Source organism: Gouania willdenowi, chromosome 21, assembly GCF_900634775.1.
Source record: "Gouania willdenowi chromosome 21, fGouWil2.1, whole genome shotgun sequence".
Classification (NCBI taxonomy): domain Eukaryota; kingdom Metazoa; phylum Chordata; class Actinopteri; order Blenniiformes; family Gobiesocidae; genus Gouania; species Gouania willdenowi.
In genome coordinates this window covers 31,401,044-31,461,991 of record NC_041064.1, presented here as the reverse complement: position 1 = coordinate 31,461,991, position 60,948 = coordinate 31,401,044, and the positions used below count along the sequence as shown (strand labels likewise).

Here is a 60,948-nt window from a genome sequence, read left to right as displayed (position 1 = left end):
AAGCCATCCCTTATGATTATTTTATTATTCTTTTGTTGTTTGTTCTTTTTATTGCCTCCCTATTCCTTTGTAGTTGTATGTTCATTTCTGTATTATATTGTGTTGTATTGTATTTAAATGAGTTTAGATAAAGTAAAAAAACAAACAAACGTACAGCGACAGTGCACGCCCACTGGATAAAATAGATAAAAGGAACGAATTTTATTTTGAAAAGACTAACAGGAAGCAGTGTTACTGCCAGCTTCTTTGGTGAAGAGAAACTTTCCTCCGTGGAGGAGCGGATTCTTCTTTTTCTATTCCCGGGACAGCAGCGTTGCTCTGTCGGACTCACTTTGAGAGGAACACCCGCTCCCTCCCTGGAGCTCCTCTCCCGGTCCTCTTCTTCTCCAAACTCTACTTTTTTCCCCTGTTGTTACCTGTCTAACACATTCCTGCTGGTGGGTTGGATGATTCCCGCTGAAGTTTGTGGTAAAAACTCATCGGAGGCTGGGTGAGTGAGCGACAGACCCTCGGGAGCTCTCAGCGGGCTGAGCGCACGGCTCTGCCGCATCGGAGGCCATGGGCTGCGGTCTGAGGAAGCTGGAGGACCCGGAGGACAGCAGCCCCGGGAAGATCTACTCCACCCTGAAGAGACCACAGGTTGAGACGAAGACGGACACCGTGTACGAGTATGTGCTGCTGGACTTCAGCCTGGAAGGTAGGGACCACTAATCCCACAAAAAAGACCAAAATACCGTGTGTGCGTGTGTGTGTGTGTGTGTGTGTGTGTGTGTGTGTGTGTGCGTGTGTGTGTGTGCGTGTGTGTGTGCGCGTGTGTGTGTGTGCGCGTGTGTGTGTGCGCGTGTGTGTGTGTGCGTGTGTGTGCGTGTGTACTTTGAACTATGTATCGTATTACAGATCATGTGTTGGTTTGAGTTGATTTTAAATCAAATGGTGTTCATAAGTGAGCCATTAAAGGTCAGTAACCTTCTGTAAACTGTATATATATATATATATATATATATATATATATATATATATATATATATATATATATACACACACACACACTTGGACTCTGTGTGAAATATTTTAAAAATAATAATACTGCATTGGATTTTATATAGTACTTTAGTCACTTTACAGAATTAAGGCATTTTTCTTTCACTCCACACTGAGTGGTGGTAAGCTACTATTGTAGCCACAGCTACCCTGGGGCAGACTGAAGGAAGCGAGGCTGCCGTATTGCGAAATCAGCCCCTCCGACCACCACAAACACTCACTCACACACTACATTCATACTAGGCAATGTGGTTGACGTCCCTTGCCCAAGGACACATTGGCAGATACCACTAGAGCGACTGCCCCCCACTGTGGCAGCTGGAATTCTCAGTGGTCTCCATCCAACTACTAACCAGGCCCAGACCTGCTTAGCTTCCGAGATCTAACAAGATCGAGCAATGACAGGCTGGTATGGCCACAAAATGTGTTTCTATACTTCTTTTTTTTCTTACTGTGTTCATGCTCCATGATTTTTATATATATATATATATTACAGTCGTAGGTCTTAAAAACATATTTTATTGCATTTTGAATGTCTTTTTTTTTTTTTTTTTTAATAAAAAAAAAATTAAAAAAAAAAAAATTTCTAAACTTTGCATTAGCAGAAAAAATATCAGGTTTCATAAAACATTACAGCCATCAATGTCAAACTAAATTAAAGTCAATTATTATTTACCCTTATAAATATCTTTTCAGATTGACAGATTGATAAAGAATAGATCCTGCAAAGTAAAATGACTAAATGTATAGATATAAAAAGAACAAAATAATACTTTATGGAGCATTTATATGCAGCTGTTTAAGTGGAAAGATGAGAACTGCAACGAATGATGTTTCTGAAAAAGAAAAACGTCTTCATGGCTTTTTGTCACAGACTGTGCAGCAGCTGTTTCAATTTCCTGAAGATGCTTTCCCTCCTCCGATAATCTTTTTTTGTGTGTTTTTGCAGTTATTCCTTGTATATTTAATGTGTGTGTGTGTGTGTTTTTCTCAATTTTTGTTGTTTTGTATGTATTTTTGTTCAGTTATTTATGTATTTTGTGTGTATTTTCAGACTAAAATCAGTAGCTCTGCCTCTCATTTGATTTTTATTATTTATTTTAATCCCTGGAGTAGGGCTGGGCAATATGGCCTTTTATAAATATCGCGATATTTTTAGGCCATGTCACGATACACGATATATATCTCGATATTTTGCATTACCCTTGAATTAACACTTTGATGCACAAAATCACACCAGTATGATGATTCTATATGTCTACATTAAAACATTCTTGATCATACTGCATTAATATATGCCAATTTTAAACTTTCATGCAAAAAAGGGGATATCACATCTAAGTCAAAGTTGACATAACTGTATTTATTAAACAGTGAGTGGCTCAAACATAAAATTGTCAACAGAAAGTGCACGTTCTGTGCAAAATTGTCACAGAGACATTTCAAAACAAGACATTAGTGCAGGATGCAACTCGCATGGCATTTCAAAACACAAAATTAAAGTGCACTTTTTGTACATAATGCCACTACAATATTTTAAAAACAAATAGTGCCCTTTTGTGCATGTTGTCATTAAGATGACATTTCAAAACAACATTAAATTTAAGTGCACCTTTTGTGCATAATGCCACTAAGATATTTAAAAAAAAAAAAAAAAAAAAGTCCGCGAGTTTAACGGTATGGTCATTTTCAACACCGCACAGACTACAAGCTGCGATATATCGAGTATATTCGATATATCGCCCAGCCCTACCCTGGAGGATAATAAATCACCTCATCCCTTCATCTGGTCATTGAACACTTTAATATTAAACTTGTTTTAGTATTTGAAATGCTTCAGAATCCTCTTCAGATTAAACCCCATTATCATTGAGTTTAATCTCAGAGCCGTAGGATTATCAAAAACAATCAGGCGTCGGATTACCTGATGCCACCCACTGTAAACTAATCCCATCATCTCTGTACGCCAGTGTTTGTCTGATCCCTGACCTTTAATCCACACCTTCATCATTCACAGAAAATAGCTTTAGTTCAGCCTCAGGCTTCCTTCATGACTTTATTCAAGGTTTCACATTAACTCAACAATCTGTTCCAAAGTTTCTCTGATGTGGTGAAGACACTTTGCTGAAGTCAAACAGAAAAAAAAAATCATGTTTAAGTGTCTTTGAGTTGCGATCAAATTTAAAGAAAAGATGGTGCGGTCTAGATATGGAATGATGAAAGTTTCCTGTGTTTTTTAAATAAAAACAATAGAAAAATTGCATCTGGTATCAACACGTGAAAGAATCTAACTAAAACAAGCAATTTAAAGGCACACCACAGACTTTGTGACCTAAAGAGTTGACCCATATGAGTCATTATAAATGATTCCTCAGGCCAATATACAACGCTTGACAGTATCAATGATACGAGCGGGGCTTCCCTCTTGAAATACCGCCCATGTAAGTTTGGCAAGGTCATGTGACCTGGAGAATGCCTGGAGAACATATCACTTTACGGCAGTCACGTGACCACAGGCTTGGATATACTCATTGGGCTAAAGGCTTTTGCTAGTATTTTTCCGTATTTCACTCCTGGTCATGGCCGAGGCAAGCAAAAAGTTTAAGACGGCTTCTGAGGAGGCTAAAAAGACGCCGCCGAGACCCTGCCTCTCAGACATGTGGGAATGAAATGTCTGTGAGTTTTAAGTCATCAAATGAGCACATGTTGATATTCTACTTGGTCACTTTCTCACTTAAAATGTTTTCAGAACTGTTTTACTTCATTCTTACTGATTTCTTATGTTTTCCCCAAAAAACTGATCTCAGTGGGGATGTAACGATTCACTCAACTCCCGATACGATTCGATTCACGATACTGGGTTCACGATACGATTCTCTCACGATTTATTTTACAAAATGGGACTGTATATAAATGACTGAAAAATATTCCTTTATTTTTTTTGGGAAAATACTATACTATTTTTCATTGTCAAAAGAATCCCTTGATAAACTATTCAAAACAATGCAATTTAACTAAAAATAAATCTTGAATGAAATAAATAAAGGAATAATACAAATGAAGAAGAAGCTTATTATTTAAATTCTGGTTCTATAGTAAACAATACAAAACTGCATAATAGTTAGGGTCCGATGTCCCAGAATGGGACAGAGGAACCTATTGTTTTCGCTTTTATTTCCTATTATTATTATTATTATACCCCGCCCGCCTTTGATCGCTAATTCGACCCCCTAAAAATGCCCGAAAACTCACCGAAATTTGCACGCACCTCAGGCCTGGCGAAAGCCGCCAAAACAAACGATGGAACCACACGACCGCCAGGTCTGACCGATTTGCACGAAAATCGCCACATGTAGTCTTCGCCCCAGATGGAGCAAAAAGTTACATTGTGACCCCGCCCAAAACCAAACAGGAAGTCAGCCATCTTGGGTCAAAGGTCAAAAATGGCGTTTCGCCCTCGAAACGCATCTGCGCTATCTAGTCTGAGGGGATTCATCCGATTCGCTTAAAACTTGGCAACACCACATAGGACCCATTGAAGATGAAAAGATATCGAAAGAATTTTCGTATCTGTCACGGTTTGGTCGTGGCGCCGCCACAAAAATGCAATGCTAATTTTTGTTAGCACGCAAAAAATTCCAAATCTCCATAACTCTGACACACAAACTTCCATCAGCTTCAAATTTCACACAAAGGACATGTGCCCAAGCTTGGTCATGACTGCTTTGAAACATTTCCCATCATGCCTTGTGTTTTCGACCGGTGTCATTTAAGGTCATGTACACGGTTAGCATTTACAGGACGCCGTTCTAGGAAAAAGCTTATAACTCTAGAATGCAAAGTTCAAACTGCTTCATATTTGATACACATGATGACCGTACAGCCATAAACAAAACTCGAGAACCAATTTACCCATAATGCCTTGCGTTCTCAGAGGGCGCCGCTTCTGTGGTCGTCCAACACGAGCAGCTGTAGCGGACAGACGATATGTCGTGTTGACTTCAAAACACTATAGGATGAACCTACACAGAGGGTAGCAAATTGCTATGGAAGAAAAAACAGGCTGTGATCAGTGGGAGGGGCCTATAATGACACGGGAGAATCCTTCGCCATCAGCACGCTATAATAGGAAAATGCTTATAACGCTTCAATGCAAAGTTCAAACTGCTTCATATTTGATACACACGATGATTGTCCATCCATAAACAACGCTCGATGACCAAATTACCCATCATGGCCAGTGGGAGGGGCCTATAATGACACACGAAAATCCCTCGCCATAACTACGCCGTTATACGAAAACGCTTATAACTCTAGAGTGCAAAGTTCAAACTGCTTCATATTTGATACACACGATCACTGTCCAGAGCTAAACAACAAACGATAACCAATTTACCCACAATGCCTTGCGTTCTCAGAGGGCGCCGCTTCTGTGGTCGTCCAACACGAGCAGCTGTAGCGGACAGACGATATGTCGTGTTGACTTCAAAACACTGTAGGATGAACCTACACAGAGGGGAGCAAATTGCTATGGAAGAAAAAACAGGCTGTGATCAGTGGGAGGGGCCTATAATGACACGGGAGAATCCTTCGCCATCAGCACGCTATAATAGGAAAATGCTTATAACGCTTCAATGCAAAGTTCAAACTGCTTCATATTTGATACACACGATGATTGTCCATCCATAAACAACGCTCGATGACCAAATTACCCATCATGGCCAGTGGGAGGGGCCTATAATGACACACGAAAATCCCTCGCCATAACTACGCCGTTATACGAAAACGCTTATAACTCTAGAGTCCAAAGTTCAAACTGCTTCATATTTGATACACACGATCACTGTCCAGAGCTAAACAACAAACGATAACCAATTTACCCACAATGCCTTGCGTTCTCAGAGGGCGCCGCTTCTGTGGTCGTCCAACACGAGCAGCTGTAGCGGACAGACGATATGTCGTGTTGACTTCAAAACACTGTAGGATGAACCTACACAGAGGGGAGCAAATTCCTATTGAAGAAACAACAGACTGTGGTCAGTGGGAGGGGCCTAAAATGTCACTGGAAAATTCTTCGCCATCAACACGCTGTAATAGGAAAATGCTTATACCGCTCCAATGCAAAGTTCAAACTGCTTCATATTTGATACACACGATGATTGTCCATCCATAAACAACGCTCGATGACCAAATTACCCATCATGGCCAGTGGGAGGGGCCTATAATGACACACGAAAATCCCTCGCCTTAACTACGCCGTTATACGAAAATGCTTATAACTCTAGAGTGCAAAGTTCAAACTGCTTCATATTTGATACACACGATGATTGTCCATCCATAAACAACGCTCGATGACCAAATTACCCATCATGGCCAGTGGGAGGGGCCTATAATGACACACGAAAATCCCTCGCCATAACTACGCCGTTATACGAAAACGCTTACAACTCCAGGATGCAAAGTTCAAAGTGCTTCATATTTGATACACATGATGACTGTACAGCCCCAAACAACAAACGATTACCAAAAACACCCTCAATGCCTTGCGCTCTCAGAGGGCGCCGCTTCTTGGGCTGTCCTACGCCAGCAGCTCTAGCGGCAAGACGACATGTCGTGTTGACTTCAAAACACTGTCGGATGAATCTTATTAGATGGAAGCACATTGCTATGGCAAATAGAGCAGGCTGTGAAAAGTGGGAGGGGCCTATCATGACACAGGAAAATCCTTCGCCATAACTATGCCGTTATACGAAAATGCTTACAACTCCAGGCCAATTTCCAAATCCCCAACAGAGGTATACGTGACCGTGGGTTACCGCCCCCGGCCGCTTCATCGGACCCTATGACGCCGCTTGCGGCTTTAATTCTTTTTCTTTTTAAAAGTGCAACTGAAAATGTATTTTGTGCCTTAACAATTGGACTTAAAAAAAAAAAAAACAGTCATTTTACTGTATTTAGGTCAGATATTTATTTGAACCAGCAGAGGGCGCTGGTAACCCAGTGGTCGGTTGGCATGCAGATATTTTGCAGTGAAGAAGAGAAGCTATGCTAGCAGACAGAGCTAATAGAAAAACGTGACTTTTACAGATACTCACGTATTACAGATATTCTTTCGGTGCTAAAGGGGTAAGGAATCATTTATGAATATGTTTAAGAGTAGAAGATGGCCAGAAAGAAAGTATTAGCAGATTTCGCTCACCGCCAACACTTCTGGGTAGCGCCTTCTGCTGGTTAAAAAAAGTACTGCGATTCAATTTTCACAGCATCGATGTGAATCGTTATACCTATGAATCGATTTTTAACTGCCTTACGATTAATCGTTACATCCCTACTTCTCGGATTATTATTTTGGTGGTCTACACGAAATTGAACATCTCTCAGAATGAAGTAATATCACAGGGAATTAATGCTGGACGATTAACCTTAATCACATCGATATTAAGGTTTTCACTACTGCGATAATGTAACCTCAGATGCTGAAGGTTTTTAATTTCCTCTTTATCATTTGAGTGAAATAGATGTTCACCAATCAGAATTGCTGAGAACCGCCTTCCTGGGCTGTTGGCCAATCAGAGATGGTTACAGGACACAAGCTTGTATGTGCTACAGCGAGTGTATCTCTTTTTTATTTTTTGCTACAGCAAGTCTCTGAGTGCGCTAACAACTATACTAGGGCCCTATAAAATCCACGTTGATGGAATCACGGAATCGAACAATGAAAAAGGAATCCACTGTTTAAACACTGTCACCGTGAGGGAAAGGACGTTTTTTTTATGCGGAAGTGTCCTTCCTACTCTCATCGTGGCCCGTTCAAACACCACCTAAACACTGTCTAGCCTGGTAAAAATCTATGCAAATCATCTTTGAGTCCTAAATCAGAGCAGACCAGTGCCCACAATTTTATTTTTGACATACATTTTTGTTTAATTATGGGTTTTTTATTAGTGGTATTTTGTTTTCTCACAGGAATCACAGGAACTAATATTTTCTGAAAAAATTGATCAATATTTCTAAAAAAACGGAATAAAAAAAAATTGATGCGGAAAACAAAATTTGGGAAAAAATAATAAAATGCATATGCATTTAAATGTATAAAATATTTTAAAAAATTGTAAATCGAATTAAAATCGCAATATCTTTCAGAAAAATCACAAATAGGTTTTTTTTCAAAATCGTGCAGCCCTACAGGGAGCACTGGGAACAAACCAGAACAAAGCCAAACACAATCCTCCTCGCAAAGGACCACAAGAAATTACAGTAAGAATGAAGTAAAAATGCTTCTATGCATCAGTTTATGGGACTTCACATCCCATAATGCAATGCACACAACTTTTCCAACATGTCAACAAACCAATTGTTTACAGTGGAAATAAAAACAAACTTTTGAGCAACAATTTCAACCTTGTACTACTTTTTTTGAGCAAATACTCGTTGATTTATAGATCTGAGTCCTACACTGTCTTTATCTAATAATATGTTTTGTCTCCAGCAGCTTTAAACTTTAAAATATGGATCAACTTCAACATTTCTGAGGAAGTATTTATTTTATTTTATTTGAGACCCCAGAACTGAGAGAGGTCGTCCAACCTGGAGTGTTAGAGGAAACAGAAAGGCAAACGGAATTAGTTTCTCATGTGAAAGCAGTGAGTGTAACAGGGAGTGTTCCAGATTTAATGTCTTCTGTGTAAACGTTCCCAGAGGACAGCATTCCCAGTTTCCTCTCTGTCAGGCTGAAACCAGGACACAAACGAGGCATTTCTGAGTGACCCAGAAACGCTTCGTCTTTCCAAGGAGGAGGAATGTGGCCTTTTCATCTGGGAAGTGATTGAACTGATCAGATGAGACCAACATTCAGAGCTTATCAGGGGTAACTGATAAGAAACCAGATTAAATAGAGCAGATGAGTACGACCCTATAATCCATTTCATTTTTCTCCCCCGAATTCCTTGGTTTCCACATTTATTTTTTTTAATTCTGTTTTTTTTTTTTTTTTATATTCATAATTTTGTTCAGAAAATATTGGTTTTCAACTCCTGTGAGGAAACAAAGTAAATGATGATGATAGAAAAGTATACCATAATTACACAAACATTTATGTGTACGTAGGGCTGCACGATTATGGCCAAAATTCTAATCACCATTATTTTGATGAATATTGTAATCACGAATATAATCACAATTATTTATCATATTAGGGAAAAATCTGGGTTTGTATTGCACTACTTTTAAACAAACTATGTGTACGGTTTATAGTAGGAGTCTGATGATATGTTGATACGGCGATATATCGCAATATTTCTTCGCACGATCGAAATATTGTTTTTTTTTTTTTCTTTTTTCCCAAAACCTTTTCTGTTTTTTTCACAAAAATGTGCAGGTCCGTCTTCACATAAATGTTGTTTACTGGAATATTGCACTATACTGGTGTCACTGGTAAGAAAGACCCTATTTTTTGTTTACAGAAAGCACTATTGGAGATACTATTTGTTTACATTGGTATGTTGACACTTATTTACAGAAATGTTGCACTAAAAATAGTGTCACTGTTCATAGGACACTTTTTCAATTTATTGTCTTTCAGAGATATAAAATAAAATTGTATTTTTTCACTTAATCTTTTTTTTTTCTTATGTCATAGATTATCGTAGATTGATTTCTGACCAATATATCGATAATCGCAGTATCATCATATCGCAAGATAATCGTTATTGTGAGCTTTGTATCGTGTATCGTATCGTGAGGTACCCAGAGGTTCCCACCCTTAGTTTATAGTGCAAAGTTAAGCTTTAAAATACATGTAATTATTAAAATTAAAATAAAAAAAATTAACCCAAGAATTTAAATTGGACCAAAAGACAGAGCTCATGTTTTAAATGTAAATATTGGCGACCATAGGGTTAATTTAATCGTGGCAACCAAAATTGCAATCACAATTAAAATGTGATGAATTGTGCATCCTTATGTGTAAGCTACAATTTTTCAAAGGTTGATATAAGTTGTACTGACCTGGGTTATTCCTACTGCTCCTTTTTAGTTATTTATAATATGTCTTTTAAAGATGTATGAGAGCAGCATTAATGGCAACTAATTTCCCCTCAGGGGTCAATGGTTCTGATCAACTTCATTTAAATGATCCTGATGACATTCCGGACTGTAATGATTAGAAAAAACAAAAGGACGCAAGGATTTATCATTTATTTCACCACTAGGGGCCAGAATACTTGACAGTATTAGAAGCTATTATGTTATTAGGTGTCGCTACTGTCGTAGTTTGTCTGCCATTTTCTCCTCTGAGCTCATGTTCATCTCTCTTGCTCTGTTTCACCAGGCGGTGAAATACAGGTCGGTGTTGCATTCAATGTGGGTCGATACATGGCCGAGCAGTGTTTTGTGCGACACCAACTAGTGCTGCATGATTATGGCCAAAGTGATAATCACATGTATTTTGATCAATAATTTAATCACGATTATAATCACAATTATTTATCATACTAGGGAAAAAAATCTGTGTTTTTAGTGCACTACTTTTAAACAAACATGTGTTTAGTTTACAGTGCAAAATTAAGCTTTAAAATTGAATTATAATAAAAAATAATTTTGAAAAATCAATCCAAGAATTTTAAATGTACCAAAAGCTAAATGAATAAATACACTATTACAGAGCCCATATTTTAAATGTAAATATTGCCAACGAGCAGGTTAATTTAATAGTGGCAACCAAAAATCGTGATCATGATTAAAATTCGATTAACTGTGCACCCTTAACATCAACTATGCAGAGCAGTAGTAAAATCTGAGCTTTGCAGTTAAAGGGCCCATGTTACACTAAATCAACTTTTCTGTGCTTTAAACATCATAAAGTGCTTTTAGGGCTTCACACACATGCCTAAAGTGTTTTTTTCATTGATTCCCTCAATCATTAGTTAGAGGGTGATTTGCTCCTTTCTTACTGCAGGGTGAGCCCAAACACCTCGCTCCAATTTGATGACGCGTTCCCACTTTGATGATAAATTTGACGCAGCACTGAGCTGGAGAAGCCGCGCCTCCAGGAAGCTCTCTGCCGTGATTGACATGTAAACAGACACGCCCACAAAGATCAAAGATCAGCATTTCAGTGTCCTTCGAGCAGTGCTATGTATGTATTTTCTACAGTCTATGTATGTACCGGGGAACGCCCCGCCCCCACGCTCTCTCATGTTTATAAAGCAGCATGAACTTGGCTACGGAGTGGGTGGGAGGAGGGCGGGCCGTCCTCTGGCCCTACGTCACTGTGCGGGGAGGAGGGAGTCAGTGTCCCGTCTAAAGACACGCCCACTCATGAATATGCATAAGTAGGCCATAAATCAGCCTGTTTATGTAGCGTTACTCAGAAAGTGACTCTTCAGAGGCTAAAACTCTGGAAAATAAACATCAAATACTATGTTTTTGGGGTTCTTAGAACAAAGGAAGATGGATGAAAAATAGCATGACATGGGACCTTTAATGCTCGCACATGCAAGCTCCTCCCCCCGCACCGCCTACTCAAAGCTAAAGCTAGCCTGCAGACTAACACAAGGAAAGTTGTTGCTGGTGGTCTTTTTACAGCGGATCTTGGCAGGAGATCCGCTGTAAAAACGCTTGGTAAACAAGTCAAATTCTCTTATATGGGAACACTTTGGGTTTGATGATGATCACGTGGAAGAAGCGTTTTGTTTTGTGAAAAAGTGAACATACTTGATTTTAGTGTTTGAAGGATTTTATTTACGTTTAAAGAATATATTTTACATTGTTTTGTACAAAAAATAAAAAACTTTTTAGTTGACAAATAATCGTTTGAATAATTTCAATTAAAACTAAAATGATCATGATTATTATTTTTTCTATAATCGAGCAGCCCTACCTTTCGATTCGATTACGCCAATTTTAACCATTAACTCCACATGATATGATGACACCATATAAACCACAAAGAGAATGTCTGCAGTCTCATGGTGGCCCTAAAACTTATAAGACAGCAATATTGGTTAAAATGACAAATTCATAATAAATATCAGTCTGATTCTATAGATTTTTCTTCAGTGTTTATAGTGGTTCAGGTCAGATAAGAGAGTTTGAACCAATAAGTCATATTTACTGTCCTAATAAGTTTCCTTGTTTGTCGTAAAGATGCCGTATGATGTCAATGTTTGGAAGGAAGATGAAACACACAACACACAAAATGACTAAAAAAAGTTATAAAACAACAATAATGGAACAAAAACATAGATAAAAAATGATGAATAAACAAAATGACTCCAAAACCCCACAAGATGACGTCAAAAAAGAATTAAAACTTTTAGTACAAAAACATCATATTGACAAAAAATGGCTCGAAAAAATTAAAGACACCAAAGGAAAATGAGGAAAAACATCTCCAACTTTCCTTATTCAGACAAGGGGAGCATGATTTGCGGGGGTAATTGAACTTTAGAAAGAGAACATTCCAGACAACTTTAAAAAGCATGTGCATCTATGGAAGTAAATCTGTGCCATCAGAGTTTGAATTTGAATTTGTAGGTACATTTTTTGACACTGAATTATTTTATGTTAAATGTTTTTATATAGAATTAAAAAAAAAAAACTTCAAAATAAGTGTCAGGAAGAATAATAATAATTAAAAAAAAAACCTGCTATAAATTTGATGGCTTTAAAATTCGAAGTCTGAGTTTGATGCTAAAAAAAATTCAGCTTTAAAAATATGAATTAAAACTTTGATGGCACATATTTACTTTCATAGATATCCCTTTGGAACAGTCTTAATATTCAACTTAAAAGTTGTAACAACATAAATTATTTTTTTATAAGCAAAAGTTATTATATAAATACAAAGACTAGAATCTGATGTGTAGGTGGATGTTGATGTAACTAGGTAGGCCTATGACTATGAATGCTTGTTTTTTTGTTTATATTTGTGTGTATTTTGTTGTGTGTGTATATGTGTGGATATATATATATATATATATATATATATATATATATATATATATATATATATATTAGGGATGTAACAATTCACTCAACTCCCGATAGGATTTGATTCATGATACTGGGTTCACGATACGATTCTCTCACGATTTCTTTTACAAAATGGGACTGTACATAAATGACTGAAATATTCCTTTATTTTTTTTTGGGAAAATACTGGACTTTTTATTTTATTTTATATTTTCCTTTTATTTTTCATTGTCAAAAGAATCCCTTGATAAACTAAACAATGCAATTTATCTAAAAATAAATCTTGAATGAAATAAATAAAGGAATAATACAAATGAAGAAGAAGCCTATTAATTTAAATTCTGGTTCTATAGTAAACAATGCAAAAGTGCATAATAGTCAGTTGGGATGGAGATATCTTGCAGTGAAGAAGAGATGCTATGCTAGCAGACAGAGCTAATAGAAAAACGTGACTTTTACAGATATTCACGTAATATTACAGATATTCTTTCAGTGCCAAAGGGGTAATGAATCATTTATCAATATGTTTAAGAGTAGAATGCGGCCAGAAAGAAAGTAGTAGCAGATTCCGCCCGCCGCCAACACTTTTGGATAGCGCCCTCTGCTAATCGTTACAGCCCTAATATATATATATATACACAACAAATATATTTGACGATTATTTTCATAATTGATTAATCGGTCAATAAATTCATCGATTAATCAGATTTTAAAAAAACAAACAAAACAGTTTATCTATAAAGCACATTTAAACCCTGCTCAAGCTGATTAAACTGAAATAAAAGTGTCTCTCACGCACAAACGCTGGCACGCACATAAACACTCTGCGTGAACATACACAAACACTTGTGGTGTGCGCATACGTAAAACTTGTGGTGCGCGAACATACAAACACTCGTGTTGCGCGCGCACACAAACACTCTGCGCCCGCACATAAACATTCTGTTTGAACACACGCAAACACTTGTGGTGTGTGCACGCACAATAACGTGTGCACACACACAATCACATAAACACTCTGCTTGAACACACACAAACACTCGTGGTGCTCCCACACTCAAACCGCAAACGACTCTGCATCATGGTCAGTGACATAAATCAATGATGAATTTCGTTGCCAACGCTTTTAATAATTGATTTTTATCGATTCGTTGTTGCAGCCTTACTAAATATATATATGTATCTTGGTGAAATAGATTTGAAGAGTAGGAGCAGGACTAGATAAGCGTTAAGCTTCCTTTTGCCCCTTCTCAAACATTGCTGGGGCTCTTTTTTTTTCAAATGCTTTATATTGTTTTTTATGTTTGAGATAGATAAATAAATCAAAATCCTGGAAAGACGCCATAAACATGAGAATATGAAAGGGCCGCTGCACACGATCAGAAAAAGCTCAGAAAGATGTGGACGAGATGTTTTTCAGCTTCAGAAATGTCATTTGTTATATATACAATATAAAACTACTACAGAGAAAATATTCAGGTTTGAAAAATTGTAGAAAGCATGAAAATAAAGAGATAATGAAAAACATTTCTTTAGAATTGTCAAAAATCGGGATATAACAGGATAATCCTATTGATATTCTTTTTAATACATTATCTTTATTAAATTTTCTCACATATTTTAGTACATACAATAGACAAGAAGCAAATAAAAGAAAACAAACAAACAAAAAAAAGGCTAACAGTCAAGATGATATACTACTCTGCATTATGTCACAAATAAATCAATCCATAGCCTGTAAAGACGCCATAAACATGAGCGCATTTAGAAAGAATATGAAACGGCCGCTGCACAGACAGAAAAAGTTTAGAAAGACGTGGAGGAAACGTTTTTCAGCTCCAGAAATGTCTTTCGTTGCAGTTCTCATCGTTCCAGTGAAACAGAAACATGTTAAATGTGCCTTAAGTATGATTTGAGTCTAGTTTGTGTATTCTGTCCTATCGTTTTGACAGGAACAGATCTATTATTTATCAACCTGTCATTTTTAAGCAAACGCTGTCATTAACTTTGTATATTTTATTGGGCCATGATGAGAAGGATTGGAGTTAAAAACAGACAAACAGGAGAACAGTGGGGCCTCTGTGAGGGAGAACTAAGGGGGGGTGAAGGAAATGCTTGTTTTTATGAGGTGCAAAAAAGGATAAAACGAGGAGAGAGCCTCAGTCAAACTACAACATGGAGTAAAACCTGATCTTAAACCGTAGCACGGCCTAAAAACTGCAAAGGTTTAGTGGTAAAATCCATGGAAACGAGTTCAAACAACAGGATGTGATGTTTTTTTTCCTCAAGGAAACGGTTAAAAACAAACTGAACGTGGACGTGAGACGCTCCGTGATCTGAGTGGCCATGAGAATGTGGGGGTTTTACTGAGGAATGTCAAACACACACACACACACACACACACACACACACACACACACACACACTACACAGGAGTCATTAACCTCCTGCTGACCAAAAAACAAAAACAAGTTCATTCATTCCTAAAAACAGAATGCAGTGCAAAAAAGTTTGATAAAATAAAATTTTATTTATGATACATGATAACATACATTACATAGTTACATGTAAAAATGTATTTTGATAAGCGCATTGAGATGTAATTTGCGCTATACAGATAAAGTTAATTTAAATTTAATTTAATTAGTTCAGAAATATAAATTACAATATAAAACTGCAACAGAGGATATATTTGTAAAAAATAAGGTTATGTAAAGCATGAAAATAAAGATATATTGAATATCTGTTTAGAAATATCAATAATCAGGATGTAACAGGATATGTACAGTATGTACAGTGGATATAAAGTCTACACATCCCTGTTCAAATGCCAGGTTTTTATGATGTAAAATAATGACACCAAGATAAATAATTTCACATCTTTTTCCAGCTTTAATGTGACCTCGGGATTTAGTTTTTCTTCACACTATTTCATTGAACTTTTGATCAATTCCTTCAAACCAAAAACATCAATGCTGAGTAAAATATTACTCGTCTGCCTGGCTCCCTAAATTTGAAAATTAAATAACAAGGGGTGTGGCCTTAATACACTGTAGTACGCAGTGTGCCTTGTGCATTTGATTGAGGAATAGCAGAGATATTCTAAATTTACTTGCATGTAATGTGGTTGTTTAAGACAGAATGACCCCCAACTGTGTTTAACATCCCTGCTAAGCTTCACTTTCGTGGATTCCCCTTTAGCAACATTTCCAACCCTAGTTTGGAGCCACCTGATTGAAATGACCAGGATCATTATCAGGCTTCTGCAGAGCTTGATGATGAGTTAATCATTTGAATCATGTGTGTTGGAAGAGGGAAACATCTAACACATGCTGGATAGGGGCCCTTGAGGACCAGGATTGGGGACCCCTGGTTTATGGTAACAGGCAGGGTTGAGGTCAATTATAATTGTAATCGCATAATGGGTAATTAATTAATTGTAATTGGCATTGACATTCTAGCTGTCATGTACAATGAAACGCAAAACTGGGGAACCGTGTTACAGGTCTATGGCTTACACACTAAAACGTGTTATATTAAGAACCTGTCAGTTCTCTTAAGGATCATTTTACCATTTTTCAAAGAAATTGAAATCTCGGGGTATACTGTCAGTAACACGTACCCACCTCTAAATTGGCAATATCTTAAAATGTATTCATCTGATCAAACAGAAGAATTACAGTGTGCCTATTGAATAATCACAGAACAATTAATAATACTAATAATAATAATAATATCAGCGCCTTTCAGATCACCCAAGGTCACTTAACATATGAAAACCACAACAGCACAGTATAAAACCACAATAAAATGTGAGTTAAAACAGTATAAAAACATCAGTAAAAGTGAAGCTAAAACACAGAGACAGAGCAGGAAGGGTCAGGTGGGAAATGCTGTTTTAAAAAGGTGGGTTTTGAGTCCGGCTTTAAATTGTGAGAATTAATCCATGTTCCTGAGCTCCAGAGGAAGTGAGCTCCAGAGCGGTGAAAGCTCTGCTCCCCATGGTGGTAAGGCGAGCTGGTGGAGTGGACAGATGAATGGAAGAATATGATCTGAGGGAGCGAGATGGAGTGTAGACGTGGATGAGATCAGTCAGGTAAGGGGGGGGCAGTGTGGTGAATGGCTTTAAAAGTTCACAGAAGAATCTTGAAGTGGAGAACAGGAGTGATGTGGGAGGTAGAGGGGGTTTTGGTGATGATGCGGGCAGCTGAGTTCTGGACTAACTGGAGTTCATGGAGGGATTTACTGGGGAGACCAAAGAGAAGGGAATTGTTGGAGGGTAGTGATGAGATTGTGGACAAGAATAGCAGCAGTGTGAGGGGTGAAGGAGGAGCGGAGGTGATTAATGTTACGGAGGTGGAAATATGCGTACCTGGTGATATTATTGACGTGGGATTTGTAAGATGGAGTGCTGTTGAGGATGACACCCAGACTTTTGACCTGTGGGGAGGTGCGTGGGCCATTTCAATTCAATTCAACTTTATTACAAACATGAGGTCCAAATAGATGGAGGGACACAATATAACAAACACCAACAAAAATACAAGAAATAACAATTACACAGGCTCTTTAAAAAGACGGCTATACCAGCGCCTTCACATCCTCGACTGATAGCAAATAGCACTATAGGGGACATCAACCATGACAACCAGGAACCCAATTACTGTATTCACCAACTTATTCAAACAGCATATATACTGTAAATAAGCATCCCCAGTGTGGGTTAATTGCCGCGTGTTTTATTCCAGCAGTGACAAACATCTCACTTGCACTGGACCATCTTGGCCTTCTGAGAAGCACACGCAGAGCACCACTATAGGCCACCTGCAACCTTTGCAAAGTTCAATGTTTATAGTTTGACCAAAGGTGCACTATGTACAGAGGTGTACAATATGATTTGAACAACATTATTTTCACTTTGTCCGTACAAAATCCAAATTTACGCACCAGCGTGTTTGCCTGGACATACAACGTTCTACATTGTCTGTTTATGTCAGCATCATCAGTTAATGTCATCATTCAGTCTGTCAATATATGCCCAAGATATTTTGTTTTGTTTGTAACATTAAGCATTGTATTAGTACAGTGCCCATCAGAAATATGTAGTCATATAGTGGGAGGAGCTTAAGTAGAGTTGTCCATTATGGCCAAATGAGTATGTGTTTGAAGGTTGGATGTACAAAGAGGTGTACATACTCTGTAGTGTTATAAAGGGGTTTATTTGCGGTTGCAATTTCCCTGATTTAATTCTATGGGTCATGTGCATGATAAATAATAATAATAATAATGCATCAATTTTATATAGCGCTTTCTCATAGACACTCAAAGTCGCTTTACAGAATTGAGGCATTATTATTTCATTCCACACTTAGTGGTGGTAAACTCCAACTGTAGCCACAGCTGCCCTGGGGCAGACTGACGGAAGCAAGGCTGCCAAAGTGCGCATCGGCCCCTCCGACCACCACCAACATTCATCCACTGGCGTGACTGCCCCCCACTGTGGCACCTGCAATTCTCAGTGGTCTCCCATCCAACTACGAACCAGGCCCAGACCTGCTTAGCTTCCAAGATCTAACGGGATTGGGCAATGACTGTTTGTTTTTTTTTTAACTAATTTTTTATATTTTTTTGTTTGGTGTATTTTTCTGTAATGTATGTTTTTTGGAGTCATTATGTGCGTTTTTGTATCTTTGTCTTTTTGTGCATTTTTTTGTATAATTATTGTTTTTTGTTGCCATTGTAGTGTGATTCTGGAGTCATTTTGTGTATTTATGTCTTTTTAGTCTAGTTTTGTGCATTTCTGTTGTAATTTTGTTTATTTTTTTGTATAAATATTTAGTTTTGTGTATTTTGAGTAATTTTCATATTTTTGTTGTCGTTTGGTTTATTTTTCTGTAATATATGTATTTTGGAGTCATTTTGTGTGGTTTTTTTTATAGCCTTTTTGTATATTTTTGTGCATTTCTATTATAGTTTTGTTTATTTTTTCAAATGATCTATTCAGAGAGCCCCGTGTTTGAGACGCTGACGATATCACAGTGATGGAGACGGAGAAAGAAGTTTATTCTGTGACCCACGATTTAAAGGAAGTTCGGGATCATGGGAATAATTTTAAATAACCATGAAATATTAACTTAAATAATTTTTAGCAGTACAAAAACATTTTTAATATTGACCTTTTTTAAACCCAAACAAACGGCGACACAATGACTTCATGAACCGGTGACCCTGAACCGGAAGTTCAACACCGAGAGGGAGCCGTAATCTTAAAATTAAAATGAACGTTTTGTAACACTAAATGCCTCCAAAATAATGGATGCACACATATTTGGAAGCCGATGAAAAAGTTTCAGATCGAACAGACACCGCACCTGGGAGATACAGTATTCGTTCCACAAACACACGCACGCATGCAGACTTTTGTTGCATTATAGTATAGATTAGACAAATAAAAATCAGAAAATACTGTGCTTTTATCCTCCTTGGTTCTACAGATCATAACCAAACTTTCCATTAGTTGAAATGACATGAAGTGACCCTTTACAGTATCAGTGCCTGATTTAATCACATCTGACTGTGTTCATGAGTTTAATGGGTGTGTGTGTGTGTGTGTGTTTTGCAGGAAGTCGTGCTACAGTGCAGTACGTGTCGTCTCTGTCTGAGCTTCCTGTGGCGCTGCAGTCCTACTACACTCAGGGCTTCATTCTGGCTGCTCTGCATCCCATCATCCTGTCTGTGGGTCGGAGCCGCTCCCTCCCCTTCAGTCTGCTCTACAGGGCCGTGCTGGCCAGACCCCGACCCAGGTTGGCCTTCTAACTTCACCTGCTGCGTTTGATGCGGTCGACCGCGAAACTCTGCTTAACTGGCTTCACCTCACCGTGTGACTCACCTGCACTGCTCTCTATGGTTCAAGTCCTACCCCACAAAACCAACAGTTTTTAGCAGAAGCCATTGATATTTCTATTTAGGAAAATACTATCGAAACTAAACATACAGTATGTATATATTAAAACGAGGCCCAAACTTATACTTTAATATTTTTTTTGTTTTTTTTGGTTTTCCGCTAAAGACTTGATATATATATATCTGTTCGCTGAAATAGTTAATATATTCTTTCATAGACATTTAGGGCTCTATTCTCCTGTCTGTACTTCAGCGCTTTTTTGCGCGCCTGCAGTTTCACGCTTCTCTACTGCTTGTATTCTCTGGTCCAGGCTGCTGACACGCCTACAGCCCGTAAGGAGCCAAAAAGCGCCTATGTGTGAATGAAGGCGGGCTGAATGAAAGGCGACGGTGATGTCATTTTTTGGGCTGTCTAGAAATCACGGAACATGGAGTTTTCCCATGCTTGTAAATGGCATTGAAATCCGTGAAAATGATAAAGTTCACTTTTAATTTGAAAGGCCTTCATTGGTAAACAATGTAACAGGTTGATTTGATCAGATCATTGATCAGATTATTGTAGTGTGACTGAGTCACACTTAAAGTCTCTTGTCATCGTCATCATCAGGACTGTAAACACACTGATCAATAAGAAGAACAATGAACTGGTGCACTGCATTTCTCCCAGTGTCTCCACAGTAAATACATACATTAGTTGGAACCTTTTTAGTGAGACGTTGAGGGTACGTCCATCCACAAAGAGACCCCGAGAAAGACCCAGGACACGCTGGAGAGAGTTTGGGCCTCCCTACTAAGGATGCTGCCCCCGCGACCCGGCAACGGATAAGCAGAAGAAAAAAAATGGATGGATGGATTAATGAGAACATTAACTTGTGACTTTGTGAGCCTGGTAAATTCTTCATGGCTGCAGGAAGTAAAGTGGGATGCTGTGTAGTCGTCCGATATTAGTGGTGCACATGGACTTAATGAATGTGATGCTCCATGACCACAGTCGAGCCGAGGATGTTTTGAGGTATTCATAGATATAGTTTACACCTCAGATTGGTAAGTGTGTAATGTGTGTGTTTCAGTAAGAAGATGGGTTCCATGAGTCAAAGCATTCCCATCCTGAAGGTGGAGGAATGGCCGTTACCAGGAGACTCTCTGACCAGCAACACTGTCAGAGCGCTCCTGGACAGGGTGAGTCTTCATCATCACGCACTTTAATCCACTATAAACCAAGCTTATTGTTTGTTTAAAAGCAAGTTTAGAAAGAGTTTTATTGCTAGTGAAGCATATCAGTTATAGGGGTTCTAACTTAAAATCCGTTTTTCTGCTAGTTTAAAACCTGTTTCAAACTAAGTCTTAACCTAGTTTAAATCTTGGTTGATCTATAGTTTGAAGCAGGTTTAAATTTAGTTTTTTTTCATGCCTACAAACAGGTTTATTGCTATTGTAGAGTCCGAGTTATAGGGGTTCTAACTTTTAAAGAGTTTTTTTGCCACTTTAAAACTAGTTTGAAATTAAGTCTACATCCAGTTTCAATCTGGGTTTATCTATAGTTTAAACCAGGTTTAAAACTTGTTTTATTATGCCCCCAAACCCATTCTGAAACCAGTTTAAACCCTGTTTAAAACCAGGTTAATCGCCAGTGAAGCCCAGTATAAAAACAGGTTTATTTGTTTAAACCCCGTTTCAAACTAAGTCCAAACCCATTTTAAATCTTGGTTTATTTATAGTTTGAACTAGGTTTAAAACTAGTTTTATTATGATTCTAAACCCATTTTAAAACCAGCTTTTTTCCTCGTTTAAACCCAGTTGAAATCCAGTTTTATCACTAGTTTAAGCTTAGCTTTTGTCATCAGTTGAAACCCTTACATCGTCAGCTGCTGATTGGTGGTTTTGTTCCACAGGTGAACAGCAGTGCTCGTGGTGGTGTTCGGTTTGTTGGTTCTGTGCTCCAGCAGGTGGGCGGAGTCAGTAGTCCAAAGAGAGGGGGCCGCTCTCCTCTTGGAGACCCCACAGAGGAAAGAGTGGCAGCTGAGCTGAGCTACAGCCCAGGTTAGACTGGAGGTGAAAAATCCATACTGGTCACCTGTACAATGAAGCAGATTCAATGAATATCATTCTAATATTTGAGAGAATAAATTCACTGATACATTGTTGAATGCACACTAGGAATGTGTTCAGATTTGTTGTAGAATGTCAGAGAAAACGCTTCAGGAAACCCAAGTTTAAACTGTCTGAAAACTGTCTGGGGTTCATATGTCCAACACACACATTACTGTGAAACTATCAAAGTGTGAACTTTAATATAAACCCAAAACCAGATTAAACCTTAATATAAACACATTTCTAAATCAGATTAAACCTTAATATAACCATAATTCCATAATTCTTAACCAGGTTAATCCTAAACTCAGAATAAATATAGAATGAGAACATAAACCATCCGTAACCTTGTTGAAAACCAGATCAAACTGAATCCAAAAACACCCTTCTAGTATCTTCTAGTACATTCTAAATCAATCATGTTCAGAGATGCAACTAGGACAGTAATTATTTTGAAACTTAGTCACAAACTTATTCCTAGTGTGAATTCATACAGATATCAGTGAGTATGTAAACCTGTGACATTAGAATATTCACCACTAAATCACACTTTTGTGCTGTTTCATTGTAATGTTTTGTAGAAGAAGAATGTTTTTTTTTGGTTAATACAGATGAAAATTATCTGGGGTTCAGACGTCAAACACACACATTACTGTGAAACTATCAAAGTGTGAACACTGGTTTCATTATGTTGATGTTTAACAACATGTATTTTATAATTATTATTAAAATGTTGACAGTAAGGGTTGTGATGGTAGTTTTCCTGCTTCAGATCTGAGGCTGCTGGTTTTCTTCCACTGCTGGAGTCCTGGCTGCACTCCTCTGGACTGCCTGGGCTGTCAGTACCACCAGGGGGCGCTCTCAATGCGGGTCTTTAGGAAGGGTCATGTGGTCAGCGCGCTGGAGGCCGATTGGCTGGAGCTGACCGCTGCCTACTATCGCAGAGGCTGGTCATTGGTGGATTCTTTTGTTTACTGGGACACGCCTAAAGGTGAGTGGAGCTAATACTTCACTGTTTGATTCCTCAATATTATCAGTTACAATCTTTTAATCTGATTTTAAGCTAGGATTAACATTAAGATCAACCCAATACCTATCTAGATTTAACAGGAATATAAACTTAAACTCAGTTCTGAACCAAGTTTAACCTAAATCTTTCCCCAAACATGGACCTGAACCCAAACCCAGTCCACTAATCCAGATTCAATCTAAACCTGGTTGTTTATGGTTAAAAACCTGGTTGTTTGTTTAAACCTAGTTGTAAGCTTGTGTGAGGGTGCACGCAGCGACTGGCAGTAAGAGTTTAGCGTTCGTGTTTTAAGTTTATAAACTTGTTTTTCAATGTTCTACGTTGTTCCCTTTCAGTCGATTCACTCGGTACAACACATATAGTATGAGATATCACGCCCCCGTGTGGCCCACTGAAGAAAACCTCTAATCACGCCTTTAAGGCAGATGATCTGTGATGACGTAAGTGAGGCTCTGTCTTTTATTAGACCTGCGAGTGTTGAACAGGTATCTGCGGACGTACAGGTTCAAGATGCTAACACTCAGACAGCTACTGAGCGCTTATTTTCATGTGGCAATACACCCGGACCACAGGCAGTTTCTAAGATTTCCATTTGAAGGTGTAGCCTACGAATACCTTGTGCTTCTGTTCGGTTTGTCGCTCGCCCCTCACACCTTTACCAAATGTGTTGAGGCGGCGTTAGCTCCTATACGGGAGAAAGGCGTGCGTGTCTTAGCCTATCTGGACGACTGAGCTTTGATAGTGGGTTCTAGAGAGCAGTCAGCTGCAGATCTGTCTCTTGTTCTGTCCCATATCCAAGTTCTGGGCTATTCAGTGAACATGAAAAAGAGCTCGCTGACCCCGAGTCAGCAGTTTTCAAATTTAATGGCTCAGGGTCTGCCCCCAAGTGTGGTGGCAATGATCCAGAGTGCTAGGCCATCATCCACTCGTGGCTTATATGCTTATAAATGGCGAGCATTCGAGCCATGGTGTCAGGACCGAGGTGTACTCCCATTTCAATGTTCAATTGTGGAGGTTTTGACTTTTCTTCAGGAATTGTTGGATAGAGGTCTGTCCTTTTCCACTATTAAGGTTTATTTGGCGGCTCTATCTGCCTGCCATGTTGGTTTCAATAGAGTGACGCCAGGTGTGCGTCCACTGGCCATGCGTTTTTTAAAGGGAATTCACCGGCTGAGGCCTGTGGTGAAATCCATCATCCCCTCATGGGATTTAACTGTAGTGCTGGATGCTCTCTGTGGCCCCCCTTTTGAGCCTATGGAGTCAGCAGATGTGAAATGTGTTTCATATGAGACTGCACTACTTCTCACTTTGACCTCCGCTAAGCGAGTGGGCGACCTTCATGCTTTATCAGTGCATCTTTCTTGTTCCAAGGTCACATTACGCCCAAACATGGCATATGTGCCTGAGATCATCCCTTCAGCTCATAGCTCCATGATTTTTGAGCTAATGAGTTTTTGCCGTCCTCCTTTTGCAGCTGAGGAGCAAAAGAGGTTACTTTCCCTGTGTCCTGTACGTGCTCTACGTGAATACATAGACCACACTAGGAGTGTGCGTTTATATGACCAGCTGTTTGTGTTTTGCTAATCCAGCTAAGGGTAAAGCCCTGTCTAAACAGCAGCTTTCTCATTGGATTGTGGAGGCCATCTCCCTAGCCTACAACAGCAGGGGTCTTCAGTTACCTCAGGTTGTGAGAGCACATTCGACCAGGGGCGTCTGTACATCGTGGGCTTTGTTTAAGGGGGTATCTTTAAGTGACATCTGTCGTGCTGCCAGTTGGTCATCACCACACACTTTTGTTCGGTTTTACCGTCTGGATGTAATGGCCCCTTTGGTGGCCCATTCGGTTCTTTCCACTGGGTATAACATGCACTAGAGGTGCTAGAGGTTGGTTTCCGGTTCATAGCTGCTCTGCGGGGCGTGTATACATGTCCCATACTATATGTGTTGTACCGTTGTAGCTGCTGCTTTGTCAGGTCTTGTGAAACTAACAAGAGCCTCTCTCTGCAACTCATCCAAAACCGGAATAATGGAATTAATTAGTTGGTCTCTCAGTGCTATCGATCAGATTTTTTCGACGCAAAGAACCAGGGGTGGTGACCCCGCATGTCCAAGCGGGACGTTTGCGGCTGGATACACACTTGACCCTTGGAACAAGTGGCGAGTTGTGTGTCTGTCCATCCTTTCCGTGGAAGACGTGGAGGACATCTACATGATTGGAATAATGATAGTAGGCATGCTGCTGATCGGAGCTGGTGGCTTCCTAATCTATCGAAAAGTCCGTACTACGCTGGCGACTGTTTTGGAAAAGCTGCCAGTGATTTCTGAAGGATGTAGCAGGGCTCTGAACACTCAGACTCATGTGTTGATCGATATCAAAAGCAAGCAAGAGCTGCTTTTGGATCGTCTACGCGTTATGGATAACAACTGGGAGAAGTTCGAGACCCGGCTTGGAAGTGGAAACTAGGCCACTCATTGGATTACAGCAGAGAGACCCAGGACAGAAGGCTATTGGAAATTAACATAGCCTGTATCAAATCACATTGCTTATCTCCCTTTCGGCTCCCCAGCCAGCCAAGGCTAAAGCCAAGGTTGTCTCAACTCTTATCACCAGGAAGTTTCTGCAGACGGCGGCTCTTACCCCCCACTCCCTCCCCCCGCTCCTTCCCTACATTCCTCCTGGAACTGTTGATGCTGAACTTTTCCACACGTCATCTGGTTGTCAGTAACGCAGCTACAGGTCTTCAACTTCAAATGCCTCGTCGGCCATCTTTCCCCACCTCCCATCCGCAGCTGCATGGAGGCGTGGTTGCAGCGCCGACTGGCAGCACGCCCATGTCCCCAAACGGCTGGACTCCTGTTGTTCTTCCCACCTGACCCCCTCCCCCAGCCAACCTCCCACCCAACCCTTCCTACATGCCTTGTCTCGAGTTGTTTGACTGTGTCATGCTTACATTTATGTTTGCAGAGGCGGTTTTTTTCCTGGTTTCACACTGCTTTCTCTGTTTAGGGAAATCAGTTTCAAACTGGCAGTTTTTTTCCCCTCACCCCTCCTCTCCTCCTGTTATTGATCCCTTTTTTCACCTAAATATGTGGGCGCCGCAAATGGCTGCTCCGGTGTGTTGATGTGTCTCCTTTCACTGCAACTACCTAGTCAAATTCCTCGTATTGTTCTAAACTGTACCTGGTCAATAAAGCTCTTCTGATTCTGATTCTGAAAGGGAACGAAATGTTATGTCTATAACTTTTGTTCTCTGAAGGAGAGGAACGTGGTGGGCTCGGCGAAGAGCGGCTACTGAACTGAAGGATGACTGTGATGACAGCGTATTTATGAGGCAGGCGGAGCCTCACTTAAGTCATCACAGATCATCTGCCTTAAAGGCGTGATGAGAGGTTTTCTTCAGTGGGCCACGCGGGGACGTGATATCCCATACTATATGTGTTGTACCTCATTCCTCTTCTTCAGGGAACAGAAGTTATAGACATAATATTTCATTTCACGTGTCCCCCGTCAGTGTTCACATTGCTCTAAATACTCACCTGCGGCTGACGGAGATTGATCTTTTTTATCTGGCGCTGCTGTGGCTTTTTCTCTACCTTGCGCTGGCGTGTGATGTCAGCCGGGCTGTCAACCCGGCAGGATCATGGTACGTGTACTCCAGAGATCGGCTGTTACAACTGAACTGAAGAGTTTATCTCGTGTGACACACGTCACATCACAGCTGCCTAAGTTCATTCTGAAGGACTTCAACCATGGTTCCCATGGTAACTCAGACGTCCAAACGAGGAAGAGGAGGAAACGAGGGAAAAGAGGCGGTGTCAGGCTGCGCCAAAGGAAGCAGCAGTTCAGTAGGTTCCCTCTGCCCTCAGTAATTCTGGGAAACGCCCAGTCCCTGAGGAATAAAATGGATGAACTTCAGGGGAATGTCCGCTTTCAGAAGAAGTTCATGAACTGCTGCATCATGGCCTTCTCGGAGACGTGGCTCACGGAGTTGGACCAGCATGCGGAACTTCTCATCGATGGCTTTGGGGCTCCTTTTGTCTCGATCGCCAGGCTGACGTCACCCAAGGAGGCGGGTCTATCTCTATGTCCCTATAACAAGTGCTACTGCAGCTCTGTGACTGTCAGAGAACAGATCTGCCCGCCAGATGTTGAACTTCTATCCGTGTCGCTGCGTCCCTTCTACATGCCCTGTGAGTTTCCTCAAAGGTTTTATATCCACCCAAAGGCAAACGTTGTGAGCTCTGATGTCATTCATAGACTGCAGACTATTTCACCTGACGCTCCTAACTTCATAATGGGTGATTTTGACCACGTTTCTCTTAAAAAATCCCTAACAAACTTTTATCAATATGTCTCCTGGCCAACCAGGTGGGACAAAACTTTGGATTTTTTGTTATGGGTCAATTAAAGACTCTTTTAAATCCCTCCCTCTCCCCCCTTTGGGCTCTGCGGATCATAACTGTGTGGACCTTCTGCCCATCTACAAGACTGTGTTAAAGAGGGAAAAAGTACAGACCAAGGAGGTGAAGGTGTGGTCTGATGAATCTGTGCTCTCACTGCAGGAATGTTTTAACTGCACAGACTGGGATGTGTTCAAGCAGTCCTGTGAAGACTTGGATGAATTTACAGATGTTGTCTGCTCATATTCTGCCTTTTGTAGAGACATGATTATTCCCAGGAAGAGGGTTAAAATCTTCTGTCAAGTTGAGCATACTAAAAAAGAAAATTGCTTTCCAGCATGGTATTGCATCTGACTTTCATTTAGCGACCAAGAAGCTCAAAACTGAAATATTGAAAGCCAAACAGAGCTAGAAGTCTCAACTGGAGGACAAGATGGCTGCTAATAACCTTGGGTCACCCTGGTCCATAGCTGGCATCCAGGACACTCATACTAGCGCACAGGTCACTTTAAACAGCTTTAATTCAGACAATAATTTTGCTACTGCCCTGAACTGTTTTTATAATTGTTTTGATATGTTTGGTTTTAGTAAAGAAACTCGTGAACTGAGCCTTAAACTTCAGGACAATCAACACTTTCCCATAACACAGAGGGATGTTGTGAAAGCTGGTCCTGGTCCAGACAATATCTGCGGTCGTTTACTTAAGTTCTGTGCAAAAGAACTGAGCTCAGTTTTTAATTATATTTTTAATCAGTCTTTAGAAACACTGCATGTCCCCAAAATCTGGAAGGATGCTGTTCTTGTCCCGGTCCCTAAATCAAACCGTCCCCACATTTGAAATGATTTTAGACCCATAGCCCTGACCTCGCTGCCAATGAAGACCCTTGAGAGGCGAGTGCAATCAGAACTTTTAAATTAAACTGAACATGCTCTTGACCCACTACAGTTTGCTTATAGGCCCAACAGAGGAGTGGATATGAAATCAGAAGAGTGTCATAATTAATTAACTTTTGCAGGGTTTTTCACAAATGCACATGCTTTGTTTCACAGTTGTATTTCAGATTCACAAATGCACACACTCTGGTTTTTATCAAACACAGTGTGCTCTTCCACTGGATCTCCACAGAGGTGTGTGCTGTCATCTCTGATTTTTATTCTGTACACAAATATGTGTCAGAGTACTTTTAAAAATCGGTCTATTTTACAGTATGCAGATGATACAGTGGTTGTTAGTCTTCTCCAGGGCAACGAGAGCAGCCATGGCAAGTTAAACTTAAATAGTCATAAACCATAATATAACATGGACTTGAAAAAAAAGTGAACCTAAAACCATACCCAGTCTTATACAAGGACTGATTGACCCCAAAAGCAGTTTTATATCAGATTAAACATGGAATCAAACCCAGTCTCAAAACAAAGGTTAAGGTGAACCTAAACCGACCTTTTAATATGATTTTAAACTAGGATTAACATTAAGATGAACCCAATTCCTATCTAGATTTAACCGGAATATAAACTTGAACACAGTTCCGAACCAAGTACAACCTAAATCTATCCCCAAACCCAGTTTGAAGCATGGAACCTGAACCCAAACCCTGTCCACTAACCCAGATTCAATCTAAACCTTAAGAGTCTGAAACCAGGTTAACCTGAATGCAGTACAAGTTTACCTTAAACAGTCTTAAACCAGGTTTAACGTGAACTTTAGTTCTAAACCAGGTGTAACCTTCATCTAAATCCAGATCTACTGTAGTTGTAAACCAAGATATAAAGTAAACCCAAACCCAGTCTTATTCAAGGACTGATCTGAATTTGAACCCAAAACCAGTTTTAAACCAGATTAAGCATGGATTCAAACCCAGTCTCAAAACAAGTGTTAAGCTGAACCTAAATCCTCACAATAATTTAAACCCATTCTTGAACTAGGTTTAGAACCAGTTTAATGTGACTGTCTAAACTAAACCTGTCTAAACCCAGTTTAACAGCTATATGTGGTATTCCTAACATTTTCAGTTCCATCTGTATGTAAACTGTTCAGAATAATAATCATTGTTGAGTGAGTTCAAAAACTTTCCTAAACTTCTTAAACATCCACTGACGTACGCATGCGTGTGTTTCAGGTGAACCGGTGCCGCGCTCTCTGGAAGGTCTGTTTGTGTTTGAGGAGCGGAGCGTCTCCCCGCCCGCCAACGACTCCATCGTAGTGGAGCAGTGGACCGTCATCGAGGTCAGAGGTCAGGGGTCGTCCTCAATCTGAGGTCAGCAGACCACTGAGCGTTCCTGTGTTTACCCTCAGGGATCCGACGTGAAGACGGACTACGGAGCGCTGCTGCACACGCTCGCTCAGTTTGGATGGCTGCTCACCTGCGTACTGCCCACGCCCATCGTACGCCATGATAGGTAGGGCTTAACTTTCATCATGCACATAATATCATTATTATTATGTGCATTTCTGTTGTCCTTATGTGTATTTTTCCTATATTTTCCTTTGTTGGAGTCATATTGTGTATTTGTGTTGTCATTTTGCATTTTTTTTTGGAGGTTTTTTTTGTTTTTTTTTTCTGATGTTGTTTGATTGTAGTACTGTGAGTTTCTCGAGTATTTTCTGTGTTTTTTTTGCCTTTTACTTTTTTTTTGTAATATTGGAATTTTTTTTGTATATTTTAGTGTATTCTTGCTGTTGTTTTGTGTATTTTAACATAATTTTCTGTGTTTACTTTGGGGGCCTAATACAATTAGACCGATGACCAGTTGACTACATCTGGTGTAACTTAACATGAGTTAGTTTTACCAGGTTCTATCCAAAACTGAACCCATGTTTTGTCTTTGGTGTTTAATTAGTTTTTTTTTCTTCTTTTTTTGCAGTGATGGGAATCTGGCTACAAAGCAGGTAGTTTTCCTGCAGAGACCAATCAGGGATCAGAGCAGCGCTCAGCTCAGGGCTCAGGTGAGACATCACGTCAACATCATTTTTAAAAGTTAGCATTATTTTTCCCGGCATTTAAGGATTCTGGTAAGATTATGATTTATTCTTGAAAACACATCCCTGCATTAAGGGATTAACTCATTCAGTGCCAGCCTTTTTCAGAATTACTACCCCTCCTCAGTGCCAGCCATTTTAAAGACCCACAGAATATTTTGTACTATGACTATCTGAAATCTGACACCAGATTCTGAAAGATTAAAGTCTGTACTTTTATCAGAAAGCAGTTGAATAGAGCAAGTTTTACACAAAACACCAATTTCAGAGCAAAAAGCTGAGAAAACAGGCTTTTTCTAAAAAAGTGACTTTGAATTTTTTTTTTGCTTTATTGAAAACTATACCATCTGAACATTGGTTGCCTTCTAAAAAAAAAAAAAAACAACAGTGACGAGGCTTTTGATGGCAAAATTGTTATTATTTTGCTATTTGGCTTACAGTTGTTTTTCTTACTGTATTTTCTATCTCCTCCCCCCGTCAGTCACACAGATGTAACTTCCTCTTCCTTCCGACACGCAGAGATGAACTGTTTGGCCCGGTTAGTTGATGGTTTTATCTCACCATCGCAACATGATCAATAATCCACTTAGGTTCAAACATGTTCTGTGTAATGCTGCGTTCACACCGAATGCGTCTTCTACGGCACCGGATGCATCTGCCGTACGAAACGTACTGCAGGATCAAAAAATGTCCCCATTCGCATTGCCCCGCCCACACCAGCGAGACATCCAACTCGGTGAATTTCACTGCCTGCTGAAGCGAGGAGCTGTGCTCCTTTTTCTCCTCTCATAAAGATAAACCACCAGTGAAAAAAGCCGGTGTGATTAGAGGCTAATGCTATTCTAGCTCAGTGCCGACTTTAAAAGATGAAAACTACAGAGAGAACTTTTACCTGCTTCTACCACCTCCTTGCTGATTTTCCCCCACGCCAAATCCTTCCTAGTCCAGTCCCGGTTATAAAAGCTGTGTCATACAGCTCCAGGTGGTCACACGCAGCTTCTACTTCATGGATCAATGGGTGAACAGACCGCTGTCCGTGTTGATGGCCTGACGTCATCGTCAACAAAGATTCTGATTGGCTTTCGTCATGCAAAACAGCCGTTTTGTCCCTGCTTCTTCCTCCTTAGCTAATGGTAGCATCAGTGGCTGATCTCACATCTAAAGGTGTACTGCTGCCATCTTCAGGGCACCATTGGTCGCTACATCACACTACAGCTTAAATATTGATGAGGGGCCTCTGCCAGGGTGTATTCTAGTAATCTCTGTGAAAAAACGCAATTGTCAAGTTTTATTTAACATTGAGCGTTCGGATTTTAAATGACAAATTATCTCGTCAATGGCACTGAGTGAGTTAACAAGTGAGCTTCATACAGGTTCAACCTGAACTTTGGAGATGTTCTAAAACATATTTTAAACAATTTCAATCAATTTATTTTATTTTTGATTTTCCAAAGTTTTGACTCTTGTCAGTGTTATTCTTTCTCTAATATTGTTTTGTTCATGTTTGGTTCTCGTTTAGCCTAAGACGGCTTACAGCGAAACAGTCTCCGCCCCCTCAGTCATCAGCCCCGCCCATCAGGGTGAGCTTCTTCAGGCTTCTGGAGCTGTCGGGGGATTCCCGTTGTTTGGATACGGATCACTGCCTCACCTGGAAGAGCAGGATGAAGGCAAGGCTGAGGTCACCTGTATGTAGGCGGAGCTAACGTTTACCTGTATGTAGGCGGAGCTAACGTTTACTTATATGTAGGTCACCTGTATGTATGTTACCTGTATGTAGGCGGAGCCAATGCTTACTTGACCATATCAACTTTTTTATTCTCTTGACTAAAGCACAAAAGAACTGTTACGTAATTTTTTTAAATAGAAAAATACTTTTTAAAGCCATAATGAGTTTTGCACAAGTTGCAAATGATAAAACTAGGAAGGGTTCAGACTTTGGTCCTCAAACTCCTAAACTATAGAAACGAACACACGGGAACACAGTCTGGAAACATTTTGGGTTTTTGTTAATTTTCTGGCACAAAAGCCAGATTTTTCTCACAGATTTTTTTCGGTCACTTTAGTGTTAATTAAGTTTAAACAAACTGCTGACAAAGTGTTGGTATGATATGAGTTTTTTGTCTAGTTTGGGTTAGAGTTTTGTTGTTTGTTTTTTTTTTTTGCATCCTCCACATGAAGCCATGACGAGGTTTTTCACAGGTGTTTCTGAGTTTTTGAGCTCACTTTAAATGCTTATTAAAAGGTTTAAACAGACTGCTGAGGAAATGTTCCTACATTTTGGGACTTTTTATCTTGTTTGGCTCAGATTTTTATTTATCTTTGACGCAGAAAGTGTTTTTTAAGTATTCAGCCCTCCAGTATTTAAATAATGTTTGTTTTTTGCTAAATATTTGATATCTGTATTTTCTTTAGCCTCTGCGGGGTCATTTGCTCACTTATGGAACATTTAGGTTCTTCCTGCTGATGCTTCTGCTGGTACAGACTCTGATGGGTGTGAGTTTGATTTTTTTCATTAAAGCTGCTTTTTTAAGGCGGTACGAGCAGTGCATTGTGGGTATTGTAGGCAAGGACAGACTTTAGTGTTTTAAAAGTCAGTATTTACATTTTTTTAGAGTTGTACATAATAACAATAATAAAAAACTCTTAATGAACCAATGCTTCTGCTTTCTTTTTTTAATACACTTTGAAATACTGTAAATTATTATTCCCTGCATTAAAAATAACCACATGTCCTTCACAGTCAATCAGACCAGAGTGCACAGATCCCTAAAAGATGTGGAGACGTTTTCCATTCATTCCAACTATTATTTGTCAATTTAAACAGTTACGTGTCAAATGTGACTGTTCTAATTTGTACATGTAGTCATTTCCCATTGACAGGAACATATCTATTATTTAACTGTCTGTAAACAGAGGAGAATGAATTACTTTTTAAAGGAGACACTGTCATTAAAGGGATAATAACCTAAATGTCAAAGTCAGCTGATTCTGTGCAAGCTTTACAGTAGGAATGAGAAGTGATTTCTGAAGATCATTTATTTGATGGGTTACGTACAGTGGGGCAAAAATGTGTTCAGTCAGCCACCAATTGTGCAAGTACTCCCACTTAAAAAGATGAGTGAGGCCTATAATTTTCATCATAGGTATACCTCAATTATGAGACAAAATGAGAAAAAAAATCCAGAAAATCACATTGTAGGATTTCTAATGAATTTATTGGTAAATCCCTCGGTAAAATAAGTATTTGGTCACCTACAAACAAGCAAGATTCCTGACTCTCAAAATAGAACTTTTTAGTAAAAACTCAACTCTTAGTGTTTGGAGGAGAAAGAACACTATACCTACTGTAAAGCATGGTGATGGTAACATCATGCTTTGGGGCTGTTTCTCTGCAAAGGGACCAGGATGACTGATCTGTGTAAAGGAAAGAATGAATGGGGCCATGTATTGTGAGATTTTGATTGAAAACTTCCCATCAGCAAGGGCATTAAAGATGAAACATGGCTGGGTCTTTCAGCACGACAGTGATCCCAAACACACCGCCCGGGCAACGAAGGAGTGGCTTCGTAAGAAGCATTTCAAGTTCCTGGAGTGGCCTAGCCAGTTTCCAGATCTCAACCCCATAGAAAATCTTTGGAGGGAGTGAAAGTCTGTGTTGCCCAGCGACAGCCCCAAAACATCACTGCTCTAGAGGAGATCTGCATGGAGGAATGGGCCAAAATACCAGCAACAGTGTGTGAAAACCTTGTGAAGACTTAAAAAAAACGTTTGACCTCTGTCATTTCCAACAAAGGGTACATTACAAAGTATTGAGATGAACTTTTGTTATTGACCAAATACTTATTTTCCACCATAATTTGCAAATAATTTCATTAAAAATCCTACAATGTGACTTTCTGGATTTTGTTTTTTTTCTAATTTTGTCTCTCATAGTTGAGGTATATGATGAAAATTACAGGACTCTCATCTTTTTTTTTTTTGCCCCTCTGTATATCTTTAACTATTTTTTTTTTTTTTTTTTGATTAGCATATTTTACAACATTTTTCTGCTGAAAGCATTTTTAAAAATGAAAAATACATTTAAGTATTATAATTAAAGCAGCAAAGGGTAGCTGTGTCAATTTTAAGAGGAAACCTCCATTTAGTGATTTTTAAAATCTTTCTTATTTTTCTTTTAGTAAGGCAAGGCAAATTTATTTGTACAAGACATTTCACACACAAGGCGATTCAATGTGCTTTGCTTGATTAAAAAGTGCAACAGAAAACATTTAACAGTTTAAAAATCAATAAGAACATTCAAATCAGCAGTGAAAATTGTTTTAAATTGACAGTAAAAACTTTAAATCACAAGTAAGTAATTATTCAGAATTAGGTCTAGGCTTGGTCTAGATTCAATCGATTTAAGACCAAATTAATTTTGGCATTATTTGAATAGAAATACAATGTTAGTTCTGTTATATTGTTATTTCCATACTGATATTTGTATGTTGTCTTTTTAATACTGTTCTTATCTACAGTATCTTCAATCTATCTATAATGCAAGAAAGGTCTGCGTGTGTGTTTTGGACGCTGTATCTGTTCGACCTGAAACTCTGTCAACGACTTCTAAATACCCCAAGTGTGTGCTTCCGTTATTTTGGAGTAATTTAGTCATTTCAAAATGTTTATTTTCATGTTTGTTTGACTGTTCGCCGTTTAGACTGGACGGACGGGACCCGGAAGTTATTGGTGGGCAATGGCCGCGGCTGTGTTGAAAGCAAATGGCGAAAATTGCACATTTCTTTTATGAACAGCGTGCACATAGCCTGAGTGTGTGCATGCGTCATTCTGGACTTATTTGGTCATTTAAAAACGTTTATTTTCATGTTTGTTTGACCGTTCGCCGGACGGGACCTGGAAGTTATTGGCGGGCAATGGCCGCGGCTGTGTTGAAAGCTAACAGTGAAAAATGCACATTTCTCCACGGATACGACATTATAAATGCTGATATTTTCACCACGTGCTATAACCAAATGTGCGCCTTGGATGTACATTGTGATCGCTCACAGAGCCGTTTAGAGAGAGAGCTGCGAAAGAGTTCCTGAAAGTTTCAAATAGTTCCCGTGGGTCAGTTTTTTTTTCTCTACACACGCATGTCAACAACCTGTGACGGAGTATGTGCATGCGCGCGGCTGATGCGAGTGCGTGTGTGTGAGAGAGAACCCACGGAGGAAATGGAGAGAGTCCCACACATCAACCATCTCAAAACACGCCCTCACCACACATAAGGTATTTATAATAAAAAATATACTAAATAAGTAAAAATAAAACAAAAAACTAAACAATATTTATACAAAAGGTACACAAAACGACAACAAAAATGTACAAAAATATACAAAAAGCCCCCAAAAACATACAAAATTACTCCAAAAAACATACATTACAGAAAAATACAACAAACAACAAAAATATGAAAATTACTCAAAATACACAAAACTAAATATTTATACAAAAATGCACAAAACGACACTAAAAAAGATAAATTAAAAAAATTAAAAATACACAAAATGACTCCAGAATAACAAAAAACACTAATTGTACAAAAAATGCACAAAAAAACAACAGAAAGATGCAAAATTACACATAATGACTCCAATAGGACACACATCACAGAAAAATACACCAAATGAAAAATATATATAAATCTATACATTTATCATGTGCATGTCCCATAGAATTAAACCAGGGAAATTGCACACTATTTTACTTTGCACCCACAAATATACCCCTTTATAACACTACAGAGTACAGAGTATGTACACCTCTTTGTACATCAAACACACACTCATTTGGCCATAATTGACAACTGTACTTAAGCTCCTCCCACAATATGAATACACATTTCCAACGGGCACTGTACTGGTTATACAAACACACTATAGTTAAATTCTATTCCATTATCTGTGCTGGAGTCACTGGGATTTGTAATATTATACTTCAGCCAGCAGGGGGCACCACCAACAAACAAAATGTAAAAGGGAAATCACACTGACGAGATAATGGTGGAATCATTCAGTAACAGTTTCATTTTCCACAAAACATTTTATTGTAGGAAAAAACACTAAAAATATTTTTATATAATGTACAGGCAAAGCAATCCTAGAGTTGAAACCATTTTCAGGTCGTGTTCTAATATTTTTTTGTAATGGTTTTGTATGTTTTCTGCAAGGATTGTAGCAGAGATGTGGAATAGGGAAAGATGAACAGGTTAACACAAATATGGGTTGTATATATATATATATATATATATATATATAAATATCATGTGTGATAAATATGTTCTCAAAATTCATCAAAAACTGAAACCTATAAATGGCAACAGAAAGAGAATCTTAAGTAAATCTTTACCTTAGACTTAATGGACAAAATGAAGCCTTAGGTCAGACATGGGAAACCGGTGGCCTCCGTCTAATTTAATTTGGCCCTTAAAACAAATTCACCAAAAAACTGTAATTCATGAAGTTGGAATGATTCTGAAACACAACAGAAGTACACACAATAATATTTAAAAGAAAATGCACATGACTAAAAAAAAACACAAAATGACAGAATAAAATTACAAAACAACCATTTAAATGCACAAAATTACCACAAAAACACACAACGTAACAACACATTAAATGAGTCCAAAGCCACACTAAAAATGACAGAAAAAATATCCAAAGAAATGCAGAAAAAAACTACAAATAAATAAATTCTCAACAGAAATTCAGAAACTGACAGAACACGCACACGCACACACACACACACACAAAATACAGAAAATGTCCCCAAAACCCACAAATCAACAACAAAACACAACTACAGAGAAACTGCACAAAATAACTCCAAAAACACACAAAAATAATCACAAAAACCTAATTATAGAAAAATGACAAAATGCTTTTAAAAACCCACAAAATTACTTTCAAAACCCACACAATTACACAAAAAGAAATCAAACATCAACAAAACCCTTCTGTATTATGTTAAAGTTGGTTTTTATTTAAAATGCTGAAATGAATGTAGAAAATGTGGCCCTCAAATCAGACAATTACCTTTTTGTGACCAAAGGTGTCCATTACCATTTACAACTACAGTAGGTGGCCAATAGGTGGTGACAAAACACACAAAAAAAATGATAATCACAGAATTAAGAGCACAGCTGAAGTGTGTGTGTTTGTGTGTGTGCATGCGTGTGTTACTGTTGGGATCTGCCTAAAAGCCAATACAACAACATAATTACATAATAAGACAATCTGTATGTGTATTATGTGATCTATTGTTTGTCACTAAAGATCAGATCAGACCTTTATAAAAAAAACCTATAATAGCGTTAACCTAACCACTAGGAACAAAGCCCTTAACCTAAAAATAGGAACTTAGAGCTAAGATTATATAGTAGAACACCAACATTATATTCAAACACGATCCACCATCTACACATAGCTCCAATGGGCTGTAATGGGATGATGTCCAGTCAGACAAAGTTGTGCCTGGTTGTAGACAACCCCCCACTTCTGTCCCTTGTTGCATAACCCATCATACTGCTCACACTGCTTCACACCATTTACAATGATGTCCACCCCATATATCATTACGTGCGACCAGTACAAGACAAAACCTCGTCTGTAGTGGTAGCATTTCCGAGCATGGAGGATGCCACAAGACGTTTAATGTTAACCCAACCACTAGGAATGAGTGCATCATAGTGGATCATGTTTTTCCTGCAGTCTGTGCCTTCTCCTCGCCCTCTGGTTTCTTTTCTAGTCTGGGACACCCTGATGGACTGATCAATGATTTGTGGCTCAACTTGTCTGGAGCACTCGGGTGGACTATCCTTCTATCCTGTTCTGTTTGTCCTTCTGTTCACTCACCCAACCAGTCAAAGCGGATGGCTGCCAACTCTGAGCCTGGTTCGGCTGGACATTTCTTCCTATAAAAAAGAGGGAGTTTTTTCTTCCCACTGTCGCTAAATGCTTATTCATGTGGATCTTGATGGGTTATTTCTTTCTTACTAAGGACTTTATATTTTGTTAAGCGCTTTGAAATGACTTTGTTGTAAGTTGCGCTATATAAATAAAATTGACTTGATTTGAATTTAAACCACATCTCAAACTCAAGACCTTGGGCAGGATTTGCAGCGCTCACAGTTTTTCCATCTGTAAATCACATTGTGCCAGTCATTTTAAGCACACATTGCTGAAAGAAATATCAATTTAGCAAAAATCCTGCAATTTTACTCAAATTAAATTCATAAAGTTTACTCAAATTAAATAAAAATTGGTTACAAAATAAAGGGAATATAAGTGAAGATGCAGCAGGGACTGATTGTCTGTAGTTTACATATTATTCATACGTGAAAGTGCAAACTAGGGCACATTAATGTTGAAATGACTCACTTTGTCTCCCTTTAATCTGTGGCCCACATGAGATCAACTGTGTTTCTTCACCAGACAATGATGACAGTGATTGGCTTGACTCCATTTTGGTTCTGGTTTTGATCCCAGTACTCCCTGTGACATCACCTCGATCTGCGAGACATTAAGATTTGGCCAGATTCAGATCTTTTTGTTTAAAACCCAAAATAATCATCTGCCATTGTTTTGCTGCAACTTTCAGTGAAAACACCAGAAATATGTTGGGAAGTAACAAAGATGATAAGATCCTCTCACACCTCTGCTGTCCTGCTCCCTCCATATTGCCCTATTTCCAAAATGACATTATTGTCAAAGGTTCTGGAAAAAACGGTTCTAGCACAATTTTAGGATCATCACAAGCACAATAACCGCTAAGACTTTACTTGTTTTATACATTAAGGTACATAGTTTTATGCATAAAGGTACATACCCTAAGCCTTCATTACCCTAACCTTACCTAATCCCACTAGATCCCTATACCTAACCCAAAAATACCATCATAGCTCCAAAGGTGTCATAATTGATGCCTTTATGACATCTTATTAATGCTAATGACAACATGTCAGCCTTATGTATAAAACTTAAAAATGCAAGTGTTACCCAATAACCTTTTTGAGTAAGTTTCAGTCAGGTTTCCGCCCCGGTTATAGCCCAGAAACTACCTTGGTCAGGGTCACCAATGACCTCCTGATGGCAGCATATACCGGTTCCCTATCTCTACTCGTCCTATCCAACCACTGCCTTCCACAGTCAATCATCACATCCTCCTTCAACGCCTGCAATACACCATTGGACGCTCAACTGGTTCACCTCATATTTAACTGACAGAACTGACCACGTCACCCTGGGTAAAGCAAAGTCGCACACCCACAATGTTGCCTGTGGTGTACCCCAGGGATCGGTGCTTGGCCCCACCCTGTTCACCCTCTACCTTCTCCCCCTGGGCAACCTCATCAACAGGAATGGTGTATACTTCCATTTACAGTATATGCCGATGACACACGGCTCTATATAAGTCAACCACAACTTCTTTTGCTCCCCTAAAAACATCCACACTGACCTGGAGGAGATGGAGACGTCGAAGAAGCAAAACTTTCTTCAGCTAAATGGTTCTAAAACTGATGCTATCCTAGTCGACACATCACATCAGCTGTGCTCTTCCACCATCACCAGTATCACCATCTTAAGCCAAAACATCCCCTTTCCACATCTGTCACCAACCTAGGTGTTAAAATGGACCTTAAACTCACCTTTGACTCCCACATTAAACACCTCTGTAAGACATCGTTCTTCCCTCCTCATTAAGATCTCTGGTAAAATCATCCAGTGACTACAGAACATCCAAAACAGCGCTGCAGGGATTCTGAGCTGCCGTTTTTTTTTCTCAGCATTAACTGTACACACATGGACAAGTAATGGCCAGGGGGCCACATACAAAAATATGCAAAACAATTCCAAAAGACAACTATAAAAATACACAAATTCCAAAAATGTACATGAATATATTACTCAAAATATAATATAAAATATAATTTGAATACACAAAAGTGAAATAAATAACAAAATACCAACAAAAATACACAGAATAAAACAAAAATGTGCAAAATGACTCCATAAACACACAAGCCAATTACAAAAATACAAAATACAAATAAATAGACCAACATAAAAATATTACACAAATTATACTGTAAATATAAAAAATATAATACACAAACATATACAAAATGCAACAAAAATGACTTAAAAACCAAAAAAAAACAATAACAAAAACACCGAATGGGAGTAAGATTTACAAAACAACAAAAATATGCAAAGCCTTGTTCGATCCTGTAATAATCCTCTGATTGATCAACATCCTAAATACTATGAATGTTGATAATGTGGCCCTTGGATCAGACAGTCACATTTTGTGGCCCAGCTTTGATAAAAGTAGCTCATCTAGAATAAGAACGAGTTAGTATTGTGCTAAAGTTAAGACATGTATTTTTTACTAATGGCATAAACAATTAGTTAGAATGTAAAATAATATTTGTCTTGTAACAGCTTTGCTAATCCCTCCTAACTGAACACCGTCAGATTTTTCTTTCCCCTTTAAGTCTATTAAAGCAAAATCACCTTCTAGCACAGCAAAACAGATCCTCAGTGGGATTCAATTTAGATAAGAGCAACAGCTACACACTGTTTTCCTGGGCTGCACTGTGTTTTGTCCAGAGAGCAGATAAAAGTAGTGTGTTAAAGCTCACAGTTTGTATTGTTTAAGAGCTATTATTCAGGAGTTTAACTTTACACACTAAGTGGTTCCATCATCTATCACTGTATCGTTTGATTAACCTTTGATTTAATGTCATCTTTCAAACATCTGAAGCTTTTTAGGAGCCAGTTGTTTTTGTCGACTGATAAAATTGAGGCATTTACTATATTTGACAGGGCCGGCAGGACACAAATGGATTCACACTCCTCTTGTCTTCAATGCATAATGCATCCAGTGCTAGAGCTTAAGGTGAAGGTTACTGTTTCCCAGAGGTAGAAAGTACTTTATCATCTTTGGGAAGAACACGCCATTGACATGTGTTATGGCCTTGGCTATAAGGTTAATAGGGTATATTACAATATTTCATTACCTCTGACACTTATGTCATAGGTAATAAACTTTTCCACTATGAGCCCCAAGTGCTTACACTCGTAATCAAGCAACTTTCACCTTCAGGTTAGCTTGGTAAATGAGCCACTGACCAACAACTGAACTTTAAATGGTTTCATGCAACATCACTTGTATGTTTTTTTTTTATAAGAGTAATACTGACTTTATGAGCATAGAGAAAGAGGATTTATTTTAGTGTGTTGGGTATCAGCTCTCACAGGGAAACTGGTAGTCATTAGTAGGCCTATATATTGGATTGTTTGGTAGGTGTTCCACCCAAGAGGGAAAACAGTTTTTGAGAGTAAAATGCCACCATTGTTAAAAGTTTCGACATTTGCGAAACTGTTGGTACTCACCGAAAACATTTAGGCCAGGCAGCAACAGGATACCTAAAATGTATATTTTGAGCAATAAGCAAGCATTCTCAATGCTTCTCAAGCCAAATAGTTTTGTCTTTTGTTCATTTTTGCAATAAATGTGGAGCCATGAAGCTCACGACTGAATTTCTTTGTTATGAAGGTCTTAAGGGCTAACTTGCAGTCCGTTTAAAGTTGCAGTATGTAGAATCGCAAGACTGGAATAGAAACAACCACGCTCCTTCCTCCCCTCCCTGTTTCAAATTTTGCAATTACTTTGTCACTAAATCTGGCAACTTTCAAACTCTTTACCAACTTTTTTCTCAAAAGTGACTATCAACAAATCTAGCAACCGTTTCTCGTGTTACTGAAGGGTTTTCTGATCTTTTAGAGACTGAAAACACGTAGCGCTCTGTAGTTACAACCTTCAATGTGCAGCTGGTGCTGCCATGAGCCCTTCCCCATCCCCTCACAGGCAGTCTGCTCTGGCCGCAGCACTCCCAGCTGCAGGTCAGAGCAGACCCACACTACTATGCATTCAAACCATAGACTGTAAAAAGAATGGACGGGACACACTCACGTGGAAGTGAAGCTTTTATTTTTAGAGCTCCCCCTGCTGATTGGCTGCAGTATAGGTCATAAACCCCACCTCTTCAATGTTAACATATGGGATTTTGGTCAAACTAAAGCTCTTTGAGTGTCTATGATAACTCATCAGGGTAGTATGCTAAATGGGCGGGGCGTGTTACCAGGGCTCCTTCAACCGGACCCTACTGCGCAGACTCTGTCTCCAAATGATGTAAAATTTGCAAGATGGAAGCGCCCCTAAGCGCAATATTTTGGCTTCAAGAACGTTGAATGGAAACAGCTGCAGTGCACGCCCACTGGTCCAAACTGCAAAAGCATTGCACATATTCTCTCCACCTTGGATATGCTAGTCCAAGGTGGAAAGAATATCACAACGGTAACTGTAACAGACACCTCGCATAGCGGACGCCTGCTCTGAATCTGCGCGTTGTGGACCTCCGGGAAGTCCGTTACGCATAAGTTCAGCCGGAGTATCTTTGGGCCTTTAGACTCTTGCTTTTCCATGTTTTCATTCTTTCTTTGTGTAAATCATTGATGAGATGGGGACTTTTCCTGCCAAAACCTCTGTCATTGCACCTTCACTTTTGATAGGACGTGAATGTGCATTGACTTTTATCCAGCAGCCAATAGTAAAACAGCTCATGGACCACTTGGTTTTTAAACAGATCTCTTATTGGCTGAAAAGGAGCGTCTCACTCCTTGTTTTCTAAAGCTTGAATACAGAGCCAAGAAAAGGAGCAGAGGTCCAGTATCCTCTCAGAACACTCTGAATTACAATATTCTGAAAGAGTGTTGTGGATTTTTGTCAAAATTACCCACAAAAAAAATTAAAAAAAATAAATAAATATATATATATATATATATATATATATATATATATATATATATATATATTTATTTTTTTTAATTTTTTTTTATATATATAATTTTCTTATATATATATATATATTGCAGCTTTAAATGCTACTTCTCATTTGAGAAGTAGCACTTACAGTGAAATTTGCACGTGCGTATTGATGTCCTTTCTGCATGAAATGCACTATGCTGTTAAAATATTGTTTAGAAATACAGGTCTTTCATTGGCTGATTTTTGGGGAGTGGAAGAGTTCGATAAATGATATCTTCTGTCCAAATGTGAATATGTAAAGCCTGTATGATTTTAAAGCTGAATGCACTACACAGGCTTTCCAGACAGGAGGCAGAGATATATAAATTACTCCTGTGGAGAAAGCTGAAGCTATAATTAACTATTATCAAGTAATTTATAATCAATTCATCATCTATTTATCATTTAGAACTAATAAATAATACAGAAATCTCTCTCACAGGAGTCATTTGTTTATTGACGAGATGCGTTCAGGGAAACTGCTCAGGATTAATGTGCTGGCATGGGTCCATGCTCACTGCATGCTGAGAAAATGGCTTTGTAATGCTTTTTAAACCCAAGGTGCTGATAAGTCTAATGAGCAACTGGAGTCCTTGGAAAAAAAACCCATCAATTAACAGCAACTGCAGAGCTAGAATCTACAGCAAAACCTTTGTCTCGTCAACTGTTGCTGTTACAAATAATGGTTATTTAGATTTAGCCTGCATGAGTCCCCAATGACTTAGCTTTGGGGCCCCCTAGTGGCTCATGGGGCTGTATAAAAATGCATAGGCAGGAACTATGGAAGCCCAAAAGAGTCATAATTAAATAAATAAAAACAACATTTTGAAATACATGCGGTTTTGATAAATAACAGAAATCTCACTGCACTTTTCTTGCTTTAATTTTTATTATTAATAATACTTTTATTTATATTCCCTCCCATTGCTACCACTGTGTCGGTCAAAGAACGGCCATGACCGATGTCCAGGAAAAGTAATCGATCTTAAAGGATCAAGCCGAGGTCTAACCCACAAGCTTTGATTGACAGACCGAAGTCATTCTGCTGAAAAACGACATGAAATAAAAAGGTTGTTGTGGAAATAGATTTTTAAGAATAATAAAACGTATTTCATAAAAATATTACCTTGTTTAACAATTGAATGGCCATATTATATATTTGTCTGTTATTTATCAAAATGGTGTTTATTTTAAAATGTTGTTTTTATTTATTTAATGATGACTCTTTTGGGCTTCCATAAGGAACAGCCATGCTCTCCTTTCTTAATGATGGAAAGATTGAATTATAGCAATAAATGCAACAAATATTTCTGCCAGTTTGATGCGCTCTACATTTTTCAGGATGAGATAATTAGTGGAATTAAACAATTCATACCTCAAGCAGATAAAGTGTCACCAGGTTATAGTTAATAAAAGACTGTTACGTTTAATTATCCAAGAAAAAACATCATGTCAAATCACTTCTGTGCAAACAATACAATATTGTATAAAACACGTAAAAAAGAAAACAAGAGAGAGATTCACTTTAACTTTTTTTGTCCACTTGTTATATGACATTTTGGCACAATGTCCCAATTATTTTTCTACATCTCGTGTAAACAGCAGTTGGCGTCCAGCAGTTTGATGCATTATCGCCACCACTGGTTGAAACTTGAAACCCAGCATTTGCCGATCTTTTAATCAACACATAATACTCTGTGATGTAATTTTTTTTTTTTTTTTGGCTCTAGTGGCCTTTATATGACAGTTGCTTGACAGGAAGGGGGTTAGAGAGAGCAGGGAATGACACGCAGGAAAGGGTCCCAGGCCGGGAATCAAACCTGGACCCGCTGCAGGTGAGGAACTATAGCCTCAGTACATGGGGCGGGCGCTCAACCCACTGAGCTACACACCACCTGTGATGTAATTTTGACAGTAATTTATCGTGTCATCTACAGGAAGGAAATCCATGACTGTGATTCAGGTGCGCAAACAAAACACATTTTTTGGCTTCATTTGCTCAAAAATCCATAATCACCTATGAGCATATCGTAATTCAAAGTGTTCTAAGGGGACTCTCTGGACCTTCTCTTGGCTCTGTATTTGAGTTTCTATAAATCCAGGCGTGTGACGCTAGATTTCAGCAAATCAGAGATCTTTCTACAAACAGAGCTGTTTTGGGCGCTACTATTGGATGTCCGACAAAAGTCTATGTGCGTTCCTGTACCATCGATAGTTAGTGCAATGGCATACTTTCCAGCAGAAGTCCCCATCGCAGTATAAAGCACAACTGTTACGCGACAAAGCAAGACAAATAAGGAACACTGATGTAGAGAAGCAACAGTCTAAAGGCGCAAACATGTTCAGGCGGACCTGACTCGACGCAGGTCAGGGCGGAGTCTGTCTGCCCTACATACTGAGTCAGAGGGAGAGTGATAACAGATGGGATAAATTTCTTGTAAACCTAAGAGAAGCATATCCAAGGTGGAGAGAACATGCAATCTTTAATTGGAGTATAGACGTGGAGTGGAGTGTGTATGCGCTGACCTACAGCTGGGATGGCTGCAGCTAGGACAGTAACTAGAGAGTATCTCTTCCTACAACACAGAATGACGAACGCCACAATGCAACACAACACAGAATGACAAACGCCACAACGCAACACAAATACAAACATTAACACGAAAGCTTACAACACAACACGAAAAGCTCACAACACAACACGAAAAGCTCACAACACAACACAGAATGACGAACGCCACAATGCAACACAACACAGTGTGACAAATGCCACAACGCAACACAAATACAAACATTAACATTAAAGCTCACAACACAACACGAAAAGCTCACAACACAACACAGAATGACGAACGCCACAATGCAACACAACACAGTGTGACAAACGCCACAACGCAACACAAATACAAACATTAACACAAAAGCTTACAACACAACATGAAAAGCTCACAACACAACACGAAAAGCTCACAACACAACACAGAATGACGAACGCCACAACGCAACACAACACAGTGTGACAAACGCCACAACGCAACACAACACAGAATGACGAACGCCACAACACAACACAGTGTGACAAACGCCACAACGCAACACAAATACAAACATTAACATTAAAGCTCACAACACAACACGAAAAGCTCACAACACAACACAAATTCTTACAACATAACATTAAAGCTCACAACACGAAAGCAATCCAGTAAAAATCCAAGAAGAAGAGTGACAATAACGGAGGTACATAAAAAAATCCACAAAGAAGACGTTGGTGTCAGTGCCTGATCCTTTTTACTGGACTGCTTTTGTGTTGAGCTGTGAGCGTTTGTGTGGTGGAGTTTGTATTTGCATGCGCCTTTGTTTTATGTTGCGTTGTGGCGCTCGTCACCCTGTGTTGTGTTGTGTTTGTGGGGTTCTTCATTTTGTATTGTGTTGTAAGTTTTTCCAGCCACCATAAAAAGACTCACCAATAACGCAAGATGGAGTCCCTACATTTGTCAAAAAGTAGAAAAAGAAAGATTCTGGTTCCAGAACAAACTTCTTCATCAATAGATCATCTGCTGTGTTGCTTCAACACTCCTGAGGTCACCTCTGTGGGTTGTTTTTTTGCTCTTTGATGATAGATAAAGGCCAAAAGGAAGAAGACACAAGGCCAAATGTAAGAAGACTCAAATCTGACGTCATCCACCTCTAAATCCATTCTCAAATATCTCATGTAGTTCAGGGTTATTTGATTCAGTTTGTTTGCTTGTTTTTGTAGTTCTTGGTTTCCTCATTCAGCCTTGAGATAAACATCATGTTCACTCATTCACTACGTCTTTTCTATTGGATTTGTTGATGCATAAACCCATGACCTCAAAGAGAAAGTAGAGATTTATTGATTGTACATTATGTTGCTTTTTGAAAACCATCCTTAATGAGTCATTGGTGCACAGGAAGAGAAACTTCAGCTCCTAATGTTGTCTCAGTTGCTACATATTAAGGTTGTTTTTCTAAACCTTTCCATAGTAATAAAATCCATTTACCACTTTTTCAAATTTGAGCCTTTTAAACTTTGTATGCCAGCTTTCATTAGAATCTACATTACGTTGGTAGAACTTGCTTAATTCAGGCTTTGGCATTTTCTCCTTCTCTACCAAAGTTGTGACTAATTAACCATCATTACTGATTTAGTGGGAAGTCGATACAATTTTCATGCAGAGCCGAGAAAGTTTAGATTGCTTTTTCACTTAAATGGGTTAATTATGAATTGACAATTAAACAAGGTACTTAGGGTATGTGATATTACAGGAAAAAAGAGCCTGCAGGAGAACATTTGTTTAAAATTGCTCTCAATCATTATTCTGAGAAGCTGTCCAAATCCTTGAGAGAGGTGACATAAAAACGAAACATTACTAACCGCCCGCTCTCGTAAATGTTCAAACACTCCCAGCGTGGTGCTGTGTCCGGCTGCTGTCCCTGCTGCTTTCAGGTCACATCGCAACAGTCCCACATTTACTTAGATCCCTGCTGAGATCTCTGCTCCAACAGTGGAATGCAGATGGCCACAGCTTTAGAGATAAACAACTTCAAATATATCTTATCTCGTAAAATATGACCCAGGCTTAGAAGCTACGATACTGATGGTGAGAGGATGAGCTACAGTCACAATGTCAAAGAAAATTGTAAAACAGTTAAAATGGTGACATTCTTCCAAACTCGTGTCCTTTCTTGTGTGTATTTCTATGGTCGACAACTGAGCGCAATATTATGCTATTTTTCACCCATTTCCATTTGTTCTAAGAACCCCAAAAACTTAGTATTTGAAGTTTACTTTCCCAAATTCGCCTGTTTTCCAGAGTTTATACCCTCTGAAAAGTCAGTTTAATGACGCTTCTAAAAAAAACGGCTGTTTGGGTGATATTACACATTTTAAATATTCTAATTTTCTAAATAAGTGGAATAAAACAGTATTTTATGCATTGGTGTAGGACAAAGACTGACTCTTGTATTTTCAGTTCATGTTCTAATTTTCCCCTTTCTCTCTCAAGTACCCCCGTAGTGCCATTGCGTACCCCTAGAAGTACACGTACCCCCATTAGAGAAACACGGCAATAGACAATAATAGGTTCACGATAACGATATGATACGATGTGGTATTTTGGAAAGGGAAAAAAGACAAAGAATTTGCAGTTGGAAAAATAGCATACCTTTAAGTGACTTTAACTCTGGACAGTTACGTATTTACTCTGGGTTTGACCATTTCAAGCTAATAGGAGTGTAAAAAATAAAAACAAGCCATAACAATCTGCTGTATAGTAGTTTTTCTGACACCCTCTCTCTCTCGCAATACCACTCGGCCTCGAATATCTTGTTACACGTCATATTTATTAGCAATGATCAGATGAAGCTTCATTGAAACTCAAGCGCTCCAACTAACTGGTTTGGACATGAGCCGTAATTTCACTGTTTCCTTTGCTCTGCTGCCCCACCAAGTTGACAATAAATATAAAACATAATGATTCTGTTTCACTTTGCTAATATGTGTGAAAGTCATATATGTGATGTTTAAATGTCATACAGCTTCATATTTTCCTGTATTTAAGTCTGTTATTTTAAATGTGTAACACCACATGAGGAGCACTTTAACAGTGTCTTTTTCACGCTAATGTTTCTTTCATCACAGGTCACGTGAACACTGTAATTCAGGGGCTTCAGAAGTTATTGCGATGGGAACGCAGACATTAGCAGAACACAGGGCACTTTCGTTCCTGGGTGAGAACTTCCTAGAACATAAAGCACCTAGAAAGGCTGGATTTATTTCATTTGTATTTGAATCAATGGCGTATAAGGATTTGGATTTGAAGTGGGCATCATCAGGTGAGGTTTACTTAATTATTATGATGGAAATAAATATAGAAATACTTTGAAATCTCATACAGGAACAATAATGAAACTATAATAGGGCAGGACATAAATTTGAAAATACATTTGAATAGATTTAGTTTCACACTTTGAATAACAGAATAAATTACAGAAGTAATTTAGTAAGTACCACTTTTTTTCTTTTTAAATCTCTTTTAACTTAATGAAATGAAGTTATATTAAGTGTCATGTCATTGACCCATTCATTTGCAATTGAAAACCTCGTTGAACAGTTAAACCAGTTCAAATCTTTAATCAAAGCCTCTCACACATTTAATAATCACTGTCATGTTTTAACATGACTTCATAATGCATGCATGAATAGGGATATCACTGCCGTATAAGGCTGGATCTAATCTTTACATTTCTCTTTGAAAAATAAGTAAACTTTTGAATTTGAATTATATTTTGGCAATCTTCAGAAAAACAAAACAGAACAATTATCTAATTCTTTAGCCGAAAGGGTGTAGGTTGAAGCAAAGCTTAAACATACCTACCTCATCACAAAAAAAAAAAACAGGTTCTCTAACATAATAATAATAATAATAATAATAATAATAATAATAATAATAATAATAATAATAATGCATCAATTTTATTCTTTCACTCCACACTTAATGGTGGTAAACTACTGTTGTAGCCACAGCTGCCCTGGGGCAGACTGACAGAAGCGAGAATGCCAAAGTGCGCCATCGCCCAAGGACACAATGACAGATCACTGGAGCGACTGCCAACGGGATTGGGCAATGATGGGCTGGTATGGCCAGTCTGTCATTTTTTTAACTTATAATACTGTTTTCACAATACACATTCAATATATATTCTGCACAAGTTTTATACAGTATATAGTTTATACATGCACATCAAACATATATACTGTACATACATAAACACATATACACATGAATGTACATGCCATGTACATAATATCAATACCTCCAACTTGATTACTTCCATCAGACATGGGTATTTGTAGGTTTTCCAGGTGTAAAATAGTTTGCTCTGTCCTGAAGTGTCCAATGTTTGTATATGCTTCAAGGATGACTGTAGAAGGTCCAGTGGAAATATTACCAACATTGCAAACAAGTAATAGGAGACTGACATTTACTGCTCCCTTATTTTCACCTTCACATTTCGAGAAAGGAAGTATCGTCATCATATTCAATAGAATTCCTATGTCCTAATAAAATTCTCAGGACACAGACGCTAAGGCAACCAACTCCTTTTTACGTCCTTGGAAGCTCTCCAAAGATCGACTGCATTAAAAAAGCAAAGCAGATTTCCCATGCATCAAATTTCCATTGGCAGCTGGTCTCCTGTGTGTCACCAATATATTTAGTTTGTTCAAGATGTACATGCACGCACACACATACACATGCACACAGAAGCACACAACACGTGTTCCATGCCAAGTACATCTGTACTTATAATGGACAAGTTGAGTTTGTTTAAGGCTTCCTCCAAGCTTGTTTCATAACAAGCAACAATCCTGAATGTTAATCTCTGGGTTTGTTTGCTAGCAAATACCAAGAAACAGGTCATTTCTAATAGTGTAGGGAAAGGACAAAATATGATGCGTACACACCATTACAATTACAGCTGACAAGTAAGACACAATGGAGAAAATACACTTAATGCAAAAAATGGATGACGTCTAAGTTTAGCCTTAATTCCTTTATCTGCATAAAACTAGTGTTGTAGTACTCAAGACCGGTCTTGATCTTGAGACCACATATTAAAGGTCTTGGTCTTGTCTTGGTCTCAGACTAGCCAGACTCGGGATTTTTCATTATGGCCAGTGGAGACAAAGCCTGGAAATCCAGACAGAAATGTATCTGTGTTACTGCTAGATCTCAGTCTGATCACCCTGCTGTCCGCAGCAGTTTCTGTTCAAGCTCACATGGAACTAATGTATCAGGTTTGTCTCTTTCAATCATGTGTTTGTTGCACGAAATGTCACCGGTAGGGGCCGGAAGTTCCTGCTATCAAGAAGAAAGACTACAAACAAGATGGCACACAGGAGAGCTGTGAGTTGATTTCATTTCGTGGTAAATTCTGTTTTAGGTGACTAGCAAGAAATTGATTCATTAAAACCGCAGCAACTGACAACATTACAAGCCTTTATTTCACAAAATGAGGTTTTTTCGGGGGCTTCCTAATGGTATTGGAAAGAGCTTAAAACATCAGTTGAGCTTTGTGACAAACCTTTTACCTCGAAAATCAACAGAGCTGCTAATAACAGCACGTACCCTCAGATTCTTCCTGTAACAACGACACAAGTCATTAACAACAATCTCTTTCGCACTAGCCGTTTTGAAAATAATCTCAGTTTATTTACTTCCTCTCTGTATACATGTGTTGCTTTATTGGCGTCACTTCCGCTCTCCTCTAATTGGTTGACTATGGTGCCTGTCAACTCTGGCTTGTCCCGCCCTAGAAATTGACTTTGGCTCAAGGGTGACCAGACCCAGTTTCTGGTATAGGGGCTGGAATTGTTCCAGGCCAATCTTCAATTTCACTAATGCAATAATAAGGCGAAGCACTTTTAACTGTTCCTGATTATTTCATGTGGAAATTTGACTTCAAACCATTAACGTTAGCCCCCCCCGATGGTTCTGCCTCCTTGGAATCTTTTTCAGTGTCCTACGTGTCAGAAACCTGCAAAAACTCTGACATCAGTCTATCTTATTTCTATTTAGATATACCTGTGAACACTTTAGGCCTCATTCATTTAATTACATACAACGATTTAATTTAATTTCCTTTGTTTTGCAAAAATTTTGCATGTTGTGCTTTTAAAGAGTTACTGACATCTTGTTTTTGGTTGTCAAATGTATTCAAAACAAGACTCAAAATTAATTTAAAATTGATTAATTTTTGACTCTATTGGTCTTGTCTTGGTGACTTCTGGTCTCAGGCAAGTCTTGGTCATGGATAGTTTGGTCTCGAGTACAACACTACAGAAAGCATATGCATATTGTCTTAATGAACAAAATGAACAAAACCTCAACTTAAAGTTTCTGAAAAATGCCTCGATGTCCCACCCTCAACAGCTTCACTTCCTCCCACTGCCTCTGTCAATCTACTAGAAGCCACGCCTCTACTTTTCTGCACGCTCATCGCGGAACATAAGGTTGCATTGAGTCGCATTGATATTGGTCGGAGTCAGGTAAAAGAAAAAATCATATTAATCTGTTTGCTGTTGTGACGCTTGACCTTGTTTCCGTGCACAGTTCCGCATTCACTTTGATTGACAGACTCAAAAACAGGAAGTCAAAGCCTATTGGCCAGGCGCACTCGGCGATCTATTCCATTTGTATAGGGGTCTATAGGACGAAGGAGGGACTTAAATACATTGATATAAATGAATGACCACCAGCAGTAGACCATAGTAAAATAATAGTTAGGTGTTTTTTTCGCATTTCAAAAGAATCATACACAAACATAGATTTCTCAGAAACTCTGGATATCAGCTTTAACATACTATTCAAAAAGAAGACAAAATTAATCTCGCTATAACTAATGAATGCAACTCAACCAGTGCCTGGAATTTATTAATTTGATTAGATACATAGTAATAATTTCACGTTTTGACTTGAAATACTTACCAGTAAACACACTTTATTCAGTTTAAGCCCAAAGCTTTCAGCACTGTCCTAATTAACTTTCACTGGTTTCAGAGTAATTCATCAAGAGGTTGTTCTCTTGAATATTAAAGTGCTTTGTTAGTGAGGGACATTTCTTTTACCCTTTAACATCTCATCGAAGTGCACTCGTAATCACAGTGATAATGAGACCTTGGGGCTTGGGAACGTGGCTGAATAACAACGTTTTTGGAGTGAAAGAGACTAATTGGAAAAAAGGAAAACTAAATTGTCTGATCTTGATTAAATACATTCCTTACCCTGAAGGAGTAAATAGACTTGTTTTAGCTGTCAACCCTTTTTTTAAAAATCACTACATTTGTGTAAAAATGCAAATGATAAAACAAGTTAATATTGTATCGTAACATTACAACGCATGATCTAATATTGTGTGGGGTCTCCAATTTATTGCATAAATGGCATTATCCATAAAATATCAGGCAGAGATGTCCACAAAAAAAGGTAGTAGGCGTAAAAAAAAAGAAAAGTAGACGGCTAAAATTTGTGGGGAGTTGCCGCCGCTGCGCAACATCTAGGGTGGTCGCGGGGCATGCGCCCCCGCGGAAGATTTTGCAAAAATTAAGCTATATGGTGGTTTTTGGTGCATTATATTAGTGTAATTGTAGCTTTTCTTCTGTCTATTAGTAGCATGATGTATTTTCTCATCGAGTTTTTGTATGCATGATGCATTTACCATACGCAGAGTTTGCGGGGGGCAGGGGGGGCGTTTCCCTCCAGTGGTCAAAAGTTTTCATTACAGTTTTCTCAATTTTTAATATAATTTACATAATATACAAATAATTTAAATGCCTAAAAACACAGTGACAGAAATAATAAAAACGGTGAAATAAAATTCAAAGGTTCACAAAATAAAACCGAGTAAAAAAGTTTCAAAGGACAAGCAGCCAATGACATTTGACCCTCCTGCTTCCCGTAGCAGCTCAGAGCTTTGTTTGTTTACAATATGGCGGACACCACAGGTGCTCCATAGACTCACTTGTCTGTTGTTTGTTGTGATGCACCGAGAAAACAAGCAGGTTGGAACAGAGAACGAGCAAACCCTGCGCTCAGTGCGCACTTGTCTGGATAAAAAGCGGTGGATTGAGCTGCGTTGTTCCAATCTACTCTCCCCTCCCCGACCAAATCGGTGTCCACTGGTCACCACGACACTGCCAGTGTGCATGCATTCAGCATTCAGCGAAGGCAGAGTAACATTGTTAGAAACTATTAATGCCATAATCTAAGTTGTTAGACTTTTAAATTATTTGAATCCATATGGATCCTTTTATTCTATGCTACAAGTTCCAGCAAGTGTATCTCTCTATGTTAAAGTGTATCTCACATATTAAAGCACATGTACCGAGTGTTGTATGACATATCATGTAGAACAATAAACATCATAAATAATAATAATGAGCAACAAATACTATCTGATTCTTTAAGGGTGCTGAACATTTTGGATTACAGATGTTCATGCATGGTACTCTAGCAAAAATGAAGCAGAAAGCGGCCGCCAGCCTGATTTTATCATAAATGTACAACATCAAACGATGCGTCAACACAATTTTTTTGCAGTCAACATCATCAATTATATTACTAATCATTTTTACATTATTGTTTATGTTACACACATTGTGATTGGTGCCAATCTCGAGACTTTCATATATTTAATTAATTATTTTTTTTTCTGCCCACCCCCCCCAGCAAGAATCTCAAACTCCACATATGGCATTTACAAGTTGAAATCTGGTATCCATGATAATGATGAAAAGCATCGTTATCAGTCTACCTCCAGATGAAAATGTACCATCTTACAGTATACCAGCAGTATGGACGCTTGGTCTCTTAGTAGTAGAATGCTGTCTGGCACTGTAACATAACTGCATGATTAACATCATTTTTGTGTGGTTTGTTTGTAGTTGGTTTTGGTAATATATTTAGTTGTATCAATGCAAGTTAATACTCATAATATATCTAACACAAACACATTAATATTTATAATACATCTTAGGTATACCTTCCTTACATTTGTGAATTTTGTAACCCAGTACCTTGGACGCAGGACTTTTAATTCATGATTCATGATGATATTGATCATGAATGTTTAAAAAAAAAAAAATACATATTCAATTCCATAATGAAGCATTAAAAACCCCTTTAATATCTACTTTTTTCAAATTTGGTCTGTGTATGATTCTTACCAGTGACTTTTTTCTTTGTTGAATCTTTCTTAAAGATAATGTTTATTTAAATCAGTCATGTTAAATGTGTTCTTCAACATGTTCTTAAATGTGTCCTTAAACGCGTTCTTTAACCTGTTCTTTAAAGGTCCCATATTATGCTATTTTTTACTCCATCTCCATTTGTTCTAAGAATCCCAACAACAAAGTATTTGAGGTTTATTTTCCCAAACTCACCTGTTTTCTGGAGTTTTAGCTTCTGAAAAGTGACTTTCTGAGCAGTTCTAAAAACGGGCTGATTTACGGCCCACTTATGCATATTCATGAGTAGGCGTGTCTGTAGACGCTATCCACACACTCTGGTTATTGTTTACAGCCAAAAAACTGCCAAGGCAGCAGCCTCTTCCCCCGGCTACAGTGAGACGGCTGCAGCGTAGGGCTTTACTACATTTCATCAATTTACTAGTGCAAATTAAAGTGGTTAACTTAAATAAACCAACATTCTGAATGAACTCATCTTTTAGTGACTCCGTAAACTGATCATTTAAACCGTAAAAGCGGCGTTGTTAATGATAAGTGCTGTAAACATATGGCCGGAGAAGAAGTCATCAACCCTTTCTCTCCCCTGTCACCCAGCTACACACACACACCTGGTAATCACGTCACAGGAGCGATGAAGTGATGGAATGACCAAAAAGCACCACTATGTTCATGCAACTTATCACGGGCGATTGAAGTGACTGCACTTGTTGCAGTCACGTTCAGTGTGAGCAAACCTTAGAGTAGAAGGCGGCTAGAAAGAGAGTAGTAGGTGATTCCGCCCAGAGCCTGCACGTCTGGACATCCCTGATTAGGTATTCAAAATGAATTAATATCACTGAACAATTGTATTATTCAAACTGGCATTCTCCTAATACAAGAGGTCCCTGCACTCCAATATTATAATTGTTAAAGTCTACAAAATAAGTCACATTTATGGTTTAAATGCAATCAGACAAACAAAGAGAACACAATAAAGCAATTTAACAGTAATTTTGAACCTGATTTTAAATGATCAATAATTAATGTACCGTACTGACTGTGGTATCACCATTACAAACAAACAAACAAATAATGGGCTTCTGTTGATCAGAGCAGACCCAACAATGTTATGGGCAATGTTACCAGATTGGGTGATTTCTAGTTATTCGAGAAAATAAATAAAACGGACAAGGCAAAAACTCCTACAGGGAGATAGCACAGCACAATATACCAATGGGATTGTATGTATTTTATATGAAACTTCTGATTGAAAAAAAAAAAAAAATATATATATATATATATATATATATATAACAACAAACAAAATAAAAACATAACAACACTTCCAACAGCAAGTTCTCCAATTGCACTTACCATAAAATAATTCCAAATTTAATAATTTGGTGTTAAAGTGTTCTGCTTAGTGTTTACATAGAAATAGTAATTCCGAATTAAGGTTTACATGGAAAACACGCTCGTTCGGCTTTATTCAATTCCACGTTAGGTCTGGGGGTTGGATTCTGATCGGACGGGGGGAACGTGACGTATCACGTCTATCAGGAAAAAACACACAACAAACCCTTTCTTTTCGGCAACCACATAGAAGACCACATATTAAGAAATGTTTTCATTTTTATTTTGATTGCAGTTTTGAAGCAGCAGCTCGACTGTAACATATGGTTTCACTTTGGTCAGCTGAGCAGGAGAAGGGAGATAGAAGTCCGTACTTTGATCAATCAAAGCCAGCATTTAGTGCAACAGCTGTTCTATCTCCATCTACAGGACGTTGAGTGAAAGGAGAACTTTATAATGATCCACGCATCATTAGTGAAGCTCTGTGATCTGGTGCAAGGCTTCATGAGCCTCTTTATTAGCCTTTTTAGTTTGCTGATGTCCGTTAGTGTGTCAATATGTCCATGTGAATGTCCGTATGATTATGCTTCCGTCCATCTACTCTTTTCATTATATCCATGTCTTCTAAGGTTCTTATATGATAAATAGTTTCAGCTCTAGTCCGGGTGTCCATCTTCATCATTTGGCACAACACCGGCTACGGTGAAGGAACCGTAAAAACAGCCCATACAAAGTCTAAACGCCCAGCTCTGAGGAAACCTCGGGGCTTAATTAGCGTAGACTCACGGTAGGCGAAGCAGCAGTGTTCCTGGGTTTACTTAGCTTCTATAGCATGTCCCGTGTTCCAGGGGCTGCCGGTGTTGTGCCAAAGTCTGTGACCCAAAAAAATCTGTGATCGCTGCGGCTTCTCTGCGGTAGAGAAGAAGAGTGCTAAACCTATTCGTAGCTATTCAGGAGTTATTTACTCCCCCTTAAACATGACGGTCCAGTGGGTGAAGTAAATGCAGACTGAAAAAGAGTTACCAACGTGTTTAAGGGGGAGTAAATGTCCTCCGAGGATCTGCAGGGCTTGGAACTGTTGCCACCTGAGGTCACTAATTTTTTTGGGTCACAGATTTTGGCACAACACGGCTCTCGGCCACTCGGCTTGGCTTTGGCTTTTGGTGACGTCATTGACTGGTCGACGTCGACTCAACTAGTATGCACATAAAGTCGACCCTTAAAATTATGTAGTCGTTCAACCCCTAGTGTGTAGAACGTTAGTGAACAGCCAAAGTTTTTAGGTTTTTTAATCACTCTGGTTTATTTAACAAGAAAAACAATGTTTTTATTTCTTTTTAATCTATTGATAGTTGAAGTTAATAAATGTACAAATTCTCCTCACTTCTAACTAACTGCTGTTGGCATATGCAAAGTCCAGAAGTTGAAGTAGCAAACTATCAACGTCGATGCCAATAACAATAGTGAGGATGTAATTAGGTGTCAGTGTTTGTCTCAGTTGGTCCTCAGCCAATCAATCAGACAAAGTGTGTTTCCTGGACAGCATCGTAATAGGGACGAGTGTGTTCCAGTTAGTTTGACAGTTTACGTTCTTCACAAAAAAGCCTCTCTCGCTCCATTTTCACACAAAATCCAATCAGGAACACAACAAATAGTGTCTCCACTTGTGATTGCTCAGAAAGCGATATCCAGATCTAGGCGTAGCATGTGGCCAACAATGATGTGTGCATAAGTAACACAGGCGTAGAGGGAAGGGAGGACGTCTGTGCCATCTGCCAAGCTCAAGTAGTGCCACTAATTTCAGACCTTGTAAATTATTCATTTTATCACACGCAAAAGGAGCCAACAAAAAGGAATACATAAAAAGTACTTCACGTAAATAGAAAGACAAACAGCTCAAAAAGCTGTACTGGCTTTCAAGAAGGAGGGAAATAAAGCTTTAAAAGATGTAAGGTCATTCAAAACCTTTTTATTTAATCACATTTTAATTTTCCTGTATTCAAACACACCTTTAGTGATTAAGTTGCTATTAATGAGGCATTTAGTAAAGTAGGCCAGTGCCAGGTTTTGCCTCTGTGTGGGTCCCAGAACAACCTGGCCTATTTAACATGTAACAAAAATAAAAAGCTTTGGAAAACAGCAGATACAGCAGCCCCCCCACCAGCCTACAGCACAGCACTGGGACAGAATATTTACAAAAATGTCTTTCACACCAACAGTAAAATGTGTCACAATATCTGGAAGGTTTGTGCATTATAAATACATTTATTATCATATAGAAGCCTTCAACAAATATATAAATATACAGAATGTAAAAAGCAAATGTTGATGAGGCCGTATAAGCAAAATTATTTTAAATTGGTCAAAAATATATTTAAAAGGTTTAAAAAAAAAAAACAAAAAAAAAAAAAACAAGCAAATTGGGAGTGATCGAGTTTAATACAGTGGTTCACAACCATTTCTGGGTCGTGACCCCATTTATTAAGGCCGGGCTACCAAACTCAAAATGCCACTCACTTTGTTCTTCGTTGTCTTGTTTTTCTTGTTGTTGTGTACGCCAGTTAAAATCAGATCAGGCTGAAATTTTGGTATAATCTATGGATGTGTACGCATCAATGCTCGGAGCCTGATTTTCAATTTAGGGCCCCCCCCCAAAAAAAATTAAATTCAATTTCTCATTTATTTGCGAGTCAAATATTACAACGGTTGGTGGTACCAAATCATTGGCACATACCAATATACTCGTTACGTCTACATGAATCAATAGTTTTGCAAAGAAGCACACATTTGTTCAACCTTTGAGTTGTCGATACACAGCAGGTTGTAAAGCCTTAACCTGCTTTTCTTTGATGCAAAGCTGAAAACAAAGCTAAATCAATAACCAGACAAGTGGCTCATTCCCCACCTGTGCTATTATATATTGTATGTGGGTGATGTCTTCATTAATGTAGTGGTGGCTCTTCAGGTTATTAGGTTATTGAAAAGAACATCAAACTGTGTTGAGGACAAGAAAAATACACCAACAAAGCACAAAACGTCAACAAAAATACACAAAATGACTCCAAAAACACACATTACAACAAAATTGCAGAATGAGAGAAAAATAAAAAAATGTCTGTATTAATTCTCAGATGGTCCATTATTCTAAATTCTGACATATGATAAGGAGTGCCGGGTACTGGTCCAAATGATTTGTTTGCTGTCCTACTTGGATTCAGTGATTTCTGGAACTGTTTATGGCAGTTTAGTCAGATTTCATCAAATTCAAATTCTATATATATATATATATATATATATATATATATATATATATATATATATATATATATATATTTGTATATCTCCTATTTATATTACTGACATTTTTATACTATTATTCTTTTACTCTCCTTATTCTTTAAGGACATGACGGGAAACTTGCGAACATTATGTCGTTATGTATACATGTTATGCATATAATGACAATTAAAAATCCTTGAATCCTAAATGTGCTAGACCCATTGACTTTTCAATCAAACATATTTGTAGCTTTTTATTAATGACCTAACATACAGTAACGGCTTGTATTTCAGAGTAACAGCTGCTAAAACTGACATCCTTTGACAAACATATAGAAATCATGCAGGGAGTTAGACATGGATCAACAGGATGATGAATAACATTGTAATTAAACAATCTGAAGATGTGAACTCATTTGAATTATTGATGTTTCTGCATATCCAAAGTGAACACATGTTTTTGAGTGGTTAAGTTGGTGGCGCCTATCTCCCTCTGACACTCCTTCACTCCTATGGACTGTTTAGAGACTTTAATAAACCTAATTTATATGTTTTCAGATTGTGAGAAAAAGACAGTGTACCCAGAGAGAACCAACTCAGGCATGATGAGAACATGTAAACTCCTCAAAGAAAGGTACAGAAAGATCTAATGTTGGAAATGTCATACTAATGTACTACTCATACACAAGTTTGTTGTCAAAATGAGTATTTAGTGCGTTCACAGTATGGAAAGAGTGTGTGAGAAATACCCGAATGTATACTTTATAGGGACTTTTCAAAACAAAAGCATTGCTTCTTGTCTTCCATTGGTTTTTTAACACTTTTGTAAATAGGGCTTTTGTTTTGAAGTTAACAGGAACTTAAAATGCTTTCAGAACTTTCAAAGCTTTCATACTTATAGTATATAGTACATTATCACAAGAAAGCCTTAAAAAAATACATGAATATACAGAATATAAAAAAAAAATTTTGATGAGACCGGAAAGCAAAATTATTTTAAGGGAGGTCGAATTGGTCAAAAATATATTTGAAACCTTTAAAAAAACACAACAATATCTTGGAAGTATACATATAGTAGACCGGTGACGTGACGTGAGCACTAGGGTTGGGTAGGCAGGGCGTTCCAAATCGAGACCACCAATGTCAACATCCAATGACAATTGAATATGTTTCTACAGGCAAGTGTTATTTCAATTCAATTAAATCCAATTCAACTTTATTTGTATAGCGCAATTTA

At 38.5% G+C, this 60,948-nt stretch overlaps 1 protein-coding gene across 1 annotated transcript; it reads left to right on the top strand.

The window, feature by feature from the left end:
- The first annotated feature begins 208 nt into the window (after positions 1-208).
- rftn2 (raftlin family member 2) lies at positions 209-33,070 on the top strand. The gene is made up of 9 exons (XM_028436180.1): positions 209-697; positions 19,637-19,817; positions 20,988-21,096; positions 21,810-21,957; positions 22,781-22,999; positions 29,560-29,666; positions 29,736-29,839; positions 30,305-30,386; positions 31,939-33,070. The coding sequence occupies exons 1-9, from the start codon at positions 559-561 to the stop codon at positions 32,110-32,112; spliced, it is 1,263 nt and encodes a 420-aa protein (XP_028291981.1). The 5' UTR covers positions 209-558; the 3' UTR covers positions 32,113-33,070.
- Positions 33,071-60,948: the final 27,878 nt, after the last annotated feature.

What these genes read in the sequence shown, in the direction of transcription:
- rftn2 (XM_028436180.1), top strand. Translation starts at nt 559, where the DNA reads ATGGGCTGCGGTCTGAGGAAGCTGGAGGACCCGGAGGACAGCAGCCCC. An exon ending in TGAGCTGAGCTACAGCCCAG is followed by an intron (nt 21,958 to 22,780) that starts GTTAGACTGGAG and finishes TTCCTGCTTCAG; the next exon opens with ATCTGAGGCTGCTGGTTTTC. An exon ending in TTACTGGGACACGCCTAAAG is followed by an intron (nt 23,000 to 29,559) that starts GTGAGTGGAGCT and finishes CGTGTGTTTCAG; the next exon opens with GTGAACCGGTGCCGCGCTCT.